Raw genomic sequence first — 70,636 nt, 5'->3', positions numbered from 1 at the left:
GGAATCACGCAGTTGGCCGGGTAAGTGGGTACGATCAGCTAGGGTGCTAGTCTGTCTGCCATGGTACTTCATGGATCTAAGTAGGTTACTTATGACTCCTAGGTACGTACTTTGTCCAGGTTGGACTAAGAATCATATTCTATTTGTTAGGTTAACGATAGGTATGATTGAGGGTGTGTTAATGTGCTGTTGTGTCCAGGTTGGACTAAGAATCATATGCTATTTGTTAGGTTAACGATAGGTATGATTGTTGTGCGTATGTGTTTTATCCAGGTTGGATCGTTTAATCATATTTGAATTGTTAGGTTAACGATTTATATGATTTTGTCACGGTGTGACTTTCGTGGTTTTCTTTCGGAAAAAGAGTATTGTTTTGGGAGGCATGGTATGTTTTCCTTATTCTCGAGTCGAAAGATGTTCCTCGTGTTGGCGTGAGTTGTGCGGGCTTTTATCCCGTAATTTGGTGTGAGTTGTTTTGAGTTACTCATACGGGCTTGCAAAAGCTTACCGGGTTTGTTGTGTGACAACCCGGTGCACTATTCAAACGGTGTAGGGGTTAACCTTGCAGGTCAGGGTGATCGTGGCTGAAACTGAGGCGACTTGTTGGCAGCAGAACGGGTAGGAAGCATATTTGGTTGGCCTTACCATTTTTATGACTTCCGCTATGTAGTAAACTCTGAGGAGCTTTTACGTTTTATCTTGTTGTTGACAATTTAATTCGTAAGCTTATGTAATATATGACTCTGTGGGCGGGTCAATATTGACATAGTGGGTTCAGGGCATCAATATGTATGTTGTATAAAGGGAAAAAGTTTTCCAGGTATTTGGTATTGGTGGCTGAACGTTCACGCATGTATAATTATGGGGTTATATATCGATTTTTATTTGTGTTAAAAATCAGGGGCGTGACAGGTCCGGGGTCGTGCAGAGGGGTCTGCGGTCGGGTGGAGTCGCCGGTGATGGGTTTTGCGGTGCTGCACAAAACCTGCAGTTGCAGGTGAGGTGGCTGCCCAGAAACCGGCAAGCCCGACCTCGTACGGTGCCCAGAACGGTCCGGGACGCCTCCGGCCTCCCTCCTGCAAGCCCCGCCCCGCCGTCGCGGTCTGGAAGCCGCCTGCTGCGTCGACGTCCGCACTTTAGCGACAGTGCGGACCTCCGCCCTTGATCGGGCCTGTATATATATATATATATATATATATATATATATATATATATATATATATATAATCGGAGGTAACAAACTATGTTTTTTTTTTAGAAGCATAAATTTCAAGATTATTGAATAAAACCCAACACGGACTAGAAATAAGCCTCACAACATTATACTTCAACGCCTAGAACCCACGGACTCAAAACAATAATAAGCCTTACACTTCAAATATCCACATACTCAACTGAACCATATTATTAAAATATAAGTACCCAACCTAGAGACAAACAAATAAACTCTGCCTCCAACCTATCACCACCGAAAGAAAGGAACCATCATCGATGCCGGGTAAACAAAAAGTGATAAAGTAAAACAGTCTTGGCCTAGGGGTCATCATTTACCCGTGGACCCAAAAGCCCACAGGCGCCTGCTCGGTCTAGTGGGCAAAAGTCCGGCCCTGCCCACAGCAAAGCCCATCTCAACCATGCCCATTGAGCAAGAGGCAGGGCTAGGGCAGAGGGTTCATAGCCGAATCTCGGCTTGCAGCCCTACCCATTAAAGCCCGCCCGGCCTGGCCTTATAAGGCCAGACCGAAAACCCATTCAATTTTAGTACTAATATTTTTTATATAGTTATTAGTTGAATATGTAAACTAATTAATGCATTAGGCCATATTTTCCTTTAATTTTGTATTTTATCTTATTCAATCATTAACATATCATAATTTCTCTAGTTCAGGGAGCTCTTGTGAACTAATTTCTCTGGGATTGATACAAACATTCGGAGAGCTCTTGTGAGGGGTGTCGTTCGGGGTTTTTTTTTTGCAGGCTGGTTTCGCTTATGATCTGGTGTCAAATATCTTGTTCCAGTGGCTTTACAATGCAGGATCTGTGAGTCTCAATTTCGGCTTCTTGGATCAACGACATTATGTCCCGTTTACTGGTCATTCGGACAGTAAACGATTATAATATTTACTTTTACCTTCATTTGGATCATTTAGTGGACCTAAAAGTTGACTTTTTTGTTCAACATAGTTTTTGAGGAAACTTCCTTCATGAAAGTTGAAGAGGATGTTAAACCAAGTTTGTGGACACATGGCACGTTAAAATCAGAGTTGTAACGAAGAAGTTATAAAGGTTTCAATTCAGTGGCAGTTTTGTAATTATGTTGAAATCGTGTTCTATAAATGGTAGTGGCTGACTTTCCATTTTGGGAAAGTACCCCAAAATTCAATTTTCCCTTCTCTGGCATCGAACTTTTGTTGTTTCGCCACAGCTTCGTCTGGCCACCTATTGTTGGGTGCATCACGAGTATGAATATGTTTGCAATTTATGAACAATGTGCCCTACTCCCAAGTATAGGAGGTTAAGTTTTAATAAAGGGGAAAAGTAAGAGTATCGTACCCAAGGGATTGAGTAACTATATCCTAGCTAAATCACTGCGAAAATAAAACCTAGAAAACACATGCGAGTCTATCTTTCTACAAATTAATAGTCTTGGCCCTTTGGAAGCCAAAACTATCAATAATGATATTTACAATGGTAAAGTGGTGAATCGGCTTTGTTGATTTTAATTTCTATAAAGTAAAATAAGTTACACAAAAATAAACTGAGCTAATAAAAATAAAATAAAATAGAGACTTTGATCAATGAGATAAATAGGAGCATAGGTTTTTGCACCTAGTCTCCCTCATGCATATAATGTAACCCATTTTCTAATAACAACATGCTTTGATAAATTCCCCCTCGGTTTTCGCTAGAGAAACCAAGATACTAACTAATCATGCACCCTAACCATGTCGCTAAAGCAAAGCTAGATTACACAACCTTAGTCCAATTTACATTCACTAAAACATAAAAGGGCTTTGATGCCGTAAAGCCTAAGGCCTCTCGACTCTTAAACTCATGGCACCAAGCATTAATTTTAAGGTAAGAAACCCAAGCAATCTAGTTCTTCCCGTAAGAATAAGCTAGACCACCATTCTATTAGCTAGACATGCTTCTCGGTTACAAAAGATTGTTAAGCTTAAGTTTCCGATTTCATATATTCCTACAACATGCTTCTAGGTGACAAATCCAAAAACACATGTAAGAAAGCATTAAAGTAAAGTAGCTAAAGGATTCAAAACATGCATATTCATAAAAAACATGGCATCACACTATTTTATACATGAGCTTGGCTAGGGCTAAGGCCCAAATTTATTCTATTCACAACCCATAGTTACATACATCAAACCCAAAAACATAATAACATCAAGCAAAAGAGAGGAAGAGTGGAGAAAGTGGTTGGTTACCAAACTAGCTCCCCTTGATGCAAAACTAGTGAGAGATGTTTCGAAGTATGGAAATTTCGGTCTTCTCAAACCCAAATTGCCATACAAATCCACAAAACTCTTAGAAGCTATGAAGAACAAGGCTTGTATATATGAAAACTAGAGTGTGATTGATCAAAGATGTATAGACTCTTTGGTTTTAGAACAAAACCCAAGAAACTATACACTTTTCTCTACACAAAAGCTCAGAACTATGAACTACAAGATGAAGAACTATGGAAAATGGAGAGGAAATGGAGAGAGGAAGGAGATGAAATGGATGAATGAATACATGAAAAACATCCAAATGAGGGGAGAGTGCTTTTATAGGCCAAAAGTGATGAATGGAGGGTAGAGATCAAAAGAAATGAAGGGCTAGATGTGATTGACAAATGTGTAAGCACAAAATGTGGATCTAGTCGTTAATTTCACATAGAAATGATCTAGAAAGCCCATAGATATTTTGGTGGAGGAGAAAAAGTAAGGGTAGAAGGGTCATTGTGTAGGGGAATAAGGTAATAAATGGGAGACAAAGGTGGAAGAATGGAACCACTTGTCATCTTTCAAAATTTTGAATTTTAAAATAACCTAGACCTAATGTCTCTAACCCTAGCCAGCTCTTCCTTGTCCTCCACACATGTTTTCGGCCGGCCAACTCGGCCGGAAATGTCCGGAATCCGGCTTTGACTACCGTTGACCCATTTTTTGTCCGTTTGTGCACTTTCTTCTCCTTTCTTCCTTCAATTGAATCTCCAGCGAGAGTTCGGAATTGGCCTTTGACTTCTTCATACCAAATGTTCTTCCATGAGTGTAGATTATCCTTGTAAAATTTCAGAGCTTAGTTCACCATGGTTTGGCCGAAACTGCTGCCGGAATCCGTACAGGTCTGATTTTACAGTTTTTGTCTTTTAGTTAGAAACTTAGGCCAATCTTTTGAAGGTCTTCCACTCAGAATTAGCTCTTGCACTCTTCATGACAAATGATCCTTAGAATGTCTAGAATGGATCTGAAATGTTTTAAATCATTTGGAGTTCATTTGGTCAGTGTTCCCCTCCTCCTTCCTTGCTTAGCTCGGATTCTCCTAGACGGAGTAGGAAAATGTGCTAAGATTGACTTTTTAGTGCATTTCCAAGCTTCTCCATCATTTCCTAGAATGATAAGGAAAATATAATAAATATATATAAATAAACACAAAGATTAAGCAAAAGTGCAAGATTAGGGGAATAATTACTAGGTAATTATGGACCTAACACCTATGGAGATGAATTTGGTACCATTCTCTTCATCTTGGGACAATCTTTCCAACCATATATGTCTTGCAACCTCTCACTCACCGTACGCGACGAATCAAACAAATGAAGCTACAACCTTTTTTTCGGCATATTTTCAAATTCCGACCAACTCCGGCCAAATTAGACGTTGAGATTAACTGGGTTTTGTACGTCTTGCCATGCTTTACAAACCCTTTAAGTGGCTTGAACCGAATCGAAGCGAGGAGGGAGAATCGAGCTTCAGAAGATTTTGGGGGAATTTTTAGACTCTTTGCTTTCGAGGTAAATTCCGGCCTTCTCTTTTGAAATCTGTCTTTGTGATAGTTGAAGAAGTTGTTTGAGATGTTAAGAGGAAGATTTTGATGTAAGTTTGGTGACCCAATTTGGGCGTTGGCTTGGCAGCTTGTGGGCCCACGCGCAGCCGCTTTTGGCAGCGCGTGGGGTGGCGCGTCCGGCCTTTTCCAGAGGCCTACTTTGGTCTGTTAGGTTGACCTTGTTGTTAAGGACTTGTAGATATGATTTTGGCAGATTTCGGAGAAGTTTGGGTATCGATCGGAATTTTCGAAGTTTCGGATTTTGGAGTTGTGATTTGAGGATATCCAACCGTTGGATCGTCTTCATTTTTCATTAGGATGTTAGAATAATTAAGTTGGTGCAATTTGGAAATTTGGGCTGATTCCTATGTGATTTCGGATGCTCAACGAATTAATTGTGCGAGGGGTTTTCTGGTTTCGTTTTTGAATCGTATTTAAATTTTAAATCGTCGTTTACGAATTATAATTTTGTACAGGACGAGGTACCGACCCATCGCTTGACAAGGATCCATATGCTCGGTCACGTTTGCCAAATACTGTAAGTGGACCTTTAATTTTAAATGATGCATGCGATTATTTTCCAAATGAGTGATTTATTCATTTATCGTTTCATTTATCGAGCATATTATGTGGTTTTGGTTTATAATTTACATATATGATTCAATCTCAGAATTTGATTTTGATTTATCTCGCGAATTGCTTTCGATGATGATTTTGGAGAATTAATTGTGATTTATTTTGATGCTGACTTTTGGGAAAGATTTTGTTTTACTAGTTGTTTGACCTTGAAGCTTTTGATGATTTATCTCCGATAATTGATTGTTATTTGAATTTATGATTTGTAATTTAATCTCGCTATTTATTATTATTTGAGATTATAATTTGATTTCGGAAATTAATTGGTTTCAGATTATAATTTGGTTTATTGATTGGATTTTTGTCATGATTTTTTTGATATGAGTTTGTGATGCTCGGATTTGAATTTATGATTTAGGATTATTTTAGACAAGTTATTTTCCTGTGTGATTTTTGGAATTAAGTATATTTTTATTCTTCGGTTTTGAGATTTCTGGAAGATTTTCAAAAATGGGATTTTCGATTGAATTATATTTATCTATTATTTATCTCTTTTTTTTTTATGGATTCGAGGCGTAGTCAACAGCACAGCTTCCGCATATTCATTTTATTTCTGTTTTCCGAATCGATTTGTTTATGCGAGTCAAAGTTTGGCTTTCTAGGGTTTTGGGGTACTGTACATATACAATGGTTTTCTTGTTGTCGCATTCTGCCTTTTTAATTAAACAGCAACTCCATTTGGGGAAATAGGGTTTGAATTGAATTTTGAATTTATTGTTATTAAGGTTTCTGGGTTGGTGGGATTTTTATGGTTTTGTGATAGTTGTTGATAGCAATTTAGGGCAATCGAAATAGGTAGGTGATGTTAGATGGAGTATTGAATGAAATTGGAAAAGTGCTCTGTTGATGAATAAATGTTGTTTTATGATTGCAGGCATGGATGTGTTTATTGTTGTCATCCATCATGGAGGCAGATTCTATAGTAGAAGTGGTATGAATAGTATAGAACAAGTGAACCAGTTGTTTATGTGGATGGGGTTGACCCAGATAAGGTTGCCTTTACTGGGCTTAATTATTCGTCTTTTGATTTGGGTTACACCGAAGGCCCAATAGCTTATTGGTTTAGAATACCTGGTTCTGAAACAGGGACTGGGTACTTGCCTATAGTGAACGATGCAAATGAAGTTGACATGTTACAGTTCATTCCAGGTGGAAGGATGGTTTTGCATGTCTATATGGTTTGTTTAGCTCCAAGGATACACTTCACACCATGGGAGCTGGAATGGAACGATGGAGATCTTAACCACTTGCAGTATTTCGGTCACTTTATTGAGGACCTGCCCTTGACAGATGATGAGGAAGTAGTGGTAGACGAGGAAGAGGTGAATTTGGAAGATGTTTTCAACTTTGCTCAAGTGAAACAGCCGAGTTCTGGTGTTGGACCTAGGCCAGATGTAGGTGGAAGCAGCCAGCCATTTGATGGGCCAAGTGAGGTGCCAAGGAATGTGAACAGGAGTAGGTCAAGGAATGCATGTCAACAGAGGTGAGCCAAGGAATCCCAACAGAGGTGGGTGAAGGAATGTGAACAGGGCTGGGCCAAGAAATTTGAATAGTGATGGGCCAAGAGTACAAAGACCAAGTGCAGGAATTCAGATTAGGGAGCCACAGCCAAGTGAGGGTCAGCCAAGGCAAGCTCTTACTTCTAAGCCTACCAAGGACAAGGATTGCCAGTACAAAAACCAATTGCTGGAGCTGCTGAATGGGAAGTTATAGAGAGATCCATTTCACCACCACTGCATAGAAGGCAACCAGGAAGACCTAGGACCAAGAGGACTAAGGAACCAGGTAATTTTCCCTTTTGTGATAGTTCAATTGCATGTCAATCTATTACTTTTTTAACCAAGCTGATTGATTTTAAATGTAGGTGAAGAGCCACCAGCTCCTGGAACTGAAAAATTACCAAGGAGCCATTATACTCAAGTGGAGTGTAGGGTATGTGGAAAGAAAGGACACAACAAAAGAACTTGTGCAAGAAGAAACCAAGTACACTTTTGTGAATTTTATAAATAGTTGTGGGAGTTCAATTGTATGATTCGATTGCTAATGTTGAGTAATGAAACTGATTGCAAGGCAATGAAAATGTTGAACCACCTGTGGCAGAAGCTAATGTTGAAAATGATGTGCCTGATCAACAGCAGCCTGCAGCTGACGATTAAGTGCCAACCCAGGAATTAAATTTTTAGGCTTCATTAGTTTTCCCAAATCAGAACCATGTCAATCAACAGGGTACTGAGAATGTCAATGTCAATTTCAGAGTCAATGCAGATGTTGAAGGTGAAGGTGACATTTCTGTGATTTCTCAAGGCAACAACAATGTAGTGCAACCAAACAGTCAGGTAGGCCATGATTGTGTATGAGTTTTGAAGCTGTCAGCTTAAAATGTCATTTATCTTCATGTTTGAATGCTTATTTCATTGTGTGTTACATTCCTAGACTACTGCAATGTCACAGGAGGATCAGTTGGACCATTTTCATCAAGCAAGAGGTACAAGATGCCGGCACAAATAATCAAGCCAAGAAAATCAGCCCGGCTTGCTGCAACATCTTCTCAAAGCAGTCAGACTGTTCAGGTTCCAAAAAACCAGGTGTAAAGGAGACTGTGGAGACCTTGAAGGTTGTTGATCAGAAAACTATGTTTTGTAGTGAAACCAAATTGAACCTTCTTGGCATGTGAAACACTCTGTTATGATGGCATATCCATTTTTTTTTCCTTTTTTTATAGGGCTTTAACTTTGAAATGCCATGCTTTTGATCAGCTTTCGTGTAACAGATTGGTGTTTTGATTTTGAATAATGTCATTGCCATCAATAATTATATATTGGTTTCACAGTTTGGAATGGAAATGTTTCCTAGTTTTTATCATTTTATTTTCATCTCAAGATTGCATCCTACTTCCATGGTCAACAATACTAGAGTTGATTACACAAAGTAACAGCTACTCTGTTTTTTGGAGGGAAAATTAAAGGGGTGCGTTGATATGTAGGAGGGATTCAAGTTTTGGAGGGAAAGAGAATGAGCTGGCAACATGTACAATAACAGGCGGGAAAACATGAACGGATTGTTATACCCCCGAAAATATGCCAACTGGCTTCTTTGTAACGGAAAAGTCGTCATGTATTTAAATGTAGTCGGGCTTTATAGTCCAGATACCAAAGTATAGTTAGTGTAAAGTGAGGCACCTTAATTCACAATGACCTTTAGTTTAGGTATTGTTCGAAAAATTCACCCTATAATAAATCTAAACTTGAGTGACTATAGTGATGTTTTCAAAAATAGAGTGACCAAATTTTAATTGAGTCACAGTTGAATGACCAAAATGATAATTTTTTTTCTTTTCATTATGACGATATAGATTCTTATCCAGTTATAGATGATTTGGTGCTCAAAGTCATTGAACGAAAACCAGTAGCAGATGAGAACACAGATAAACTACTACTCTGTCTCAAACAACATTCACAAGCGGCTACATTACACACAAAACAAAACAGATTCACTACATCACAAGCGTCCGAATTTAAATATTTCGCTAGATGCCGTCATTCCAACAGAACATTCACCTCCAACAACCATCTGTTTCCATAACAAGTTAATCTACTTAGTCTCAAAGGCATTCTTTTTGCAGGTCTGATCATTAGGCAACGCTCATACACGTTTTGGTGGTACATATTGCACGTGCTCATCTTCACATATATTCTGCAAAAAGATGACCAAATTCAAGAAATCAGCTCAGACAAAATGTAATTGATTGAAGAACACGAACTGGAAAACAAGAGAAAAAAGAAGGAAAAAAAAAAAAGCAGCCCAACAGTTCCAATATGTGAAAGCTCACTCTACAGAGTCAGAAAATTCAATCAATCAAGCAAATCACATGGAAACATTCCAAAAATGTCTGCAGATGCTCTTTTTAAGCTCCAATGCCGATGATATCTGATGGGATATTAAACACGGCGGCAAGAAGGCAATATATTGAATATCCCTCAGTCCTGCTTGCCACAAATTTATACTGAAATTCAAATTCTTGGCCATCCACCCTCTCCACCCAAAAGTCACAGCCCAACTTACTTCTCTTTATTGCCACACTCTCCTTTTGAAATGAAACTCTAGCTGCCATTAATGTAACCTAACCTGCTTCCTTCCTCATGCAAGCAAACTTTAGCGTGGAATCCACACTGATCAGCAGTGGCGAAGGCAGAAACATATTGACATGGGGGCGGAAAAAAAATAAAAAACTACAAGAAAAACTTCGATTAATGAAACAAAACTTCAATCGGTAGACATCTTATATCAAATAGATTGATCGATTTTCATCTAGTACATGAATTGAGAATAAAGCACCCAAATAATTAATATCCTAGACAACCGGAAGTAGATTATCTGAGGAATCAAGCTAACGAGAAAACCGAAACCATCTGATCCAAATACAATAATAAAAGTATATCTTATTATCAGAGCAAATATGAAGTTTCTTCATCTTTCTATTAATGATGGTATCATCTTTCCCTCTCCTCCGAAAACCATTTGTCTGATCATAATGATGAAGCCGCATATTAACAATATGGTTGCAAGACACCCATCTGCTTCGATCAAAAGAGAACAAAAGCTTACTTGTAGAATGAAAATCTACATCTTTCATTGCTGCCATTTTCCAACACTCAGTAAAAACTGAATCTTTTCAGTTCTCGTCTTCAATTAGGAGTCTTGGGCGATAGTTATTGGAAAAATTTGCATCTTGCTTGCTGTAGAAGTGGTATAGAAATGATCGCAAAAAGTACAGAGGGGTAAATCAGGGAAAGGAAGATGCAAATGAAAGTTCTAATTTTTCAATCAGGTCCATTTAACAACCGAAGCAACCCAAAAGATCTTAGTATCAGTAAGCTCTATACACGATTTCTGCTTCTCCTTTAAGATGTGAAAACCTTTGTTGCAATACATCGATACGGTAGTTGAGTGGAAGGCACAGATGAAGAGGAACCAAAATATGAGAAGTAGATGGAGGTGTGGATCAGTGGATGCAGAATCCAAATCAAGGGGTCCATTTAACAACCGAAGCAACCCAAAAGATCTTAGTATCAGTAAGCTCTATACATGATTTCTGCTTCTCCTTTAAGATGTGAAAACCTATACACGATCAGATGGAGGTCCATCTATACACGATCTATACACGATCAGATGGACCTCCATCTATACACGATCAGATGGAGGTCCATTTAACAACCGAAGCAACCCAAAAGATCTTAGTATCAGTAAGCTCTATACACGACTTCTGCTTCTCCTTTAAGATGTGAAAACCTTTGTTGCAATACATCGATACGGTAGTTGAGTGGAAGGCACAGATGAAGAGGAACCAAAATATGAGAAGTAGATGGAGGTGTGGATCAGTGGATGCAGAATCCAAATCAAGGGGTCAATTAAGCAAGGGATACCAGAAAAGCCAGCATGCAGAGGGAATTAGATCGGAGGAAGAAGGAGAACAAGTATTTGGACATTGATTGTGGGGGCAAAACGGAGACCGGCTCAACAAAAATTTAAAATCACTGGGGGCCACTGCCCCCACTCGTGCCTCTGCCGCTGCTGATCAGGGTAATAACCTGACTAGTTGGTTCAGTCTATTTGCAGAAGTGATAAATTAACATGATCGATATTCAAACTAGTGGACAATTTACTGCCCAAGAAGGGTTTCTTTCTGTTGGTTTCCTGCTCCTTCTTTTACCAGAGAGAGAGGGAAGAGGGAGAGGAGGGGGGGGATTGTGTTGTTGGTTGGTTTGTTAACCAACTAAGGGTGCAATCCTGTTTCTATGGTCAGCCTATGGATGTCAGCATCACTCAGAATTCGATCGTTCCAGGAATCGGCAGCATTTCATAGTATTCCAAATAAAATCAGAATAATAAGATACCAATGCTTTTTATGCTAAATAGGGGACCATCATATACCTAAACGAACAACTAGATATGCTGCACGACTGACAGATTGACAAATGAAAGAAAAAGTTTCCCAACATCAGCATTTTTTTGGGTATTACGGTTTGAGTCATGTGTGCCTAGCATACATTACAGATACCAGTCATATCTGACCGGACAGTAAACCCAGTTCCATGCCCTGGAACTAGTTGCTCTTAATGTGTTGTATGGCAGAGAGGTTACTCCAAGAATTGTTCAAAAGAAAAGGTAGCAAGCTAACTAGCTGTTGGAGAAGTGTTGCAACTAAAAACCCACCACAGATCAAAATGTAACACATACAGAGTACAGAGAAGGTAAAGGTTGATAGAAAATTTTTTGGGTTTGTTTAATTTAAACAATAACAAGCATAAGATAGCAATTAATTGTGTTACCTGCAAATCCTCAGAAAGAGCCTCTGAAACTGCAAGAGTGTAGCAACCAGGAACAAACCTCGCTGCAGAAACAAATAAATCCAACAGATGTAAATCAAATGCCAAGTTGGTTCAGTGAGCAAACGGTTCAACCAAGCAGAAATTGGAGAATAGAAGTGTACAAGTGTTAACAGAATCATAAAGAAACTAAAGATTGAGATATTTGACAAGACAAACAAAGCATATAGTAAACAAAAAAGAAGAGAAAGACATACAAATTCGAAGCCACTTAGCAGCCCAGCTCTTATCAGGATCCATGACCGAAATGATGCCATTGAAATTGGGAGTAGTGCCTTCGTTGACCAGGTCGCTATCTTCATCCATCTTGAAGAAGGGGCAGTTCTCGCATCCGTTTTCTCTGAACTGCATTTCAATTATTTTTATTCGTCGTCTGTTGGAAAACCCTAAAATCAATGAATAAGAAGGAGAAGGCGAACCTGATCGTAGGTCTTGACGAGGCGGCAACGGAGGCAGGCCCTAAGCTCGTTGCCGAAGCTCGTCGGAATCTGGGCCGGCTGAGCTGCGCTCTTCATCTTTTTGAAATTAATCCTTAGAATCAACAAAAACAAAAGATTCAAAATTCTTTTCTTTCTTCTTTTGTTTTGTTTTATGCGGCTGTGAGGCTGAGGCTGAGGGGAATGACGACGAGACGATCACCACCACGATGATATAGAGAGATGAAGGAGACTCCTAGAGGGTTCTGGTAGGGTTGGTTTTTTCTCTTTTGTAATTCTTACACGGACAGAACGACGTCGTCTTAGTCCCCACCTTTAGTGTGAACCCCGAAAAGAAAAAGAAAAAAAAAACTGGCAGCTCCCGACTCTGACTCTCTGAGCCGCATTCGCTCCTCGCATTTTCGCAGCCGCATAGTCTTCTTCTTCTTCAGTTCTTCCTCTGTTAATTGTGTAAGTATCATACTGGGTTGCAATTTCAGATTTATCAAATTGCTGGGTTATTGATTTAATGATTTCAAATCAGGTGAATAAATTGCTGGGTTACTTTCTCTTTTTTACAGTGTTCAAAGGGCGGTCTTTGTCTCTATTTCTGTAAGCAAGCATCAGCTTTGCCTCAGCTTACCTATATTCTCTGTTCAGGTTTGGTTCTTATTCAGATGCTTTTGTCCTTTTATTGTTCCTTTACTATTGGTTGGGGATTGTTTTTGAAGCTCTTTGTATAGAGCTTGTATGGATGTTGGGTTCGTGAATGTGGCCTTGTGGTTTTCTGAATTGGGTTTCAAGGCTTGGGGAGTAAAAGATTGGAGCTTTTGGTTCTTCGAGGTTTTTGGGGAGGTGGGATTGAATTGGTTTTTGTTGTTTTGATCAGTGAGAGTTTCTGTAATCATTTGAAGACGTCTTGAAGATTTCATCTAGTGTAATCATGAATTGAGGTTCAAAATTGATCGTATGGAGTGAATGGTTTTCTGTTAGTCTTGGTTGTATGGAGCAATTTGAATTGGTAATAACATTGCTGATCAATACATTGTTTAGGATCACCAATTTGGTTTGGTTTACTTACATCAGTGACTTAATTTCTTCAAAAAACATAGTTGTGCTTCAATGTTTAATTACTCTATTCTGTTTAGTTTGTGAGAAAATTTTAGTGATAATTGAGAGGAGATGATATGTTTAGATTCTGAAAATAATTTCTCAAATTAAAGCCTTGCAATTTTTTTTTTCCTTTGTTAACAAGTTCAAGCCTCACCAATGTTGTAATCCTGGATCCGCCACTTGGCATCACCAGTCTCTTGACTCTTGGAATTCTGCAGTGCAGGATAAGTTTTCAGATTTGATAAAATCTTCATTTTTCGTGATTCTTTTTCGAATTTTGGGACCAAGCATTACTAGACTACTAGTGTGAAATTTCCAATAGATTTACAGACAACCCTTTCGCTATTTGCTTTAGATTTGGGCTGTGTTTCTGCTCTTGCTCTTTCTATTTTGTAAAGCAGTAATTTTCCTCTTGAATTTGTTTCATGTACTGCTTTAGATAGACAGTTAAGATTTGGATCAACACTGAGATTTCATTACTCTTAAAATATATACCAAAGCCGTTGTTTTATGTTTTGGTTCAAGTTGTGCTTTGCTGGTTTAACTCGGAGCAGATGTCCTATAGGAGCTTCAAGTCATGTGTTGAATACTTCTCATTCTCACTGCCAAAATGTGTCTCGTATATGATAAACTCCTGATGCAAATCAGGCTGTTGGGCGTCGTATCATGTATGCCAAAAAATATTTATCTCAAAACAATTCAATTTGTGAGAGAGGCAATTTTGCTACCTGAACCTGAGATTTTTCTGTATACTCCCGGTTTATTAATTAATTAGCTTAAATATTGACGGCTTACTCACTTTTAGGGTTTTGTAAGTTTTAGGTGAAATTTCTTGTTTGAGATCAGTATTTTTGTCCTGTAAAATTTTTGTATCCATCCATTCAAGTTTAACTTAATGTTTTGTTCCTTTGGTTGATGTTAGGTTTGGCAACAAGGTGCTTGAAATGGCTACAGCGACCTACCCACCTCCACCACCATATTATAAGCTATACAAAGATTACTTGCAAGATCCCAAATCCGCTCCTGAGCCGCCGCCACCAATTGAAGGGACATACATTTGCTATGGTGCTAATTACACCGTAAGCTTTTCTTATTCTTTACCTTCTTCTCCACATTTATATACATATTGTAAATTTGATATCTGAAAGTTGCTTTGTTGCTTAATCTTTGGATACCATAAGTATTCTCATAACTATATATATTGTTAAGTGTATTGTTTGGAGAATGTAATATTGAAGTTGCAGGTTTTGACTTTTGACTATTGAGTTTTGTATTATCCTGTAACAAAATAAGTTTATTCTTGTAGATTATTGTGTTAATGTTATCAATGTTTGATTTGATCTCTATTATTTCTTTGTAATTTATTTTTAACAAAGTTTCATGTTTATTTTATATAGACAGATGACGTGCTTCCAAGCTTGGAAGAACAGGGAGTGCGTCAACTGTACCCAAAAGGCCCAAATATTGGTACGTCTACCTCCAGGCTAGTTTAATCCTTCTCTTTTTTTTTCTTTCATTACTTTGTTTTATTGTTTTGTTTGAGAAGAAAAATCTTTATTAAGACAAAAGCTTAGTGTACATGCAGTGGACAAGTAGTTCACACTAGTTTAGTGTTTGTGTCCTGTGAAAAAAAAAATTATCTTTGATATGTAGGAATTGATTTGAACATCTTGATTCAATCACCTATATAGCAGTTTCTCCTTAGGGTCAGTGGAATTAGGTAATTAGTATATTTAATAAAAAAAGTTAATGAGACTCTTCTCTGGTAAGCTAGGACACAGATACCATGTTGGGAATCTTCACTTGTGTTACGAGGCTGAGAGGTGTTCAAATATGTTACATATATAGAAAATTCTTGGCAGGAACTATTGAATGTAAAGGCAAGAGAAGTTGCAACCTTTAGGAAGTGTTTCATTAACCTATTTTTCTAGCCTTTGGGAATGCATGCATTCATTGTAGCTATTGTTGTCCTGATAGATCTGGTATTGATGGCCAAACTATGATTACCAGAATTTAGGAATTTCTGGGGAATGTCTGAATTTCTTGACTACTTGGGGGTATTGCTATAGTAATTTTGTCTGGTTTAGTTAGAATTATTATTTGAGATAATTCTCTTCAAAAAACGAACAGGAAATTAGGAACTGCAAGTTTGTACTGTTGGTGTTTGTTCTAGTTTTATATGTATGTGCATTCATGATAGTACTTTATTCTAGTTTTATATGTTTTCATCATTAATTTTTTTTTTTTTTTATGTGCTGTTCCCCACTGTTCCACTCTGACAAAAGTTGTACTATGTTTCAGATTTTAAGAAGGAACTAAGGTCCCTTAACAGAGAATTGCAGCTGCACATTTTGGAACTCGCTGATATTCTCGTGGAGAGACCATCACAATATGCAAGGAGAGTGGAAGAAATATCTCTTATATTCAAGAACTTGCATCATCTTCTGAACTCATTGCGGCCCCATCAGGTAAGATATATTGGGTCTTATAGTATGAGCTGTTGGGTTGTTATAAGGGACTGCTTTATATTGTTATGTCTTTATCATGCAGGCCAGGGCAACACTAATTCACATTCTAGAACTTCAGATAAAACGACGGAAACAAGCTGTTGAGGATATAAAGAGGTATGCTTTCAACAATTACTGACAAGCTTAATGCGCATTTGACACTGAAATATTCTACTTTATTTTTAAACAATTAAAAGATAATTGTTTTGCCAGTTAGGACTTTACATGAAGGGTATAGCTTCTGTAACCGTCTTGATAGAGTAAGATAGTAAGGTTGCTTAAAGTTTTGCAAAAATATTTTTAATCATTCTTTGGGCTTAGTGGTGTTTGATTACCATAAAAATGAAAACTGGAACCTGCCTATTTGTTGTTTGCTTTAAGGTCTACTTGTAGCTGGTGGTGTGATAAATCCATTTGCATACACTTATTTTTGTTCCCCAGAGTCTGTTTTCAACCTGCCTTCAAAACTTTGCTTATTGATCTCAAGGTGTCATTTGGGTTGGTGCCGACAGGTTTCATGTTTCTTTAACAAACTTTTTTCTTGAACGTTTTCCTGTCATTATATGGAGCCACTGACAGATTGAAAATTTGTTTGTTGTAATATTTATTTGAAAGACTTCCTGTTGTTTGGAAAGTGATTATAAAATCCTTTAAACGACTTGGACTGGACTGTGACTATGCTTTAACAAACTGCCATGTGGATTTAATGTAACGAAATTATTTGTGACCATTGTTTGACTTTCTTGTTTAGGAGGAGAGAAGAAGCACAGGCACTTCTGAAGGAGTCCCTTGAATCATTGGAGGACACTGGTGCATCTCTTATGTTGAAATAGGGAGTGCTCATGTATGTTCTTACTCAATGATCAAGGCCCCTTAGACGGTTTCATCTAATACGTTTAGGGAAGTCATGGAATCCAACTGGTCAAAGTTTCTCGGACAGACAGTTGCATCTAGTACCTTCGTGCTTTTATATCGGTAACTGCTGGTTTTACCTTTCTATAGTATTATGTCAAACGGCATAGATGAAGGATAGATTAGATTCATTTCAAGTGACATAATAGTATTATGTAATATTGCTCTGTAATTTTTACTCATCTAATTTCACTGCATTTCTGACAAACTCGAGATTATACACACAACCCTACCGCCAAAATGCTATCATTTTGTGATAACACAGTACGTGTTGGTTTTTGGTATGTTTGATGGACCATTGGCATTAAATGAGCACTCCATTGTAATAAAGGAAATATGCTGGTGGGATTGTCTCTAATGAGGACGTTAAATGAGGATTTAATAAAGATTTTTAAATCAACACAAGTAAATTTCAATTACAATTTCAGTCATTTGTTCGTTGATTTGAAAGTTTTTATTGAATTCTTATATTTTAAAAGTCCTTATTAGAGACTGTAAGGGCAACTCCAACAGTTGGGTGACATACCAATTTTCTTCCTATTATGAGACTTTAAGTCTCCAACAGCCCGTTTTAGGGGGTCTCAAACCTAGAAATATGAGACTTGATGCAAGTCTCAAATTGGAGACTTTTTCAGAACCAAGATCCAGCTCCAGTGGGTCGGTGTGATGCCCCGGAAATTCGTATTTATTTCCGAGGATTTTCCGAAATCTAATTTATGGTTATTGGACGGTTTCGTGGCTTGTGGACGGAGCAGAAGTGTTTTGGACGAATTTTTATTCGTAGAATATGGTTTTAGAGGGGTTGCAAGGGTTGACTTTTTATTCGTTGGGTTTCTCCGAAAACTTTCTTCACGAAAGTTGTAGAGCGCGTCGATACGAGTTCGTGGACATGTGGAACGCGGAAATCGGAGTTCGTATGAGAAAGTTATGAGCATTTGAAACTTTGCGAAAGTTAATATATATTGGGGTTTCCATTTTTGGAAGGTTACTATTTTCATTTGGCAAGTTTCCTTTTCCGGAAACTCAGAAACTCTCCGTTCTCTCTCCTAATTTTCGACTGACCCGACCCGGACCCGGTTTTCCGACCCGGCCGGAACTCGCAGCTCCGGCGACCTCTACCGGCGAAACTAGGGGTCATCATGGGCCGGGCTAGGGCCGGCCCTACCCTAAATTTTAGGGCTTAGGGTCGGGCCGGGCCGGGCCTAGTCAAAGTCAACAAAATTTAGGGCCGGGTAGGGTCGGGCCAGGGCTTAAATATGCAAACCCTTACCCGCCCGAAAAGCCCGATCCGTTAGGGCCGAAAGGGCCGGGTCGGGCCGGCCCTCAAATAGGGCCAAATAGGGCCGAAAGGGGCCAAAAAAGGGCCTTATTTTGTTTAACAAAAAAAAACATTATTTTTTTCTTCTCAAAATATGGCTTAATGGTATATATTGGTAATAAAAGACTCATTGTTTTTTATTGAACATATTTAATACACACACCGAAGGTGGAAGTCACTGAAATTTTTACCACTACCATATATTCATATACGGACGACATCCAACGGTGCATTTAAAAAAAATTCCATTTCGTCCCCCATTTTGCTCATGGAGGATAACAAGCCTAATAAACGAGTTATACTACATTAATAGGCATATAAGGATTATGTGCGATCCAAAAATTTTGAAATGGAAATCGACCAATCTGAAAATTCTCATATGTTTATACAACATTGATAGGTATTGTGTAAAAAAATTAAGCCGATCTGCCATGAATAAGGCGCCCAACGTAGCGGTCAACGCTTTGCACAAGCAAACTTCCCTAAAGGGAGCGGCACCATGCGCGGACAAACGTTGCGGAATTTTGACATCCGTAAGTAGACCCCCTACTCATGAGAGTGTGGGAGCTGAAATATCGAAAAAAGTGAATTGCCAAGGACCGGTTAAGAGCATATTTGTTTTATGTTCTATTTAGGGTATTGAGTTGACCGGGTAGATCGAGGTCCAACCGAATGCGGAAATTGTTGAAATTTCTACCACTGACATATATTCATATTCAAACAACATCCAGCGGTTCATTTTAAAAAATTCCATTTCGTCCCCCATTTTGCTCATGGAGGGTAACAAGCCTAATAAACTAGTTATACTACATTACAAGACATATAAGGATTATGTGCGATCCAAAAATTTTGAAATGAAAATCGATCAATTGGAAAATTCTCATATGTTTATACAATAGTGATAGGTATTGTGTAAAGAAATTAGGCCGATCCGCCATGAATAAGGCACCTAACGGAGCGGTCAACGCTTTGCACAAGCAAACTTCCCTAAGGGGAGCGGCACCATGTACGGACAAACGTTGCGGAATTTTGACATCCATAAGTAGACCCCCTACCCATGAGAGTGTGGGATCTGAAAGATCGAAAAAAGTGAATTGCCAAGGACCGGTTAAGAGCATATTTGTTTTATGTTTTATTTAGGGTATTGAGTTGACCGGGTAGATCGAGGTCCAACCGAATGTGGAAATTGTTGAAATTTCTACCACTAACATATATTCATATTCAAACAACATCCAGCGGTTCATTTTAAAAAATTCCATTTCGTCCCCCATTTTGCTCATGGAGGGTAACAAGCCTAATAAACTAGTTATACTACATTAATAGGCATATAAGGATTATGTGCGATCCAAAAATTTTGAAATGAAAATCGATCAATCGGAAAATTCTTATATGTTTATACAATAGTGATAGGTATTGTGTAAAGAAATTAGGCCGATCCGCCATGAATAAGGCACCTAACGGAGCGGTCAACGCTTTGCACAAGCAAACTTCCCTAAGGGGAGCGGCACCATGCGCGGACAAACGTTGCGGAATTTTGACATCCATAAGTAGACCCCCTACCCATGAGAGTGTGGGAGCTGAAAGATCGAAAAAAGTGAATTGCCAAGGACCGGTTAAGAGCATATTTGTTTTATGTTCTATTTAGGGTATTGAGTTGACCGGGTAGATCGAGGTCCAAACGAAGGCGGAAATTGCTGAAATTTCTACCACTAACATATATTCATATGAAAATAACATCCAGCGGTGCATTTTAAAAAATTCCATTTCGTCCCCCATTTTGCTCATTAAGAAGTTAACATTACATTGGTAAAATGGTTTCAACTCGACCAATTGATTATTTTTAGTTATGTTGATTACTTGATTTATTTCAAAATTGGTATTACATGAATATATTGTCCAATTTGAAATAATAGCTTTGTAATTATTACAGTTAATTAGTTAACAGTAATTATTGGTAAATATTAAAATACCCATAAGATTATATTAAAACGGCGGCGTTTTTGCCGAATTAACGGTTAATTCTTTAAAAAAAATTATTTTTTTCTTCTCAAAATATGGCTCAATTTAAAAGACTCATTTCCTAATATGGCAGATTGAAATAATTTTCTACACTTCCATAGTTTTATACATATAACACATGTAATAGAAAATAACAAAAATAAAATATAAATTTTAGGGCCGGGCCGGGCCTAGCCCTTACGGGCTCAATCGGGCGGGCCGTAGGGTAGGGCCGGGCTTTATTTGTGTGACCCATACCCTACCCTAAATAAAAAAGGGTCGGGTCGGCCCTATGGGCCAGGCGGGCTTAGGGCCCAAGGGCCATATGATGAGGCCTAGGCGAAACTTTCCAGATCGACACGCCTCCTTGCTCCGGTCGTCTCTGTGGCAACCTCTAGCGGCGATACTCACCGTGTGCGGCGCAGCAAAGCGGCGAAGTTTGAGGAAATCGGACCCGGTTCTCCGATCTCCGACGACGGCGGGACTTCAAACTAGGCTTGTAGAGTTCGCAGGAGCCTCCTTGATCGATCTGTGGTGGTTGTTTGGATCGATTTACGTGGAAGTTGGTTCAACTCGGATTGAACAGTGATTCACGGTTTGTGAGGTAGTTTTCGACCCTTTTTGCTTAGATTCTGACTTGAGGCTGGTTATGAAAGTGATTAAGCATGCTGAGATGAACATCTTTGATGTTGGAAGTTTTGTGAAATACTGAGTTTTAGCCGGCAGCAGTGCTCCACCGCCTGTGGCGGCGTTCCGGCCATGTAAAGGACTGTTTCTGGTATTATATATATTTTACTCGTCGATACGAGTGTTTCGATATATAATACGCAATTTTTGGAGTTCGTATGAATTTGTTATGATTTTTACGGTTTCGAACCTTTTGATGTTTCGATCTGTGAGGAATTGAGCGTCCGATCGACTTGTGGTTTTGTCACATCGATCGTAGAAGCATTCCGAAGACTTTGGGTGGTCTCGGATAAGGGTTCGCCTCGATTGGCGTTACTTTCAGGGTTGTTGTTCGATTGGGGATTCGAACTTTAATATCACTTGGTGATTCGTATATTGATTTGAGATCATTGGTGATTAGGTGCTTCTCAAGGTGATTTGGACGAGTTGTTGGTGTGAGTATTAGTTCGGTTCTGTATAGAAGACGCAGCAGGACTTCGAGGTGAGTAATCTCACAATGTTCATTTACGAACGGGTTTACCTTATCGTTTTGATAGTTATTTAGTTAACTGCAAACTATAGTTGGTATTAGTAGCATTCCTGAGTGAATGTCTATGTGTATATATATTTACGTGAAATATATATGTGTAGGTGGATTTGTGTGATAAAACAATAATTGTGGGTGCGTTCATTTTATTGTTTTGGGTGTGACTTTTCGTGAAACAATATTTTGTGAAATGATTGATTGCTATTGTTTTGAAAAGTGTTGTGTATTGTGGAACATTTTAGTTCGCGGGTGGTTTATTTAAATGTAGGTCTTGTACCAGGAGTAATTGATAGGGATCAATTACGGGGAATCTTTCATTTTAGATTCGTGTAACATTTTGGGTTCACTGCGACTCCTTTAATGTTTTGGTATTTATACCATGGATCCAAAGACTTACGAGTTGAGGATCGTGGATCACGAAATGTGATCGTGGGTGGGAAAATCGGGAATTCACGCCTTTGGCCGGGTTAGTGGATACGATCAGTTAGAGCTCTAGTCTGTCCGCCGTGCTTTGTTTCTTGATTGAAACGTGTGGGTTTATCCCGTGATTTGTGTGAGTTGTTTCTTGATTGAAACGTGTGAGTTTATCTCGTGAATCGTGTGAGTTTATCTCGTGCTTTGTTTCTTGATTGAAACGTGATTCGTGTGGGTTTATCCCGTGAGTTGTTTCCTTGATTGAAACGTGTGGGTTTATCCCGTGATTTGCTGAAACGTGTGGGTTTATCCCGTGATTTGGGTGAGTTGTTTCCTTGATTGAAACGAGTGGATTTATCCCGTGATTTGCGTGAGTTGGTTCTTTGATTGAAACGTGATTTGTGTGAGCTTTATCCCGTGATTTTGTGTGAGTTGTTTTGAGTTACTCATACGAGCTTGCAAAAGCTTACCGGGTTTGTTGTGTGGCAACCTGATGCACTATTCAATGGTGTAGGGGTTAATCCTGCAGGTCAGGGTAATCGTGGCTGAAATTGAAGTAGCGTGCTAGCAGCTTTACGGTAGGAAGCCAATTTTGTGACTTTATCGTTATTAAAACTTCCGTTGTAGTAAGCTCTGAGGAGCATTTACATTTTATTTTGTTGTTGACAATTTAATTCGTAAACTCGTGTAATATATAACTCTGTGGAGCGAGTATATATTGACTTTGTGGGTTCAGGGCATCAGTTAGTACTTGGTTTTAAAGGAAAAAGTTTTCCAGGTATTTGTATTGATGGCTGAATCATCATGCATGTATAATTATGGGATTATATATCGATTTTTATTTGTGTTAAAAATCAGGGGCGTGACAGTCGAGACCACAGATTCGGCTGATCCCGCCCAACCAAGAGTGAGACGCACTAGGGAGAGGAAATGTAGAAAACGCGCTTGGTTTTGAAGAGGGGAGGAAGCGCACACGCTACAGTGCGCTGGAAAGAGAAAAAGCTTTGAATTATGGTCTGCTCTAGTGGGCCCCACAATCTGTTTGTGTCCCTTACCAACCGTTGGAACCCCCAACAGTCATGAAATGAATGATTGTGATCAGTCCATTTTGAATATGGACGGTTCTGATGTGGGTTTTTTTTTTTTTACTCAAATGGATCTATTTTGAATCTGAGGGCTAAGATTTGCCTATTAAATAGAGGGTTATTAATTCCAGTTTTATTCAAAAAAAATTAAAAAAAAATACTAGAAAATTGTAGAAAAAAATCTACAAGTTGAAACACCTTTCCACAAATTTTTTAATATAATATTCATAAGCATTATACTCATATTATATTTTAATCAAGAATAGTGAAAATAACACCTCATTTTTTGGGATGAGAAGTGAGTCCTATATGAATAGTGCAACAAGGGGGTGCTAAAATGAGAATAGCACCCCCAAATAGAACTTATTGTTGGAGTTGCCCTAACATAACTTTTTCATAATCTAATTACCAAAATAGATATCATTTTTTCATACTCATGTAAAATTTGCAGGAAAATAATATTTATTTTTTTATTTATTTATAGTAAAACATCATGAACTTTATTGATTAAGTTGAACGATTACAATCAAAAGCTAAAGCATCCAGAATGCTTTCTAGAGCTTGGTCTATCCATACTTGAGTAGTATTGGATTCATAAGCAATGGCTGCTAACCTATGTGCCACTATATTGGCAGTTTTAGGAGCAAAAGAGAATTTCAGATTGTGCACAAACTTCCTGCACTGATGTATATCCATCAACAAATTGGCATTTTCATTGAGGTCAAAATCTTCTTCTCCAATCTCTTGTATTGCAACATGGCAATCACTTTAAAGGCATGCTTCTTGGAGGCTACTCTGTCGTAGAAATCAATGCCCTCTCGGATTGCTAGCAGCTCCACCTGCTTTGGAGATGAAACATGCTGTGCACACTTTGAAAAAGCAGCAACAAAAGAACCATCACTTCTTCTTATCACTCCACCAATGCCTCCAATATCTTTAGAAGGCAAGAAAGCTCCATCAACATTGATTTTGAGTTGTTTACTTGATGGTGGAGTCCAATATTTACCCGGTTTGGCTGCTTTGTCTTGCGGCTGTATCTTCTGCACTTGTGGTAATTGTTCATACCAAGTGAAAGTGGCAACAACAATCTCTTGTGCACTTTTGAGGGTATCGTTCCACAGTTTACTGTTTCTGTTTTTCCATAGAGCTCATAGTAGCATAAGTACCTTCTCCCAATTTTCTCTGTTTAGATGGTGGCTCTGATGCAAAAGCCACTCTTTGAAACTGCCCGACAAACAACTAGCAACTGGAATATGTGCTACTCCAATAGCTTCATGCGCCACATGACAGTGACAAAACACATGACTATTGGTTTCCAAAGCTTCACTACATAGCAAACAATTGAAGAGACCATTTATCTCCTTTGTGGCCCAAGCTTTCTTGAGTAGGCAATATATTGTTTGCAGCCATCTAGATACAAATTTTCACTTTCCCAGGAACCTTTGTGTTCCACATTTTCTTTCATAGAACCTCGTATGAATTTCCAGATGAGGTAGAAGTTAGGAACTCTCCCATAACCTGCTGTCGAGCAACCAATATGTAGACTTGACAGTATACTTTTCATTCTTCTCTGACCTCCATCTATAGCGATCTTTCCCTGAAATTCTGCTTAATGGAATACTGAGAATTTTTGTAGCTACTTCAGGTAGAAAGGTAGCTTGTACAACACCTTGAGTCCAGCTTCGTGTTTCCTCATTAATTAAATCTGCTACCTTACTGATGGTAGTATGAGGTGGCTTGTGAATGAGGTAACGAGGACACTCAGGAATCCAACTGTCCTTCCATACATCCACATGTTCTCCAATCCCCACTTTCCACTGAATACCAGCAGCCAAGACAGGTCGACTTTCTAATATGCTCCTCCATGAAAAGGATGTGGCATCTCCAAGTTCTGCATCCCAAAAAGAATGGTTGGGATAGTATTTGGCCTTGTACACTTTGTCAATCAGTAACGGAGGAAAATAACATTTATGAAGAATAATCTATAGTCGAAATTTACAGGAAAATAACATTTATGAGTGTTTCTAAATGTACCCAGCAAAAATCCATCTCGTCTGAGAGGAATGACGACGAGATGATCACCACCATGATGATACAGAGAGATGAAGAAAACTCCGAGAGAGTTGGTTTTTTTTTTCTTTTTAGTAATTTTCTTTTTTGTTTATTTACACGGACTGACCGTTGTAGTCCTACCTTTAATAGTTTAATGTGAACCCCAAAAAGAAGAAGGGCCAATTACATATAAGGCCAGTTTTAAATATTTTTTTAGTCATAGAACCACCAGCTATTTAAAGTTTCAAAATGACACTTATGTATAATTTTCAAAAAGAATAAATAGCTAGCAAAATCACTCACTAGTCTTCGAATTTATGGGTAAAACCGGTGGGTACCCAAATGGATCCAATATCCCACCATTTTTATTTTTGAAAATCAAATTCGAATTAACTTTAGGGCTGCGTCTCTTCTCCCTCCCATTCGAGACTTGAACCGCTGGCTGCGTCTTCTCCGATTCTTCAGTCTCAACCTCGCCGGAGAATCACTTTAGGGCTGCGTCTCTTCTCCCTCCCATTCGAGACTTGAACCGCTGGCTGCGTCTTCTCCGATTCTTCAGTCTCAACCTCGCCGGAGATCGGATTCTCCGGCGAAAATCCAAAACTGCAAGACTCGTCTCCCTCTACTGAGCAGGCTCGGGTGTGTTTTCAATTTTGCTTTTTGCTTCGTTCGTATCGATTGAATTAGCAGTATGTTAATGATTTCTAATTGGGGTTTTGATTCTGTATAGTAGTTTTTGAACATTCTGTTTTGGTTTGTATGATATTGTGCTCTAATTGAGCTCTGTTACTGTACATTTGGGTTTGGAAAGAGGAGAAAAAGCGATTTGAAATAAGAGCTGAAAATGGTGTTAATGGGTTTCAGTAATATTTATGCAATATACTGAAGGGCCTCTGCTCATAATTTGCATTATAAGAAGGGCCTCAATTAGTGTTGCTCTTGTGTTTTGGAGCTGAAGTAGGTGATATTGTGTTTGGGTGAACAGAATGAATTTACCTTTTTTTTTTATCTTTGAAACTCAAGTTGTGGCTAGTAGAGTTATGAATCTGGAAGATGAATGTCTATAATGACATGGTCCAGATGTTATTTTGTGTATGCCTTTGATGCTCTAGACCCTTTATCATTAAACTATGGACCTTCTGGTTTGCTGTGAACCTTTGTGCATGATGTTTTAATTGCTATGAACCTTTCATATTATATGTTCCAGACCTTAATGATTGCAGTGTCAATATGATTTGATTTGATTGCCTGCCTATCATTCATATGAAGTGTAACTATACATAAGCTGTGTTTGTGTTAATTGGATTTATTGAATGTTTGTATAAGTAACAAAGTTTACTGTTTCATTGGCTAACATGTTAGATTTCTCATTATTGAGTCACAAATTGTAGGGTTAGTTTTTTCTCTTAATTTTAATTTTCTTCTTTTTGTTTCTTTACACGGCCAGAATGACGTCGTTTTAGTCCTACCTTTAATGTGAACCCCGAAAAGAATAAAAAACCTGGCGGCAAAATCACTCAGTAGTCTCTCTCTTTCTTCAGGGCTGAGTCGCTGCGGCATCACCAGTCTCTTGACTCTTGGAATTCTGCAGTGCAGGGTAAGTTTTCAGATTTGATAAAATCTTCATTTTTTCGTGATTCTTTCGAATTTTGGGACCAAGCATTACTGGACTACTAGTGTGAAATTTCCAATAAGTTTACAGACAACCCTTTCGCTGTTTGCTTTAGCTTTGGGCTGTGTTTCTGCTTCATGTAATTCTCTTTCTCTTTCTATTTTGTGAATCAGTAATTTTACTCTTTAGTTTGTTTCATTTACTGCTTTAGATAGACAGTTAAGATTTGGACCAACACTGAGATTTCATTACTCTTAAAATATATACCAAAGCCTTTGTTTTACGTTTTGGTTCAAGAGGTTGTGCTTTGCTGGTTTAACTTGGAGCAGATCTCAGCAACACAATTATGCCCTATAGGAGCTTGAGGTCATGTGTTGAATACTTCTCATTCTCACTGCCAAAATGTGTCTCGTATATGCTAAACATCTGATGCAAATCAGGCTGTTGGGTGTCGTATCATGCATGCCAAAGAATATTTATCTGAAAACAATTCAATTTGTGAGAGAGGCTATTTTGCTACATGAACCTGAGATTTTTCAGTATGTGCATTGATATGATACTCTGAACCTGAAATTCACCCCCCACCCCACAACACGTACAAAGCTATTGTTAGCTTTTGCAATTTAATTTGTGAATTTGATGTTTTGGGATGGGATTCAGGTAGTTCAAACCTGTGGTGTAGGACAACCAAGGGGTATTGTGTTTAAAGTCTTAGAAGGGCCAATTTTACGGTTTATGATCTGTGGGAAAATGGGTGTTGTGATTCACGAGCTGGAATTGAAGGGAACTTTTCACCTTGTTTATTGCTTTCCACAAATATTTTCATGTTGTACTGCTATGCAGGTCTCCTTGATAATGCACACAGCTTTTTGTGTGGCTTTAATATTTACTGTTTGGATGTGATTCAACTACTTTTTCAATAGTGGATTGAACCTGAATTATTCATCAAAAGTTGTTCTTTGTTATTACAAGATTAATAGTAGGTGTGATATGCTGAATTGGTAATTTATTTACTTTTCTGTGTAATGACAATCCGCAGCACTGTCATAATGGAAACCAATGAAAAATAACACTTGAAGATGTATTTTGAGACCATTTGTATAGTCATTCATGAATCTTACCCCTAATCACAATTACAGTTTGAATAAGTTGGGAAATAATCAATGAAATAATTTTTCTCATGCCCCGTGTGGCAGGTGAACATGTAAGGATAACATTCTTTTGTAAGCTTATGTCTTTTGAATTGCTTGTCTTGGGACTTGTTAACATATCTGGTGCTTCACATTCTTTTTCCTGTTTACTGAATAAACTGCCCTAATCTTATCTCTCATATTCAAATGCCAAATCTTCAATCTGAGTTCCTAATACCCTGTCTCTGTCTCTCCTTATGGTGATTGTTTCCTAATTGAGTTCCGTTTGTTCTTGAAACGTCCCAAAGGGTCTCAATTTCAGTTAAGAGGCCAAGGTTCACTGTAACTTAAACTCGAAGTCTCTTAAATTCCCATGAGAAAATGGAAGGATTCGAAGAATGGAAGAAACGGGCAGAGCAATGGTTATCTCAAGCATTGAAACAGGCAGATCCATTATGGTTTCAAGCACATGAGTACATTCAGCAGGTTCCGCCTACTCAGATCTGTGCTGCTCTTGCCATCTTGCTAGTAACCTCAGTTTTACTCTTATTAGGTGTGTATCCACTTGATTTTGTTATCTTATTTTTCAAATACTTCCAAGATTGATATTTATTCGTTATACCTTTTGTGATGTAGGTAGGTTGTTTAAACGCCAAAAAGCTAATACCATATTGCTGAGTGGGCTTAGCGGAGTGGAAAGACTGTTCTTTTCTATCAAGTAAGCACGGACCTTACTGGCTATTGTTCTTCTTAAACATGTTGCATAGTTCCATATCAGACTCACCAGTTGATTGAATTTTCTACGCCGCTAATGCCATTTTGTTTTTTGGTCACTAATGCCATGTGTAGCCTGTGATAAGTAATGCAAACAAAATACATTTATGTTATATGGCTTTCTTGTTATTTTGGTTGGGTGAATTAAGAAGTTAAAAAGATTTTCCAAGCTTTCTTGTCTTATTTCTCATCTTCAATGTTTGTCCTTTGCTTATCATATATCTTATATTTCAGCCTTTCATATTTTTATCATCTTGTCAAGTCAAGTTTCATCCCTGTTTTCAGTAAGATTCTTTTTATTGCTTAAAAAATAAGCAATATCTGGGTAAAAGTTTTCAATGACTTTTTTATTAGCTTATGTTTTTTTCTCTATTCTGGCTTTCTTAAACTATTCATTGAAAAATGTAGATTTGATGTCTCTGACATGGTTGGGTTCATGTTCCAGCTATGGGATGGGTCTGCTCACCAAGGTACTGTGACATCAATGGAACCAAATGAGGGAACTTTTGTGCTCAATTCTGAAAAATCAAAGGTGATATATAAATTCCTCATGTGCTTATATGTATCTTTTTCAGATCTAACTTATCTAGTCACTTTAGTTTTATGTAAGACATTGCCACCTTCTGTCTTCTTAAGAAACATTCATTCCTTTGGTTTTTTATGTTGTTTTTGTGATCGACTTGGTGGACTTTAACATGTTCTATGCTTTTGTTTGTCTTCTCCTGACAGAATGGAAAGTTAAAGCCTGTACATCTTGTTGATGTTCCTGGACATTCTCGTCTCAGACCCAAACTAGATGAGTTCCTGCCCCAAGCAGCTGGTATAGTTTTTGTGGTGGATGCTTTGGAATTCTTACCAAACTTGCGTGCCGCTTCAGAGTAAAATTTCCCTGCTTCCCATCTGAGCTATATTTAGATACTTTAAAAGTGACTATTTTTCTTGCCTTATCCTGGCACCTATTTTACCATGATTAAGGGTGCCAGCCTGATTGTGCAACGAGCAAGTGATGAAAAATTCTTGCTACTTTAATTGCAACAGGTACCTGTACGATCTTTTGACCAAGGCAAGTGTGGTGAAGAAGAAAATTCCCATTCTTATTCTCTGCAACAAGACAGACAAAGTAACAGCACATAGCAAGGAGTTCATTCGAAAACAATTGGAGAAGGAAATGTAAGATTTGAATTCTTATAAAAGGAAAAAGAAAACAAAATTAAGCATTGTTACCTTTTGTATGATAACTTATTGTAGTTTTATGGAAAGTTTTTGAGAATGATTTGATGGGATATTCCTAGTTAAGTACTTGTGCACTTACCACTTGATGTTTTATTCCTATATTCAATTTTTGAGAAGAGATGTTCTTTCATATTTTGGAGAAAGATATTTCTTCTGATAATAGCAGTGTCTTTGTTTATGTGGTTTTCTATTTATGATCCTTGGCTTGTCCAATCCAAGATTTTGCTTTGTTTATTTTTTTCAAGTTGTCAATTGCTCCTGGCTCACTGTAGACTGCTTTGTGGATATATAGTTATTCTGTTTATGAATTATTTATTTATTTAATTGTACATTGTTGCCTGACATGTTTGTCTTCTAACATTTTACAGTGACAAATTACGGGCATCAAGAAGTGCAATATCGACAGCTGATATTGCAAATGACATTACTCTTGGGGTACTTGGCGAACCATTTTCATTCACTCAGTGTCAGAACAAAGTTACAGTTGCAGAAGCTGCGGGTATTATAGGCGATATAGCTGAGGTGGAACAGTTCATCAGGGACCATGTAAAGTCTTAGGATGTTTTATTGGACTAAATGAATTTGTGGTGTTTCCGCTCTGATAGAGTTAGATAGGCTGAATATTGTGGTTCGATCATTGAAAATCCTCAAAAAAGATGCCTGAAACCAATTAAAGTTTTCAAGGAAGGATTTTAAAGGAGGAAACGGAAGAGACACTAATCCATGTTTGTGTTGTAGTGGGCGACTGAATATGATACCAAGAACAGCTTGCGGTGGGTTTTATTACTTGCATTTTAATTCAAGAAGTCTTATTACTTGCATTGTTACTGGGTTGTGTCTGCGACATTCATTCATTCACACTACATTAGTCGAAAACATCCTTGCAGATGAAATGTCCTACTAGGAAATTTCATGAGAACTTGTAGACTAATTCAAAGCGGCCGTGTAGTCGAGAGTGGCACTGTTTCTACCGAGCAATTGAGAATGAGGTATATGCATTGGTCCTCTACCTCTTGGCGTGCGTTCCTGGTCGTCTCAGTTATGTCACTTTCCACATTTGATTGCCGATTTGCAAAGGAGGCTACAATGTTGACCCTTTTTATATGTTTGACACTTGTATGTAATTTATACCGTTCACACCTTATGTTATTGGTTTGATGTCCATGGAGGCTGGATCACAAGTCCAGAGCGGATGGGTGGAGAAAATGAATAATTGGCACAAGTCAAAGTCTACCCTTTACCACTTCCAAGTTCCATCCACTACTTCTAGAAAATTAAAGTTCTTTGTAGGTACGTACTAGTCCCCACGGCCACTTAATTTCAAAGCTTTTACTAGCTATCCACCTATTCCATCATAAACATTCCACTATAAATAACCAACCAACTCTCCACCTCATTTCATCTGCAAATATCCAATCACCCCTCTTCTTCATTCTCCTTAGCTCTTAACTACCACGAAAATCAACATGGGTTCACCTGCTTTCTCTTGTGCAATACCGAAACACATGCTGAAGCAGCAGCTTGTCATTGTGGCTGGAATAGCTCTGGTGCTAGTCCTCAGTGTACATGTAGTAGAGGGTCAAAATTGTAGTTGTGCTGCAGACCTGTGCTGCAGCCGATACGGCTACTGCGGCACAGGCGATGACTACTGCGGGACGGGATGCCAAGCGGGGCCTTGCAACACGGCGCCTCTAACTCCCAGTACCAGTGATGTTCCAGTGGCCGACATCGTGACCCCGACATTCTTCAACGGGATAATTGATCAAGCGGAAGCAAGCTGTGCCGGGAAGGACTTTTATTCTCGGGCAACGTTCCTTGATGCTCTCGAGTTGTATGATCAGTTTGGTAAGATTGGTTCCCTTGATGATTCTAAACGGGAGATTGCTGCCTTCTTTGCCCACGTCACCCATGAGACTGGACGTAAGTCACTTTTCTTTTATTCTTTTTTTTTTTTTTTTAAATTCAGAAAGAAAGGTAGTACGTGGTAAATTAACATAGTAACGTGTACGGTGGTGGTTCAGATTTTTGCTACATAGAAGAGATAGACGGAGCAACAAAAGACTACTGCGACGAGACTAACACGGAGTATCCATGCAACCCGAACAAAGGTTATTACGGCCGGGGACCCATCCAACTATCGTGGAACTTCAATTACGGTCCGGCCGGAGAGAGTATTGGGTTCGACGGACTAAACTCCCCTGAAACCGTGGCCAATGACCCACTTATTGCTTTTAAGACTGCACTATGGTACTGGATGAACAATGTTCGGCCGGTCATTGCTGAAGGATTCGGGGAAACTATCCGAGCCATTAACGGTGCGCTCGAATGCGATGGTGGAAACCCTGCTACTGTACAGAAACGCGTCGACTACTACATTGATTATTGTAACCAACTTGGTGTTGCCCCTGGTGACAACCTTACTTGCTAGCTACTTAATTTGCTAGTTAGTTTATTAGCAACTAGCTAGGGCCATATATAACATGAAAAATAATAATAAACTGCATGAATAATACGATCTAAATTACAAATCCTTTAAATTAGCGTACATATCTTTCCTTTTTCTATAATGCAGAGAAATTTTATTTTCTAACTTTTTCCCGATACTTAATTATGTCTAAAAACAAAAACAAAACAAAAAACAATAGTAATTTTCATCTAATTCGAAGCTTACACATTCGTTCCTTGTATCAGTCAGCTTAATTTCACTTTTTGTAAATAATATTTGTCGAGCACTAGCTAAGAACGTTCACGTCATGTTATTTTTTTTAAACCATATTTTTTGCGTTCATAAAACATATATGTTCTTACAGTTCCCAGATTCACAATTTTAGGACACCATCTCTAATATTCTCTAGCTGATTACACTCTTTACAGTAATAAGCAGCATAAGAAATTCCAACCCCTCCACACATGACACACTGCCCTTGGAAGTTGGAACGATCCATAGTTGCACTCATCATAGATCCAAACAAGAGTGCAAGGACGTACCATAGAATCGCACAACACACACTTACTATCATACTTTTTGCACAACCTTCCAATCGCTATTCCTGGTTGCTTTCGGCACATTACCAACTTCGGATGATGCTTCGCTGCCATAATTTCAACCTAACTTGGTTCAAATTTCACTAGCATTTATATAGGAAATGATGGATCGAAAACTGAGATTGAGGCTTACTTGAAGGCCACGGAGAAAAAGTCATTTTATGCATGTATGTTTTAGCTAGCTGAAATATAAGACTGGTTTACTTGTGCAGCAAGGATCGGGTTCTCTGTTAATTAATCACCTTATTAGACAAATAAAATGGAACACACTTTAATTAGTAAGTGTAAGCTTACTGTTATTTATGATAGGCTAGTGCCTAGCTAGTTGCGTGTTGATCAAGTAGATATTTGCACAAGTCATGAAATCATGGCTGACGGTGTGTTCTAGAGGCCACTCATTGACAACGGTATGTACTACTATTAAAATGGGCAGAAACACTTCTAAAAATATTTTTCATTTGGGAGATGCTATTACATTGTGACGCTGTAGCAGTCAAGACCCTACTGTTTCGACTCTATTCCATTTTTGTTTTATAGAATAATCAACAAATATTTTAATATTATAATAAAACATGTCAACAAGCCATCTCAAAACAATATTTCATTAACGAGAGAATCTTGCGTAGGGCACCCGCACGGACACGTGGTGGGGCGGGCCAATCACCCCCCAGCAGGGGGGGTGTTTTGGGTATTTCAATTCAGGGAGCAGGGGCAATTTTGGAAAAGATGAAAAATTTCCTCTCTTCTGATTGGTGGGCCGTAAAGACACGTGGTGGGGAAACTCCCACCTAAGAATTTCTCTTCATTAACCAGCACATGTCTACACAAATAGAGAAAACTAATGAGAAACTAACATAAAAAATGTACGTATAGTGGACTCATCATTAACCTCTTAGGTCGAACCCTAGGTCAAGCCAAGCATCATTGCCTCCGCGTTGTCACTATCGAAAATAGAGCTACTCAGTTATCGACTTCTCGTCTCCTAAGAAGAAATTTCAAATCCAAGCCTTATTAGGCTGAAGCATAGGCTCAATTCGGACTTTGGGGTTGGATTTGGGTGTGTGTTTGAGTTTGGCCGGTATTGGATTTGGGATCTTGGTGAATTTCAAATCTAGATCTAAGATTCATAGATCTTTGGATATAGTCCGAATTGAGCCTACCCGAATATATTAATTTGTACCTAAATTTGACATATCAACCTGTAAACTCTTGGTTGATGGATTAATGTTCATGATATTCTACTACGTCAATGATTAATAATTTTTCGGAATAGTTAATGCCGAGAACTACTTAAGTTTGAAGAAGTTCGACCACGTCCTCCTCTTCGATTAGGGTTCGCGGAATCAAACTCGTTCTCCTCCTTCCAAGACTAGTAGAGTGTATTGGCCGATGGCCAATTCTTAGGTGCGGGTAGCCGCACCACGTGTACGGTGCGGCTGCCCAATCAAATCTCAGAAATTTTTGTCTTTGTTCTGAAATTGTCCCTGATTTTTAAATGTGAAATACCCAAAATACCCCCCTACTAGGGGAATGATTGGCCTGCCGCACCACGTGGCGGTGCGGCTGCCCCACGCAAGAATCACTCTTGGCCGATAATAGGAACGTACTATCCAATTAAAGGAAGCAATGATTGTAGTGGGAGTCTTTTGACAATTAGAGTTCGACTTGAGAAATTTTTCTGTCCTCCAGTAGAACCATGTCAGCTCAGCTGACATGGTTTGCCTTACTAATGATATTTTGACACATAGCCTCGTATTTAGGTTAATTGAAATTCCTTTGTTTCGTTATTTTGGGAAAAGACCTTTTTAGGTTCCCTTCATCTTCTTACAGTTACCACGTCTAGAGGAGACGGCGGCACAACGCCATCTCCGTCGAGATCATCATGTTGGAACCTGCTCTCTCGACGGCACGACGCTTCGAATGGTCTCTCTCAAGGTGGAACTTGCTCTTGCGAGGGATGTATTTCTAGATAGCATCAGTGGGGTTGATGTAGAAAGACCAATTGGTCCCGGAAGATGTTGAGGACGATCACGATGAAGCCGGCGATGCAGCTGAAGGTGAAGTCGCAGGTCCAAAGGCGGTGGGAGGAGGTGAAGAGGAAAGGGAGAGTGAAGATCAGAGAGTGGGTGGGAGTGCCTATGGCTGGGGATGGGAATGGGAGAATGATGAGAAGTTCGATGGCAAAGATTTGTGTTCATCGATGAGATAAACAAAATAATTAAACTCGATTCAATCAATAATTAAGATTCGATTTCCGTAGACTTACCTCTTGCTGTTAACCCAGAAATGTCACTATCTCAATAATACAGTCTATGAATTTATGAAACAATTTAAAGCCCAAACTTGAAACTACATCCATGAAATTGCCCAGACTACCCGATCAAAAGAACTACATAAAAATATCAATTAATGGTTTTAGATTTGGGAATGCTTTACATGTTCACAACACCCTGCATAATCTCAGTATAAAGAGCTGCAGAAGAGGACGATATTGAGATGGTGAGGATCGTGAAGAGGTGCAAATCTGAGAGGTAGGAGCCAATACCAAAAGACCCAAAAAGGTCTTTTGCTAATATAACAAAACAATTGTATTTTAATTATATTAAATACGAATCTAGGTGTCAATTTTTTACTGGTAAATCAAACCATGTCAGCAAGAAAGATTTGATTAGGATGGAAAAATAGATTAGACTAGATTAGATTGGATAGGAGATGCTAACTCCAAATCAATCTTGCGTTTGTGTAATAGGATTGGGAACTGGATAACTAAAAGATTTAAAAATAAAAAATAAAATAAATAAATAAATAAATAAAACAGAGCCATGGACTCGTCATCTTCTACCTTTGTAACCTTCGCTCTCAACTTAGCCATGGCTGCCTTAGTCAGCACCTCCCTCATGGTGATTTCCGCCTTCTAAATCGACAAATGCAGCGTCGACCAAGTCATCGGCTGCCTCATCGAGATCCACCGCAAGCTGCCGTCTCGCGTCCCCACCGAAGAGGACGCCGACGAAGAAGATTACATCGAAAAAGACGATCAAGAGTAGCAGCGAGGGTTTGGGTTCGGACCGCAAGACCGTTATTGATCAGGAAATGACGCCGTCCAGGTCGTTGGACGAGAAATTGATTCCCTCTTACAGAATCTCATCCTTGCTGCCCAATCCAAATGAGAAGAGGCGGTTTCATCGAGGAGGCCAAGTTTAATCCGCTCTCGAATTATCGAGCTCCTAGTTTTTCTTCTTCAGCGGACATGATCAATTTGTTTTCTCGATGAGGTCGAAGACGAAGGCGCAGTATTGAATGGGTTCTGCTTTTTTTTATCATATCTAGATGGATAAGATTTATCTTACCTTCTCAGCAAGATTTGATATGAAGATCTGACATGATTAAAATTTTCTGGTTACTTGAGATTTGGACGTCCAAACACAACTCCTCATTAGATAGGAGATAATTAATCTTGTCCAGGTATCATCTCCAGGCAAACAAACGCGGCCTTAGTGTCGAAACCGCTGCATAGTGGGTGAAAATCTAGCTAAAGCTGGGTGTATGAGAACTTGCCTTACCTGTGCTTTTAATGTGGAAGATCTGATAGTTCGTCGGAAACACGAAATCCAAATTCACATCGATACAAGCTCAGACTTTAAGGGTTACATCGACTTGATAATTCAAATAATCTAACGAGAAACTATTAAATTCTTATCGATGATCAAACAATCAAAACTTGTCAAATAATTTATAGCAACACTCACTTAGCACTACTTAACGAGCGTAAATTCTCAGACTAAAGTGGTAGCACGAGCCCCCACCCGCCACCACAAGCTGCAGCGCTTGGGTCCCACGCGCCACCTTCTCAACTCAAAATTGGGGGTCGAGACTCATGTCAAAACCTTCACAACAACAAGCATAACAACATTTCTAACTATACCAAAGCCCGATTATGAATGAGGAACCCGAAAAGTAAATTGGAAGCTTCGGCTGTCAAAATCTCAGTCCTTAGTTTGTTTCTTGATTACTCAACAAGAGAATGGTATTTTCTTTGCATTTAGAATAGTTTGATATCATTTACAAAATTTGCATTAAATCTCAACCAACAAAAAGAGAAGAAAAGAGACGAATTAATTAAATACGTTCCCTTTAACGAGAGTTTGAGCACTTGTTAGCTAGTGACCAGGTCCTTTGGGGCTTGGTCCTGAAGCCAGTCGTTGAAGCCAACATTCCATGGTGTATTTGGCCTTCTCGTAGGCCAGCGATGATGGGGAGGAGTATGTCTCCAAATGATTAGCACCGGCAAAGTCCTCGGGTAGCAGTCTAATTGCTTGAACCTGAGCATGACTCAAGATGGCTACTGTTGTGACAAAGACGATGAAGAAGCTACTCACCTTCTGGAATTTCATCTTACAAACTTTATGGTGTTTTTTTTTTCTTCAGAATAGTTGGATATGACTGAATCAAATCGAAGAGGTTGTAGTAGCTTAGAGCAGCAAAGTTTGTTGTTGGATGCAAATTTTTAATTGGAAGTGGATGATATGGATGAGGAGGCCTTTGTTGTGTTGATGTATATATAGTGTGGCCGGTGAGACAGCACTTCGTTGATCAACTTGACTTGTAGGTCTCTGTTTTGGCGGGCTACTCCATACGTGTTGACCAAGGAGTTCTGAAAGAAATAGGCAGCCAAGAGGAAAATTGGGGTTTGAATATGTCAACTCCAAGACTGGTTTGAGTGGTTTAAGTCATTAATTGGGTGGAATCAGAGAAGACCTCACAAATTTGATTATTAATTCCGTCCAAGGCTTGGAATATTTGAATTGACTACTACCCAGGCCATTGACCCAGTTCTTGTTTCTGAACTGACTGAGCAAGAAAAGTCTGAAATTGTTAATTCTTTTGAAGTCTGAAGCCACAATTGTTTTGAAGTCTGAAGCCACCTGGATGTTACCTGAAATCAAATCAACAAAGTATATCTGTGGTTAGTAGTAGTACCACGAACATACTTATATAATAACAGGAAGGAGTAGGAGTAAGAGTAGCAGTCAATCACCGAGACACACCATCAAACAAAGCGAGAACTGCACGTGTGACTTAATATGATAGAACGCTTGTAATCAAAGAAATACTGTATTGTAAATTATTGACATAATATGACTTCAACAACTCAAAACTGTATCCAGGATAGAATGCTTAAGCACTGCTATTGATCTGGTGCAACACTTCACATGTCTAGTTCAACTGTAAATTAACTAAAGCATCTTCGTCTCCCTTCAGTAAAAGGAACTGTATATTTAACTATAGTATCCACACATGTTATGCATTTACCTAGGGAAATTACTGCACCCCGACTAATTTTCCCAAAATCATAATTTCAGTCCAAATGGAGCAGTCATGGCACAAGCATATAAGAGATGCTGAAAATCATTGTAAATGTACATTTATAAGCAGTGTAATGAAAATTACTAGCTTACTGCAGATATGAAATACAATTAGAGAATGGAAAGTGAAAATGGTGTTGATCGATCTGTAGGCCTTTAGCTATACAACATTCATCTGTAGGACTTCTAGGCTTCTACTATATAAATGCTAACCAGTTCTTTAATGACACCAACTTCATATGTGCATTTAAAGAATTAAATTGTGCCTGCAAAGCAAGACTTACAAGTCCTTGGCTTTCCGTCTCAATTCATTAAGCTCCATCTCAAGTATAAGGGTAACAAAAATGATGGAATGCTAGCTACTACCACTTTTTATTCCTAACAGAAACTTCGACAACTTCACATGATGTTTCTTGGCTAACCAAACACAAAACTATTTACTTTCGGACAATCAAGTATAAGGGTACCAAAATAACAGCTCAGTTATAAGTCCAAGAATCTCAAACTGATTGCAGTTTTTCACAATTATATATTCCTGCATGATAAAGCATAACTTCGAACTACCAGACAGTTCTTTCTTCAACTTTGCAAATCATTAAAAATTGAAGAGCTCTCTAGCATCACAAACTGCAGTTTGGTGCAGCTTTTGAAATGGAAAGAAATCCAATTTCAGCAGAAAAATATACATAAATTGGTAAATTTGATAACCCTACTGATATCTATTAGGCAGGTAAACACCGTGCAGCTAATCATCCAATTTACTCATTTGAAATTCTGCAATTTTCGTTGCCTTGAGTGAAGAATTACCGAAGTACATTTGAAAAACAGTAGATAACTATGAGACATTTTTGAAATATGAGATATAAAGAACATGCTAAATAAAAGTCAAAAACCAAATTAGCTACCATAAGTTGGCTAATGTCCTATGAGAACTAGTCGGACCATTTAATTTCTATCCACTACCAGTCTTACTCAGCTCCGATATAAAGAATTAGTGTTATTAGTATACTTTTAGTTTTCAGGTAACTAAAAAAGAAAAAAGAACCAAGCATTCTTCTGAAGATCATAATCTATTAGAATTGGGTGATCCCATTGAGCCAACACATTGTGATAAGTTCTTTTTAACCCACTTTTCCCTTCTAAATAGTTCCTCTTCAACATGGACAGGAAACGAGTGATAAGTTTGACATTAGAAGACAACACAGCCAGCAGCGTTATGATTTATGAAGCATTAGTCAACTACTCTTCCGGGCACAGAGGATTGACTCCAGAAGCATTTGCATAATGTACAAGGCATACATTATTACACTTTCTAACACGATATTAGCAAGGGTTACTGTATCAAAACTTAGTTTAATTAAATGCAGCAACAAAACGGCAACACCATAAAACCTAACAACAAGGTTGATATTTAATATAGAGATTAATATGTAATGGATGCTGCAGACCAAAAAGAGACTGCCCTTGAGTGGGGAGGCAGGACGTTTATTTATTTATCTTAAAGAAACAGTATTAAAAACAAAACAAATACAACACATTGGATAAGAAGTCCACACAGCAGAAGCTTAAAACAGAAGCAACAAAAACCAGGAACCCCACAAAAAAAACTTCCAAAAGAGAAATAAAAAACTCCCGAGACTGCTGCTCCTAATGGCAGAAGTGAGCTTGACTATCATCATAGTGTTTCTTAATGGACAACTTCCTTACCTTTCTCTTCTATCTTTTCAAAAGCAGAAAGGGCATGACCTATATCAACATTCCCCACCATCTCACTCACTTTAGTAGCAGTCTTGAAGCAATAACATAGTGGCCATTAACAGAAGGATTAAGAATAATAGACTCCATTGATCCAATTCTTTTTTTCATGAGAAAATGAGATAACAGGCTCTCTATAGAAAAGGAAAGGAAGAAATGGTAGTATAAACAAACCTTGCAGACTGGGCACATGCCTTGAGTGTATCTTCTTTTGACCTTGCCTCTTGTATCTTGTTCTCTAAAAGCTACAAAAAATGTATAATAATTGCATTCATATCTACATAACTATATATACTTATCCAAAACAGCAACAATAAATGATCAAATTTGCATATACAGCACTACTGACAGTTGTCCTATATGCTAACAAAATCTAATTTGATAAAATCTCAACAAACCTCACTACTAGCTCTTGTGGCCAGCTCTCTATAAACAAACGAAACAGAAAACTTGCTTATTTTCTGCAAGACCCAGTCTTCTAATTATGAAATTTCTTCATTCCTAAGTAGTAACTAATAAAACCTGATAAGATAATCACAGCTACTTCTAGACTTTTTTTCTTTTAATAAAAAGCTTCTCTCTTAAAGTGTTATCTTTCAAAAGGAAACTTCTCTCTAATCTCTGTTTAGTTTTCTCTCAATGTATGACTGATAAGTTCATAAACACGGCTTCTGAGACAGCACATTTGATTTTCAAACCAAAAACTTGACTCTGACATACCATGAGATGCTAAGGTTTATAGTTATAACATGCAAAAACAATGGAAATGCATATGGAAGTCAACATTTTTTCCTTGAATAAAATGTGAGTACGTGTCACAAAGAATTTCAATAATAACTACAGAGCTGGTCACCCAAGAATCACATGATGCGAAAGTAAGCACAATATTATCAACAACACCATTTTGTTGATCAAGTTGAGTTTTCAAGGAATTAGCAATTTCCTGATAAAAAAAAAAACAAAAAAAACATAAGATATAATAATTAATATGTACAATGAACACTGGCAGCTGGAATGTTTGGCAAAAATTAGTTTGAGGGTGAGGAAATATTAGATTCACGCTTATCCATGAATTTGGGTACAATTCTTTTCATTGTCAACTTGAGCTAAATATTGCAAATACGTGCTTGCTAAATAACATGGTTAAATGGCATAAATTTCTCAAAAATAAAGCAATGTAAGAAAACATTAGCAAGAAACAAGAAGCACATAAAAAGCTTATACAACAGACTTGCCACAAAATATTTACGCCTCTTCAGAGCTTCATGTGAAAGATTCTCCTCTCCTCTCTGAACAGCTAGTTGTGCTTTTTGGACCTATATCAAATAAAACCATGAATTTATAGTTAGTAGCCAATATTAGTTACATAAAAGTATAAAACATTGATTCTGTCGACATTGCCAGACCTCAGAGGACTGTTGTGCAGCTTTGTACTTGTTACTGTTTTGAGATGCCAATACCTTCAAAGGAAAAACAGAGAGAACCCTGATCAATTCTAAATAAACATAAAAGCATATAAACAACACAGAAATTAAACACTCATAATGTATAGAAAATTTAAAATAGAAAAGGCTATACCTATAGTTCACTAGAATAACCTCTAAGGGTAAGTGATTGATAAAACAACATAGAAGAAAGAAGTAAAAGGCTAATAAAAAACGATATCGGAAAGAAGATAAAATGATAAAAACAGATTTCTAACGTAATGATGGGAAATCTGCAATGAACATGAGAAATATAGAATCAGGAAAAAAAACATGGTGATTGTGAGAACTTTCCTGACTATACTAAAAATGCAAAGAAAGGAACATTTTGGAAAAATACCATTACTAATTTTGCTTGGGCTGTGGCCTGAAGCATCTTCGTCAATTCATCATCCATTTCTGAAGAAGTGCTTGCTCAATTACCAATTTTGATATATATGAAAGAAGTAACTGATCATCTTATCCAAAGGTTATAACCTTTCAAACTAAACACAACGTAGAAGTTGTAGTGTAGAAAGGTATGACCTTTCAAATAGATGCATCAGACTCCTATATATACAGAACCAATCCCACCACTTTGAATCCAACTTTTGCATTTGAAAATTCATCAAGTATTCAAAGAGTTTCTGCATTTCATATTAGAGTTAAAAACAGAGAAGGTTCAAACACTACTTTGGTTCGCCGTTTCTTGCTGATTAAAGTGCTTTCTCCGCAAGAAGAAAGATCGTTGTATCCTGGGAGGCATTCGCCATTACAAACCTTCAAGCACCTGTGAGGGGCGATTTGTCTTAAGGCTATAGAATCAAATTCTAGCCTCGATCTGTCAAAGGTTTTTCTAAGATTTCATACTTCAGTTTTCTTATATCGTATTTGATTTGATTTACAGTAATTTCTTATAGATATACTGATTCACAATATAGCATTTTCCTAATTATTTTTATAACAGCTTGGGCTGTGGCCTGAAGCATCTTCGTCAATTCATCATCCATTTCTGAAGAAGTGCTTGCTCCAAGAATTTCTCAGGATCTTCAAAGGAACTTATGATTGCATCTGCGTATGACTGCAAAGTGTAAGGAAAGGTAGAAGTAGTTACAATAAGAATATCACATTCTTACTATGAGGTGCATTTACAAGACGTCACCTTGACAACTCTAGGAAACTGGTCAAAAAGGTTCCGGAGATGAGTTAAATAAAACAATAGTGACAAGCTAGCCAACTGTCATACTCTTCCAGATTTGAATAAATACTCAACTGAAAAGGAATACAATAGGAAAACTAATTCAGCATGTAGAATAAAACATGGAATGTCTGTGGACTTTGTATTCATCCATAACCATAAAAGTCCCTAATCTCACTCTTGTGCTCAGCCTCCTCAAAAGTTGTAGCATTTTGTTCCAACTTTTTCGACAGAGAAACACAGAACCCAAAAATGAGTTTCGACTTATTGAGCTGCAGTATATTACAGATAATAACCATGAAACATTTAACAATATTGATGCTCGAATGGGAAATTATCCAAGCTACTACTGGTGGGTGGGTACCTAGGCCTTCAGAAGGTAACTACTGCTTGAGCTAAAGGCTATCTCCAATAGAAGGTTCATGCAGATTTTCTATGCAAGAATTACATTCTTAATGGATTGGATATTGTACTTTACAAAGTGTACAGTCCAGTAATTTCTTATAGATATACTGATTCACAATATAGCATTTTCCTAATTATTTTTCTAACAATCTTAAGACAAATCAACGCTTTGAGAATTGCTACATTATATATAAGAAACTAACATCTGATTTTGTTTCTCGAGTATTATACTGTATGTTGTTTGTTCATGTGCCATATGCACCATACTAAATAGTGTGGCTTCTTTTCTGTCAAAGGAAAATGGCTGGTGACAATGCTGACGTTACTGGAAATGATAAGGGAAAAGGAATGGCTATTGCTGCACCTATGTTGATTCCTCCTTCCTCCACTCATGGGGAGAAACCCGAGAAATTTAATGGGACAAACTTCAAATGCTGGCAGCAAAAGATGTTGTTCTACCTCACTACTTTGAACTTGGCCAAATTTCTAAAAGAAAGTGCTCCTGCATCAGGAAGCACTGCAGAAGAGGCTGCTGCTGTAGACGCATGGCATCATGCAGATTTTCTATGCAAGAATTACATTCTTAATGGATTGGATATTGTACTTTACAAAGTGTACAGTCCAATAAAGAATGCTAAAAGCTTGTGGGAGTCTTTAGAAAAGAAATACAAGACCGAAGATGCTGGAGCAAAGAAATATATAATCGGTTGTTTTCTTGACTACAAGATGGTAGATACTAAAACTGTACTCAGTCAAGTTGAGGAGTTTCAATTGATCCTACATGAGATGGCTGCAGAAAATCTGTCAATTAATGAAACTTTGCAAGTGGGATGTATTATTGAGAAACTTCCTCCATCTTGGAAGGATTTCAAGAATTACCTCAAGCATAAGCGCAAGGAGATGGATCTTGAGGGTCTAATTGTGAGGCTACGGGTTGAGGAAGGCAATCGCATATCTGACAAGAGAAGTGATGTGGCGACCCGGAGACCGGATTACCACAGCGCCGCCTCCCCAAGGAACCCTACTCCCGCGACACTTGGAGTAAGTGTTTTGGGCCTAGAATTCCTCAAAGAGACAAGGCCTTTAGGTTGGAAAGCAAGAAATCTATAAGCCCGAAATTCTTGGGCTTGTATAGTGGGCTTGGCTCGTAATCACAAGATTACGAACTAGGCGAATAAGAGGAAAGGAAGGTGGTGTTGAGTTGAGTTTTAGAACCTATGTCAATTTTTAATTCTTAGCCCCAAGTTTGCATTAAGTTCATTAAATGGTAATTTATGTGAGTCTTCTAGGTCTAGCCCACTAGGACCTAAATTCAAATGGAGGTTCTAACCCTAGGGTTCCACTTTGGTGGTAAGCAAGCACACACATCATCAACCATACATAATGTTACAAAACTTTAGTGAAATCAAGCAAGCCGAAAGGAAATAAACTTTAAATAGAGTAAAACAAACTGTGTCCTCCAAGGATTATCCTCCGTGCCCAAGCTTCAACAACAACAGCCTGCAAAACAAACTAAAGTAGGGGTTAGACTCCTACATCCAGTCATTGCCCATGCCCGCCCCCATATCTAAGTTTAAAAATATGATTTATCGTTTTGAGAAAAAGTAATAGATAAAAACCGGTTTGCGCTTCCACGTGATCGTCACCACGTAATTACAATCCCACAGCAATTGATCTTCTTGCACAACTTTCATCATAACCGTCCATCTAGCCAATCACTTTCCGGAATTCAATAATCACAAGGCTAGAGACAAAGGGGGTAATTCAATAACAAGGGCATGGTGCACACTGCCCACCACCGGTGGCTCAAGGAGGAACTGACCTCTCCTTACATCCCCATCAATTGCCAACACATCAATCCAATCCACGCAAACCATTTCAATTGTAAAACAGATAATTTCCAAAAACCATGCAAGAGGCCTCATATAAAACATAGTATATGCAAGAAAAACATAGATAGAGTTAAAGGCATCCCCTACCTGGAACTCGAGCTTTCTCTTGCAGCACTTGGCCTCAATGCAACCTTGTAGCAACCACCAACTTCACAAGATTCCACCACGATGTCAAGCCTAGATCAATAAGCGGCATTAATAACGATAAACTAGGCTAGCTATTCACTCTCAATACTCTCCGAAGAAAACATTTCCTTTAACTTAATTGCTAACTAATAACCTGACCATTTGGGTTCCAATAAGGAGTTTGCTGTTAGGAAGAGGGGGTAAGAACACTTTTTAAAAGACAAGTTGTCAAAAGCTGGAAACAGAGTTTAAGTAGAAACTGTTAAGGGCCAAGGAAGAGTGTTCAAAGTACTTGAGATAAATTCTTGGGAAAAATTTGGAAAGAAGATGGTTTAGCAACCAAATCAGTGAGATTGAAACGGTTATAGAACTCTAAGTGAAGCCATTTTAAAGAGTAAGGGTTTTAAAGGCTAAAGTAAAACGGTGTGCAGATTCTTTCCAGAAATACTAGCTTCTGTACACCTTTTTCAAAAATTCATAACTAATTCTAGGAAAATAGTTTTGAGGTGATTCAAAATCCGGAATGTTCATCTATGTGTCTACTATATTTCCCCAGAAGAAACTGACCCCAAATTCTCAACGGTTTAGCTCCAGTTTTGAAAAGAATGCAGCTGGGTCAGATTTTACTGGAAACTGAAAAACTGCAGAAACTGGTTCTTTTGTGTAAAGCTCCTCTGGTACCCAAAATGGCTGGTTAAGTAGGCTCTAAGACACCTATAGGTTATATATAAAGCTCCTAAAGACTCAAAGTCTCAGTCACCCTTCAATACTATAAGGGGAAGGTCTTGTAGTTCACTAACATGATGTTTTGAAGACATGGTGTTTGGACAACAGTAACACAAATAAACTTTTGAATCAAGCATGACTCCAATGTTCAAGATAACCATGGTTTAGCACATATCTAACCCACTTAAGAGGCATGTCTAATGCTCCTAATGATCTATAGCTCAAGTTACTTTCTAATACTATATGGGGAGGTGCTGTAGCTCGATGACATAATGCATTGAAACATGATATTTGGACAGCTACAAACAACAAATAACCTTTGAGCTAAATACGATTCTAATACTCAAGGTGTAGCCATGACCTAGCAGAATCCCTAGGCATTAGAATGGATGAGAAATCAAAATTAAGGCAGCAAGATACCAACAACAGCAGTGACAAGTTCACAATCTTCAAGAATTCGTAACAACAACCAAGAATATAGAGTTTTATGGAAAAGATGATACTCACCAAAGATTAATAAAAAAAATGAGCTTCTCTTGAGGATTTCAACAGGAAAGAGAGCTGAGGAAGCTGAATGGATCGAGTCCAGCCGCTGGCCAAGAAGTTCGCTCAATCTCGAACATGCAAAGTGAAACAGAGACTGCTCAATATGTAGATGGGTTGTTTTGAGCGTATTGAGCCTAAAAAATTGAGGAATGAATTAGGAACTTGATAGTTTAAGAATCTTACCAACTGTTGGTATCAGTCTCAAGCAAGGTGTTGGGGATTCGGGTAGAGCAAGAGAGGGAATTCAAGCAGAAATCCGGAACAGGCTCGTTTCAGAACAGCTTCCGCTTCGAGCGGTGTACAGGACTCAAATCGACTCCGACGGAGCTGAAATTTTGAGGGTAAATAGAGGAGACATAGACGAACAACTTTGGTGAAGAAAGTTTTTTCATCGGAGGTCTCTAACTAGGTGTTTTTGGGCTCGTAAACAGACTGATGTGTCCAGGGACGAGAGGAAAGGTGAGAAGAGAAGGGTGGATGACGATTTCTGGCCTGGTTCTCCCTTTTGAAGGTCTGAGGTGATGTTCTTGGAAGAGTTGCCATATGCATGCTGGCAACGTGGAAGAGTGGAGCTGAACAAGGTTCCTTTCTCTCAGCCCAATTCTGACGTGAACAAGGAAAGAGGAAAAGCTCTTTGCGTGTGGACGTGAACGAGGCTCAGCTTGGGCAGATAAATTTGGGTAAAAGTAAGAAGTTGTAAAAACCAAGAGGATGGGGAAAATAAAAGTAAAATAAGTAAATATAAGGAAACTCAAAAATTAAAATGTTGGCATGACCAAATAAAGATTGGGCCTCACCAAACTTGTACTTAGATAGGAAAATGGTAAAGTAAGTTTTGTCGGAATTTTTTTTTTTTTTTTTTTTTCTCGAGTTTGAAAAACATAAGGAGTAAATAAATTGTGCTTTCAAAAGTCGGTGAGATGGTTGACGAGTAAGCGTCGGGTAAGGCGAGTAGGAATTCAACCAATGGGTAATGAATAAGGTAAAACGAGAAATCGTAAACGCACGCACAAGTATATTTCAAAATTATGCAAAGATGTCATTATGAGCTACAAGGACCATATTGAATCAAGGGAGATGCTCGGGTCAAAGGTCGACTAACTTATTGGGCTAGGTTCACTAGCATACCGGCCTGTTGGGTGTCCAGAGTAAATTTTGGACACTAACCTTACGCTATTCTTGGGCCCAAGGCCCAAGCCCAAACTATTTCCAAAAGTATTTAGCCAAACAAAGGTCGCGAAAAATTATCCCGTCAAAAAGTGACGTTCGGAAATTCACGGGGTCTACAAGTGATGCTAGTTCTATGATGGTCAAGGTACTTGTCATGGAAGATGAACCACAAAACAAAAATAATAAGAGAAAGTTCTCTGGGAAAAATTATAAGCCAGGAAACTCAAAGAAGTTCAAAGGCAAGTGTTTTAATTGTAATAATACAGGTCATCGTGCTATGGAATGTCATAGCAAGAAAAACAAAGGCTATAAGAAAGCCACTGAAGCAAACATGACTGAGGGAGATAGATTGTCTGTTGATTTTGCTGATATGAACCTTTCAGCCATGGTGACTGAAGTCAATATGATAACAAGCGCCGAAGAATGGTGGATAGACACAGGGGCTACTTGCCATATATGTTTTGATAAGAAGATGTTCTCTACCTATGCTGAAGTAAATCAAGGAGAGCAATTATTCATGGGCAATGCTTCCACATCAATGATTCAAGGCACTGGTAATATTGTTTTAAAGTTGGTATCTGGGAAAGAAATTACTTTAAACAATGTACTTCATGTGCCTGATATTCGAAAGAATTTAATCTCTGGTTCGATGTTGATCAAAAATGGATTTCGTGTGATCTTTGAAGTTGATAAAGTCATACTCACCAAGAACGGGATATATGTAGGAAAAGGTTATCTCAGTAATGGCCTTTTTAAGATATGCTCCCAAGAAGTCCAAGGAAAGAGTATCTAAGTAAGGAGTATCATGTCTCTGTTAAGTAGGATTGAATGTTATTATATATAGTTATGTATGTATGGGTTGTTTGTAAATGGGCATCAGACCACATATAAAGAATTGATGTCCCTAGCTATGTATTGTATCAGATGCTATAATAAAGTTTGTATTTTATATACACTTTAGCTACTTGACGCACTGGATACTAACTTACATATATATGAACATATATACATATATACAATCAGACATTCTACCCGTTCAAAATAATGAAGGTACATGGAAGATTTTTCACCTATGTTCGCACATGTACCTCATGCATAAAAAGAGAGGACTAATAAAGGATTAGTCAAAAAGTATTGATTATTAAAGGGTCCAATATGATTAGCGTCACGGTTTATGGCCAAAACCTGATGGAAATCTAAATTGGAAATAGATGGAATAATCAATATGATCTGGAGAGTATAGGAGTTCTAAAAATTCTCCGGAACAACGACATGGTGATTAAGTAGATAGCCCAAAATATAAGTTAAATGTGGGGGCATGTAACTTAATTATCTATGTTCATAACGGAAACTGTTCTCAAGTGAATTTCTTCAACATGGAAATGCGTCAACCAAATGGATCCAAATAGTTTAAGGGTTGATTAGAGAGAAAGTTTACAAATCATCAAGAGGAATGGGTTTAAAGCCTATTACGAAAAGGTTGACATAATGACAACCCAACCTAGCTGACTGGAGATCCCAAGATCTAGGTTCAAAGGGACAACCGAATTGTGTATGACCGAAAGTAGCACTGGGAGATTATCTCCTACCCATTCCTAGGATGAAAACAGTGCTGCTTGTAAAAGAGTGAAGGATAAGTTTATCTTTTAATGATTCCTATAGCTTGAAATTTTCAAGTAGGGTAGGACAGGCTACTCTTTATAGGAAGACACCTATATGAGTGAGAAATGTGGCCGTTTCTATGAGAATTATGGAGGCTGAATTCTCTAAAGCACTCACGAATATCGGGATTTGTTCATGGCCGAAATGAACACAACCGTAGAACCAAAAAGTGTCCGGAAAGATATTGTGTGAGTATTGTTGACTTGGTTTACACAAAAAGCCGAGCAGTTCAAGACATCACGTTCACTGATCAGCGAGTAAACCCGATAATACTTCACTAAGGAAGGTTCAAGGCCAAAAGCTACCTATCCCATGCAATATTTTTCCATATGAACTCTCTCAAGTGTCTGCATAACTTTATTTACTTTTAGACAATTTTCATTCATGTGGGGGATTGTTGGAAATTTAATTAATTTAAATCAATTTAAATTAGATTAAATTCATTTGAGTGAAAATTCAAATTACCAATTTTGATATATATGAAAGAAGTAACTGATCATCTTATCCAAAGGTTATAACCTTTCAAACTAAACACAACGTAGAAGTTGTAGTGTAGAAAGGTATGACCTTTCAAATAGATGCATCAGACTCCTATATATACAGAACCAATCCCACCACTTTGAATCCAACTTTTGCATTTGAAAATTCATCAAGTATTCAAAGAGTTTCTGCATTTCATATTAGAGTTAAAAACAGAGAAGGTTCAAACACTACTTTGGTTCGCCGTTTCTTGCTGATTAAAGTGCTTTCTCCGCAAGAAGAAAGATCGTTGTATCCTGGGAGGCATTCGCCATTACAAACCTTCAAGCACCTGTGAGGGGCGATTTGTCTTAAGGCTATAGAATCAAATTCTAGCCTCGATCTGTCAAAGGTTTTTCTAAGATTTCATACTTCAGTTTTCTTATATCGTATTTGATTTGATTTACAGTAATTTCTTATAGATATACTGATTCACAATATAGCATTTTCCTAATTATTTTTATAACAGCTTGGGCTGTGGCCTGAAGCATCTTCGTCAATTCATCATCCATTTCTGAAGAAGTGCTTGCTCCAAGAATTTCTCAGGATCTTCAAAGGAACTTATGATTGCATCTGCGTATGACTGCAAAGTGTAAGGAAAGGTAGAAGTAGTTACAATAAGAATATCACATTCTTACTATGAGGTGCATTTACAAGACGTCACCTTGACAACTCTAGGAAACTGGTCAAAAAGGTTCCGGAGATGAGTTAAATAAAACAATAGTGACAAGCTAGCCAACTGTCATACTCTTCCAGATTTGAATAAATACTCAACTGAAAAGGAATACAATAGGAAAACTAATTCAGCATGTAGAATAAAACATGGAATGTCTGTGGACTTTGTATTCATCCATAACCATAAAAGTCCCTAATCTCACTCTTGTGCTCAGCCTCCTCAAAAGTTGTAGCATTTTGTTCCAACTTTTTCGACAGAGAAACACAGAACCCAAAAATGAGTTTCGACTTATTGAGCTGCAGTATATTACAGATAATAACCATGAAACATTTAACAATATTGATGCTCGAATGGGAAATTATCCAAGCTACTACTGGTGGGTGGGTACCTAGGCCTTCAGAAGGTAACTACTGCTTGAGCTAAAGGCTATCTCCAATAGAAGGTTCAAAGTCCATATTTTAGACCATGGTTGAGCAAAAACCATCTCCAATAATACATATTACAAAAATGCTCCATGGAGGTCTAAAGTCCATTTCTTGGTCTAAATATAGACCACCATTTAGACCACTAAAGTTGGCCCACTTCAAGCTTCAAGTTGCATGATTGCATAATTAATCCAAATTTTTTTTTTTGAATAAATTTGATTTTATGAAATCTTTAATTTTATGAAATAAATTTGACATAGTTTATTATAATTATTAATATTATTTATTAGTGGTATGATACTAGTTTAAGGAAATCCTTTTTCTGTGTTTGACCCAAACTCTAGGTTACTTCACCTAGTGGTAATAGGGTTAATTAGAAGGATCTAGATTACTATTCAATGTACGATTACTTTCCTTGTATGATTAAGATTCTATGCATTGTAATCCTCTATATAAAGAGGCCCCTATTATCAATGAGAATACACAGCGAATTTCTCTCAGTTTCTGATTTCCTAAAACACTACTATAATTATTATTATTATTTATTAGTGGTATGATACATCAACTAAATTTAATTATGAAGTATAATACAAAATGAGCCGTTACAATAATACTTTACTGCATTTATTCATTACAATAATTGGAAAAACAAAAAAACAAAAAATGGTAAAAACGAAGACAATGCAAAGACAGACTCAAACATGACAATAAATTGTCAATTATTACAACCACAAATATATAAACTGAAAACAACCCACATCCATATCACCGAGGTCTTCTTTGTCCTCGTCTTGACCAAACATGTTTGATAAGGTCTTGTTGCAAATCATTGTTTGCGTAACGTGAGCGTATCATCCTATAACGAAGAGTAACTGTCCTCGCGGCATCTCCACAGCATCCCCGCAGTTGTCCTCGCGGCATCTCCACAGCATCCCCGCAGCATGGCCTCGCGACATCCCCGCAGACGTCGCATCCCCGCAGCGGCCCCGCAACTGTCCTCGCGGCATCTCCACAACATCCCCGCAGGATCCTAGCGGCCTCGCGACATCCCCGCAGCAGCCCCGCAACTGTCCTCGCGACATCCCCGCAGCGGCCCCGCAACAGTCTTCACGGCATCTCCGCAGCGTCCTCGAGACATCCTCGCAGCGACCCTGCAGTATCACTGCACAGCCCAGCCAACAACTTTTCCGGTCAAGAATTCCGGCATCTTTTCAAGGAATGGATGAACAACAATGTCTTGCGGATAGTGCGACTACGCACACCATTCTACGACATAGGCAATTATTCTTAGAGATGTTGCCTACATATTCCTCTGTGACTACGATGGCTGGGCCATCAAGTTTAGTTCAAGGACATGGAATGGCCCAATTCCTTTTGCCCAATGGCACCTTGATTAAAGTCACTGAAGCTCTCTACGCTCCTAAGGCAAATCGAACCTTATTGAGCTTTAAAGATATAAGAGCCAACGGATTCCATGCGGAAACTCATAGTGAGAATGGAATAGAATTCATTTGCATTACCTCTAATGATTGCGGACAAAAGCGCATCTTAGAGAAGCTTATGTGTCAATCTAGTGGACTTTATGTCACTACAATTCGACCAATTGAATCCAATAATGTCATAAGAGAAGATCTCTTGGATTCAGACACATATTGGCTTTGGCATGACCGACTAGGACATCCTGGTCGTGATATGATGCTCCGTATACTTAAGACTTCACACAGACATCCTTTCTTCAGAGTGAGAAGAAGCAAGAATCACAAATTGATTCCAGGACTTAGCAAGACCGCAAAAGTTGCAGCTTCTGGCGCTGCTGTTGTCTTAGGCCGCCGAAAGGTCGCCCCTGTCCCTAGTGATGACGCCATAAATGGCGCCAACCATGAGCATGACGCCATGGTTGCTCCTCCTAATGGCCATGACGCCACCCACACCAATTTCCATGGCTCTAACGCCATAATGGGAGACGTAGTCACACATTTTGCTTCTAATCGCGCTACAGACGCTCAGGCCCAACCAAAATCCTCATTGGTTGCTTCTAAGGCCCCTCGCTCATTTTGCAAAGCCTGTTCCTTCGGGAAATTAGGACCGAGACCGTCCTATGCAAAGGATCCTAAAATACTCATTCCGTTCTTACAAAGAATCCAAGGAGATATCTGTGGACCAATTCAACCATCATGCGGACCTTTTAAATATTTTATGGTATTGGTTGATGCGTCGACACGCTGGTCACATGTCGCGATGTTGTCCACTCGAAATGCTGCTTATGCTAAACTCCTCGCCCAGATTATCCGTCTACGGGCTCAGTACCCTGACCATCCTATTAAGTCAATTTGACTTGATAATGCTGGGGAGTTTACATCAAAAACGTTCGATGACTATTACATGTCACTGGGGATTGATGTAGAGTATCCAGTTCCCCATGTTCATACCCAAAATGGTCTCGCAGAAGCCACTATCAAACGACTACAAATGATAGCGCGGACATTGGTTATGCGCACCAATCTCCCTGTTTCTGCTTGGGGATATGCAATATTGCATGCAGCAACGCTGATTCGTCTACGACCCACTGCAACCCAATCTTACTCTGCGTTACAGCTAGTGACTGGGTACGAGCCTGATATCTTGCACTTACGCATTTTTGGGTGTGCCATTTATGTGCCTATTACGCCGCCACAGCGTACAAAGATGGGTCCACAACGACGAATGGGCATTTATGTTGGATATGAATCTCCAACTATCGTCCGCTATCTTGAACCCTAGACAGGCGATCTCTTTACCGCTAGATTTGCTGATTGTCACTTTGATGAGACAGTCTTCCCATCGTTAGGGGGAGATAATAACACAGATGTTCAATAGGAACGACAGGAATTGTCGTGGTCTGTCCCCACTATGTCTCATCTCGATCCCCGTACCGCACAGTTCGAACTTGAAGTGCGACGAATAATCGAGCTCCAGAACGTAGTAAACACTCTGCCTGATGCGTTTTCTGATGTTGCCAAAGTGACGAGATCACACATACCTGCTGCAAACGTGCCTGCAAGGATTGATGTCCCGAATACTGGACATCACGCCACTCCTGTGACATCAGGAGATGGCGCCATTGCCCAGCATGGCAATGATGTGGTATCTATGGCCGCAGGTCTCGCAAGGAAGCGCGGTAGACCAATTGGTTCGAAGGATACTCGCCCTCGAAAGAAAGCGAATGGGGCACAAACAAATCCTTTGATCATCAATACTCAAAATCCATCCCATGAGAATGTTCCGGATTATGGTTATGTCTAAGAGACATCATTGGGGGACGCCTCAATGTCAGAACCTATCCCTGAGAACGTAGAGATCTCTGTAAATTACACTAGTGCATGTACATGAGACGTGGGAAAGAAGCTTCATCATCATTGATGATGTATTCGCGTATTCAGTGGCGCGTGAGATTATTGAGACCGATGACATCGAACCACGCTCCGTTGATGAATGCCAACGTAGAGCTGACTGGCCAAAGTGGAAAGATGCGATCCAGGCAGAACTTGATTCTCTAGCGAAAAGAAAGGTATTTGGCAAAGTTATACCAATACCGCCCAACACCAAACCAGTTGGTCATAAATGGGTATTCATTAGAAAGCGTAATGAGAAAAACGAGATTGTAAGATACAAAGCTTATGGATGTGGTTACTGCGTATCTATATGGGGATCTAGATACGGAGATATACATGAAGATTCCAGATGGAATTCAGTTACCCAAATCAAGTGGCTCTAAACCACGGAGCGCGTTTGCTATAAGGTTGAAACGCTCACTATATGGATTGAAACAATCCGGACAGATGTGGTATAACCGTCTAAGTGACTACTTGATTGGTAAGGGATATGTCAACAATGAACTATGCCCATGTGTGTTCATAAAGAAAACAAGTTCCGGATTTGCAATAGTAGCGTTTATGTCGATGACATGAATATAATTGGCACCCTTAAAGAGTTAAGGGAAACCGCTGAACACTTGAAATCCGAGTTTGAGATGAAAGATCTTGGGAAAACACGGTTTTGCCTCGGTTTAGAACTTGAGAACCGTAGAGATGGTATCCTGATTCATCAATCAACTTATACCCAAAAGATGCTTAGGCGGTTCAACACTGACAAGATTAAGCCTTCAAGCACCCCAATGGTCGTCCGTAGTCTTGATCCAAAGAAGGATCCATTTCGTCCAAAAGATGACGATGAAGAAGTGCTAGAGGCAGAAGTGCCCTACCTAAGTGCAATAGGCGCATTATTGTACTTAGCCCAATGCACAAGACCGGATATCTCATTCGCTGTGAACTTGCTAGCTAGATATAGCTCTGCGTCTACACGACGCCATTGGACTGGTGTTAAAGATATCTTTCGATACCTAAGTAGTACGATCGATATGGGCTTGTTCTATCCCTACAGAGAGAAGATGGATTCGGACCCATCAAGTGTCAGGAACGCCACACATGGTGGAATGCGTTCCCTCTCCCCATCCCAAAACGATATAAGTGTTTTGGAAGGTTTTGCTGATGCTGGGTACCTCTCTGACCCACACAAAGGTCGCTCCCAAACTGGCTATGTATTTACCATGGGAAAGACCGCGATATCTTGGAGGTCTACAAAGCAGACCTTAGTCGCTACCTCTTCGAATCATGCAGAGATTATTGCTCTTCACGAAGCAGTTCGTGAATGTATATGGCTTCGATCCATAGTTACGCATGTTCGAAGTAATTGTGGTCTGAAGTCTACCACAGATGAGCCAACGAGCATTTATGAGGATAATGCTGCTTGCATTGAACAAATGAAGCAAGGCTACATCAAAGGCGACAACACCAACCATATCTCGCCCAAATTTTTCTACAATTAGCAACAACAGAAGCTCCTCAAGATCAAAGTGAACCAGGTTCGATCTGAAGACAATGTGGCAGACTTGTTTACTAAGGCATTGCCCAAATCCACGTTCGAGAAACATGTGTCAAGAATTGGCTTGCGGAAATTATCTGAACTCCCATGATCGTAGTCATCAGGGGGAGACGCAGACATCAGGGGGAGATGCCTACATGTTCATCTCGAAACGTGAAGGGTGTGTTGTGCTCTTTTTCCCCTTCGACCGAGGTTATTTTTGTCCCACTGGGTTTTTGTTACTCGGCAAGGTTTTTAACGAGGCAACGAGAGAAGCACCGCGTTTGGGCAACACAAAGGGGAGTGTTTAAGGAAATCCATTTTTTGTGTTTGGCCCAAACTCTAGGTTACTTGACCTAGTGGTAATAGGGTTAATTAGAAGGATCTAGATTCCTATTCAATGTATGATTACTTTCCTTGTATGATTAAGATTCTATGCATTGTAATCCTCTATATAAAGAGGCCCCTATGATAGGAGCATTTTAATGTGGTATTTTAATAGTTAATTCCTCACATTTTGCTTAGTTAATTCCTTAACGAATCGATTTTTAACTCAATTTCTATTTTCTTAGGTACATTGGAGTAAATGATGGTGAAATGAGCATTAGGTCCACACTTACCTATAAATGGTGGAGAAAAATGGAAATGTACTAAAATGTCAATTTTACACATTTTCCTACTCCGGCTAGGAGAAACCAAGCCAAGCAAGGAAGAAGGAGCGGCCGCCGGACCAAATGAACTTCAAATGAGCTGAAACTTTCCAGATCCATTCTAGACAGCCCAAGGATCATTTCTTATGAAGAGTGCAAGAACTTTTGTTGAGTGGAAGGCCTTCAAACAATCAGCCCAATTTTCTACATAAGCAAAACTGAAAAACTGGACCTGTAAGAGGTCCAGCAGCATTTTCGGCCCAACCACATGGAATAAAAATCTGAAATTTTACCAGGGTGATCTACACTCATAATGGAACATTTTTTATGAAGAGGTCATAGTGAAATTGGGAATGCTTGTTGGAGAAATAATTGAAGGAATAAAGGGGCAGAAACTGATCTAAAAAAAACAGCTCAACATCACATGTTCATGTTTCCTACCCACATGAAGAAAGCTAGATGCTTTTCTCTTTTTCCTTGGATATATTTTTCTGCTCCAATAGATCATCATCACTTCCATACTTCTGCACATTCATGCCTTGCTTTCATTTCATCATTACTCCATCTTTTCCATATTTTACAAACCACTTTCATTATTTTTCTTCCATTTATCATTTCACTCTTCTTTTTCTTCCCTATATAAACACCTTCTCCTCTCACTCTAAAAACATTCCTTCATCCATTTCATCTTCTTTGTCTCTCCATTTCCATTCCATTTTTCTCTCCATTCTCTAGTTGCAAAATTCTGCGTTTTCAAGTAAGAAGAAGAAGAAGAAGAAGGAGCCGGGAATATCATATCCTCCATCGTCCACCTTGAAGGCTTGCTTCCAAGATTCAAGATTTCAACGTTTCAAGCACTCCATCTCCATCTCCAACTCACGGTGTAATTCATTCTTTTTCCTTATTTAATTTCGTAGGAATTTGTTTCTAGTTAACAATAACATTAAGGGCAAAGTTTAAGCCCAATTTCTATGTTTGAATAAAAATTGTGATTTCTTTATGTTGATTTTTATGTTGCTTATGTGAGATTGCTTAATTGATTTTGGATTATGGAAAACTTTTATATGTATGTGTTCTTTGATGGCCAACTTAGGATATATGCATGTAATTGGTGCTAGATTTAAGTAGTAAAGGCTTTGGACAAAAGTCGAAATCAATTAAGGAGGATTGCAAATAGATGGACTTTTTCATACTAGGTTGTGCACTTTGGTTGACATCCTTTCTTTGTTCTTCATGCATTGAATGTGTTCTTGATTAGCTAGTTTTCTAGACTATGATTGCATGTTCAATAGGTTTAATTTAGGTGCTTTCACTTAGATTAAATATTCAAGGAAAGTAAAATATGGGAAATCATTTGCTTCGAATGTTTCACATGGTCAACTTATTTCTCATGACATAGATAATCAACTATAGGAATTGTAATTGGATTTCATTCATATGATTGTAGTTTTGATCTTTGTTTCTTGTGTTCCACCCTTGTATATGTGTTTTTACACTTTCTTTATTTCATTTAATTTTAATTCCAATTCTATAATCTCAAAACCCCCCTTTTTATATTAACTTGTATATATTTTTATTCTTTATTTTATTTTTGTACATAATACTTTTTACTTTATTATTTTAATTCTTTATTTATTTGTTTTTGACAATGACAGGTGTACCCTCAATCCCCGGAATAGAACGATCCCTATTTGCTTATACTACTAACGATGTTTTCAGGGTTAAATTATGCGCTTGCTTTGAGCGTATCAATTTTTGGCGCCGTTGCCGGGGAATTGAAAAATCACTTGTTTTTGTTTTTAATTATTGTATATAAACTGTTTGATACTTAGTTTAAATTAACTAGGTTGTTTTTTTTTTATTGTTGAATACGAGTTTAATTGTGAGTTGTAAATTAAAGAAGGAATAGGTGAAGTCGTGTTTATTAATATTGGCCTAAACCCCTTATTGGTACCTAGTTCAGGTCCCTTAAGGTTGAGGGCGGCCTTTATTAACATTCATTGAACTGTCTAACACACTTAGGACCTTTTACATCCTAGTAAGAATATCCTATGTGAGATGGTGTCTAGGAAGGGGATAACGTTCATGACGGGTTTTTGAATCCAGAAGTGCTTATAAATGGGCTTAGCTCATGCCAAAATGGATTTTTCCTCTCGTGTTCACCCTCCCCTACCTGGCCATTTCAGTAAGGTTGCCCAACGGATGTAGGAGGGACTTTGTGTCTAGACGACTATACTTGGGCCGCACGTCCACTTGATTTACCGCTTGGAATTAGATTTGATATCAATAATGTTTATAACAAAAGAAATACTTGTGCATACTCTTTACGTGTAAATTATTTTGTTGTTTCACACTTTATACTTGTAAAAATACTTTTTACGTTTTATACTCACTTGTGTACTTAACTTGTGTCTTATGTACAAAATACTTGTAAATTATACTTGTAGTTTGTAATTCATAGTTACTTGTTTATTTTTTTTTGTATTTCTTTGTTAATATTAAGTTACTAACTTTATTTAATGTAGGTACCGTCTGGCTGCAAGACGTAAAATACAAGCGCTGCTTGGGAGGCAACCCAATTCAGAATATAATCAGATTTGCTTTCTCTTCCCCTTTTACTCCTCCATTTTCTTTTTGTTTTAGTAGTTATTTTCGTAAATTCCATCCCTATATGCTTACTTATTTCATTGCATGCTTTTAATTGATTACATTGAGGATAATGCAATATTTAAGTGTGGGGGAAGGGATTTATATTTTTGTCTTTCATTTTGAATCCTATAAATATTTTTGTCTTTCATTTTGTGTCCTATAAATATTTTTGAGTCCTATATTTTTTAATAATAATAAAAAAAAATAAAAAAAAATAAAAATAAAAATAAAAATAAAATAAAATGCATTCATTCAGTCTTATTAATTTCAGCTATTTACAAAAAAAAAAAATAATAATAATAATAATAATAATAATAATAATAATAAAAAAATAATAATAATAATAATACTCTATACTAAGCCATGTCTGCATCTCTGTAGGAGTTGAGGCTGAGCTCAAGGGAAATGTGAGAGCCACCGCCATAACCGCTACCTCCCTCGGAAGTAGTCTTCATGATGCCCAAGATGTCCTCACCATGCATGGGGAACAATGGAAGAGTTTCAATCTCCTGGTGATCTCCTCCTCGTTGTTGCAGGGATGTTTGTCCTCCTGTTGTGCCAAAAGAGTTGTACTGGTATTAGTGTTGAAGTGTGAGGAAGAATATGAAACAAAATTTAAATCAAGAAATCCTTCATTACCAGTAGAATCGGTGGAACCAAAGTTGAGATTAATGGATCTACCATCATCAGTAGAACTAGTGGACCCAAAATTGATGTCAATGGATCCACCAGCTGGCCCAAAATTGATGTCGATGGATCCACCAGCACCAGTAGAACCAGTGGACCCAAAATTGAGATCAATGGATCCACCAGTACCAGGAGAACTAGTTCCCATGGGCACTTGAGCAGCCTGATTGCACCTCTTCATCTGCTTCTCTCGAGCCCTGACATTCTGGAACCAAAAATAAATGTTCTTGCCCTCAACATGTCCATACTGGTTCAGCTGGAGACAGATCTCGTGAATATGCTCTGTAGTTGGGCGCGTAACTCCCTTGTCGTAGTAAAGATCCTTGAGGATCCTTATTTGATCTGGAGTAGGAACCCACCTGGCACGGCTTCGCCAGAAATCTGTGTTGGCACTACTCCCGGCTGCTTGGTTGTTTCCTCCATCCTCGATTTGTTGCTGGGTTTGTAGCTCCATCAGTTGCAGAGTTCGTGGTTCCATGGTGATGGGTTGAGGGGATGTGAAGATCGAAGAGTAAAGTTGTCGAGTGTTTGAAGGAGTTGTTGTTAAAGGGATTAAGGATGATGATGGTGTGTTGGAGATCTGAAAGTTCAGAGGAAAGATGGGATTGAATCAACTAGATGGGAGAGAAGATCAGAAGAGAAGGATTGAATCGAAGAAGAAATATTTTGAGTTTTGAAAGAAGAGGAAAGCTGAAGAGTTGGGAGAGAGGGGCTGGAACTCAGGAGAGATTTTCGTTCCTTTGGAGTGAACAGTTGCGCCCTCAGAATGCACCTATTTATAGAGCGAGGTGAGCAGATCTCCACCGTTGGATGGACGATTCCTGTGATTCATTCTACGCGTTGGATTAAAGTCGCCCTGAAACCCGGAAAAGTTGTTGGCGCGTGGAGAGCGTGTAAGGGGACCGAGGGAATCTCGAGGCGCTGTGGCAGACAGCTGTAGCCGAAAGCAGATTTGACTGCCGTAAATCACGGAAGGGATAAGCCGTGACACAAGTGGGCCGTACTTGGGCCTGTCTCGGATCAAGGCATCACTGTAGCTGTGGGTGGAGGCCTGATGGGCCGAGTTTCAGAAACAGTTTTGGACATGATGGGCCGAGTTTCTGAAACAGTTTTGGATGAGTTGGGCTGGGTTTCTGCAACAGTCTTGGATGTTTTGTGCCGAATTGTTGAAACAGTTGAAACAGTTGGTTTAAATAAAAGGATTGGTATGGATAATAACGTGAGCAGCCGTGCTCGAGTGGTTGAGTGTAAAGTTCGTGTACAAGAGGTCTGAGGTTCGAACCTCGCCTCTCGTTTATTTTTATTATGTTCGTTTATGACATAATAAGTATAAAATTTGTACACATTATATTAAGCACAGCTTGTGCTCCAGTGGTTGGGGACAAAGGTTTCGTGTAGCAGGTTAAGGTTTCGAACCTTGCCTCCCCCGTTTTTTTTTTTATTTATGTCACTCCATCAGAACCCTCCTCCGAAGGCTGAAACCAGCAAGAAGGCTGCCACTCGCCCGCATACCGCTCCTCCAAAGGAGTAAATGGAGGTACAAGTCTAGGCTGAAAGACTTTAAACATTAAGCGCTGCATGGGAGGCAACCCATTTCAACCGTAGCTGTGGAGGAGCCGCCTACACAGATTTGCTTTCTCTTTCCCTATCTCTTTTTATTTTTTAATTTTTTCTCTTTTGTTTTTATTTTAGGATTTATTTTCATAAATGTCTTCTATCTATGCTTATTTGTTTCATTGCATGCTTATGATTGATTACATTGAGGACAATGCAATATTTAAGTGTGGGGGAAGGGATTTATATTTGAGTCTTTTATTTTGAGTCATATATATTGGAAAATACAAAAAAATCGAAAAATGTCAAAAATTAAAAAAATTTCGTTGATTTTATTTATTGAGTCTTAGTCCTTTGTTTTTATTTTTGAGTCATAGGATGCCCTTTTAACTGTCTAGGATGAGCTTATATCTCTGAAATTAAGGCTAAAAGAGGATCACAACATTGAGATGATTTTAACATGGTATTCTTTGGTTAATTGAGATATATGAAAAATGTATGCACTTGTAGTGGATATGGATTGCATGACCTTGGTACAGAATATGAGCATGTTAAGATGAGTTGTGATTCATAAAATCCATGTGAGATAATTGAACCATGTCCCTTTTTCTTGGAGTGAAATGAAAAATATATTCTTAATTTCTTGGCGATGTTTTGATGATCTCATTATTCTTTCATCTTGATTGACTGCTTGCCATAGATTAAGTTTAATTGACTAGAGAATGCTAGAATTCGCTCTTGTGCTTGTTGAGACGTGATATCAATACATGGCCCTGATTCTGGAAGGGATAGAGGTTCTCTAGGAATTACCACCATTGCTAAATAAACTTGTGTCCCCATTTGTGCCCATCGTGGGACCCCCCTAGATAAACCCCTTTGAGCCTACATTAAGCCTTTTCTTTCATCACCCTAAAAATCCTTAACCCCTGAACCTTAGTATAGTGATAATCCTACCCTTTGTTCTAAAAACTTAGTGGAGCTATCTTTTGAGACATACTACATGGGTTTGGTGCTAAGGATGAAGATTGAGAAGAGGTGAAAGTTCAAGTGTGGGGATAGACTTGTCCATAAAGAAAAAGATATGTTGAAGCCGTGAAAAAATGAAAAGAAAAGAGAAAAATTGTGTACGGCTAAAAAGAAAAAGAAAGAAAAAAAATATATATGTTTATGGACTTTCATCCCCCATACTTAGTGATTTTGGAGTTTGCTTTGAATTGAAGGCCCACTACAGAAAAATTTGACCTTTGTCCATTTCACTAGAGTTCAAAGGAAGTTTAGAAGGAAGGTTGGGCCCAACATGAAGACATTAGCCCTTTTATTTTACCTCTATGGGTGTGGCGTTTTGAGTTGGTGGATTTCTAGAAGTCTCTCTACATCTGCATGAGCTCTGCTAGGTTTTTAGGATACTTTGACATTCCATACCTTTCATTTCTGAAAACTTTGAGCCTTAGCCCCATTACAACCCTTTGAGAAGACCTTCTTGATCCTTAAGATGGGACAGCCTTTGATGTGGAGATGAGTTACAAGAGTTGAACCTATGGCTTGGGTCCATTCGTGCAAGTAGTTGATATCCTTCATGAGATCTTTTGAAAAAAAAATTATATTCACAAAGTGCTTTTCGTTTCTTATATATGTGAGCTATTTGACTGCCTTAAAATATGTTCTCTCACATATAAATGAGTGATTATAAGCTTTTAAGCATTGCCTTGATCTGAGAGAAGAAAGAGTGGATATACCTTGTGAGGATATGAATCATACTTGTCTGAAGCATGCTAAGCTAAACCCCATCACCATTGTTACAACCAAGTCCTACTTGTGTATGTGTGGATCATATGTTTTAATTAACTCTCGAATGCTTAACATTGATTCTTGGTTGAGTGCTAATCTTGGTGTTGTGAAAGTAAGAGATTTCTGAGTCAATATGTTAAAGGGCAATAGAGGTCTTTGTGATGTCAACATCTTGGTCTTTGTCTTTGAATTTACTCTTTTATGTGTGACGTTTTTTTTTTTCTTTGTGTTTTGCTTTGTGTTTTACGTTTTTGGTTTCTTTGAGTCTTTGTGTTTTTGTTTCCATACTTAGTCATTTTTTTCGTTGGTTTCTTTGTTTTGTGTCATAGTCTTTTTGGTTTGTTAGTTTTTGATTTTGCTAAGGGACTAGCAAAAGCTAAGTGTGGGGGAATTTGATAGGAGCATTTTAATGTGGTATTTTAATAGTTAATTCCTCACATTTTGCTTAGTTAATTCCTTAACGAATCGATTTTTAACTCAATTTCTATTTTCTTAGGTACATTGGAGTAAATGATGGTGAAATGAGCATTAGGTCCACACTTACCTATAAATGGTGGAGAAAAATGGAAATGTACTAAAATGTCAATTTTACACATTTTCCTACTCCGGCTAGGAGAAACCAAGCCAAGCAAGGAAGAAGGAGCGGCCGCCGGACCAAATGAACTTCAAATGAGCTGAAACTTTCCAGATCCATTCTAGACAGCCCAAGGATCATTTCTTATGAAGAGTGCAAGAACTTTTGTTGAGTGGAAGGCCTTCAAACAATCAGCCCAATTTTCTACAGAAGCAAAACTGAAAAACTGGACCTGTAAGAGGTCCAGCAGCATTTTCGGCCCAACCACATGGAATAAAAATCTGAAATTTTACCAGGGTGATCTACACTCATAATGGAACATTTTTTATGAAGAGGTCATAGTGAAATTGGGAATGCTTGTTGGAGAAATAATTGAAGGAATAAAGGGGCAGAAACTGATCTAAAAAAAACAGCTCAACATCACATGTTCATGTTTCCTACCCACATGAAGAAAGCTAGATGCTTTTCTCTTTTTCCTTGGATATATTTTTCTGCTCCAATAGATCATCATCACTTCCATACTTCTGCACATTCATGCCTTGCTTTCATTTCATCATTACTCCATCTTTTCCATATTTTACAAACCACTTTCATTATTTTTCTTCCATTTATCATTTCACTCTTCTTTTTCTTCCCTATATAAACACCTTCTCCTCTCACTCTAAAAACATTCCTTCATCCATTTCATCTTCTTTGTCTCTCCATTTCCATTCCATTTTTCTCTCCATTCTCTAGTTGCAAAATTCTGCGTTTTCAAGTAAGAAGAAGAAGAAGAAGAAGGAGCCGGGAATATCATATCCTCCATCGTCCACCTTGAAGGCTTGCTTCCAAGATTCAAGATTTCAACGTTTCAAGCACTCCATCTCCATCTCCAACTCACGGTGTAATTCATTCTTTTTCCTTATTTAATTTCGTAGGAATTTGTTTCTAGTTAACAATAACATTAAGGGCAAAGTTTAAGCCCAATTTCTATGTTTGAATAAAAATTGTGATTTCTTTATGTTGATTTTTATGTTGCTTATGTGAGATTGCTTAATTGATTTTGGATTATGGAAAACTTTTATATGTATGTGTTCTTTGATGGCCAACTTAGGATATATGCATGTAATTGGTGCTAGATTTAAGTAGTAAAGGCTTTGGACAAAAGTCGAAATCAATTAAGGAGGATTGCAAATAGATGGACTTTTTCATACTAGGTTGTGCACTTTGGTTGACATCCTTTCTTTGTTCTTCATGCATTGAATGTGTTCTTGATTAGCTAGTTTTCTAGACTATGATTGCATGTTCAATAGGTTTAATTTAGGTGCTTTCACTTAGATTAAATATTCAAGGAAAGTAAAATATGGGAAATCATTTGCTTCGAATGTTTCACATGGTCAACTTATTTCTCATGACATAGATAATCAACTATAGGAATTGTAATTGGATTTCATTCATATGATTGTAGTTTTGATCTTTGTTTCTTGTGTTCCACCCTTGTATATGTGTTTTTACACTTTCTTTATTTCATTTAATTTTAATTCCAATTCTATAATCTCAAAACCCCCCTTTTTATATTAACTTGTATATATTTTTATTCTTTATTTTATTTTTGTACATAATACTTTTTACTTTATTATTTTAATTCTTTATTTATTTGTTTTTGACAATGACAGGTGTACCCTCAATCCCCGGAATAGAACGATCCCTATTTGCTTATACTACTAACGATGTTTTCAGGGTTAAATTATGCGCTTGCTTTGAGCGTATCAATTTTTGGCGCCGTTGCCGGGGAATTGAAAAATCACTTGTTTTTGTTTTTAATTATTGTATATAAACTGTTTGATACTTAGTTTAAATTAACTAGGTTGTTTTTTTTTTATTGTTGAATACGAGTTTAATTGTGAGTTGTAAATTAAAGAAGGAATAGGTGAAGTCGTGTTTATTAATATTGGCCTAAACCCCTTATTGGTACCTAGTTCAGGTCCCTTAAGGTTGAGGGCGGCCTTTATTAACATTCATTGAACTGTCTAACACACTTAGGACCTTTTACATCCTAGTAAGAATATCCTATGTGAGATGGTGTCTAGGAAGGGGATAACGTTCATGACGGGTTTTTGAATCCAGAAGTGCTTATAAATGGGCTTAGCTCATGCCAAAATGGATTTTTCCTCTCGTGTTCACCCTCCCCTACCTGGCCATTTCAGTAAGGTTGCCCAACGGATGTAGGAGGGACTTTGTGTCTAGACGACTATACTTGGGCCGCACGTCCACTTGATTTACCGCTTGGAATTAGATTTGATATCAATAATGTTTATAACAAAAGAAATACTTGTGCATACTCTTTACGTGTAAATTATTTTGTTGTTTCACACTTTATACTTGTAAAAATACTTTTTACGTTTTATACTCACTTGTGTACTTAACTTGTGTCTTATGTACAAAATACTTGTAAATTATACTTGTAGTTTGTAATTCATAGTTACTTGTTTATTTTTTTTTGTATTTCTTTGTTAATATTAAGTTACTAACTTTATTTAATGTAGGTACCGTCTGGCTGCAAGACGTAAAATACAAGCGCTGCTTGGGAGGCAACCCAATTCAGAATATAATCAGATTTGCTTTCTCTTCCCCTTTTACTCCTCCATTTTCTTTTTGTTTTAGTAGTTATTTTCGTAAATTCCATCCCTATATGCTTACTTATTTCATTGCATGCTTTTAATTGATTACATTGAGGATAATGCAATATTTAAGTGTGGGGGAAGGGATTTATATTTTTGTCTTTCATTTTGAATCCTATAAATATTTTTGTCTTTCATTTTGTGTCCTATAAATATTTTTGAGTCCTATATTTTTTAATAATAATAAAAAAAAATAAAAAAAAATAAAAATAAAAATAAAAATAAAATAAAATGCATTCATTCAGTCTTATTAATTTCAGCTATTTACAAAAAAAAAAAATAATAATAATAATAATAATAATAATAATAATAAAAAAAAAATAATAATAATAATAATACTCTATACTAAGCCATGTCTGCATCTCTGTAGGAGTTGAGGCTGAGCTCAAGGGAAATGTGAGAGCCACCGCCATAACCGCTACCTCCCTCGGAAGTAGTCTTCATGATGCCCAAGATGTCCTCACCATGCATGGGGAACAATGGAAGAGTTTCAATCTCCTGGTGATCTCCTCCTCGTTGTTGCAGGGATGTTTGTCCTCCTGTTGTGCCAAAAGAGTTGTACTGGTATTAGTGTTGAAGTGTGAGGAAGAATATGAAACAAAATTTAAATCAAGAAATCCTTCATTACCAGTAGAATCGGTGGAACCAAAGTTGAGATTAATGGATCTACCATCATCAGTAGAACTAGTGGACCCAAAATTGATGTCAATGGATCCACCAGCTGGCCCAAAATTGATGTCGATGGATCCACCAGCACCAGTAGAACCAGTGGACCCAAAATTGAGATCAATGGATCCACCAGTACCAGGAGAACTAGTTCCCATGGGCACTTGAGCAGCCTGATTGCACCTCTTCATCTGCTTCTCTCGAGCCCTGACATTCTGGAACCAAAAATAAATGTTCTTGCCCTCAACATGTCCATACTGGTTCAGCTGGAGACAGATCTCGTGAATATGCTCTGTAGTTGGGCGCGTAACTCCCTTGTCGTAGTAAAGATCCTTGAGGATCCTTATTTGATCTGGAGTAGGAACCCACCTGGCACGGCTTCGCCAGAAATCTGTGTTGGCACTACTCCCGGCTGCTTGGTTGTTTCCTCCATCCTCGATTTGTTGCTGGGTTTGTAGCTCCATCAGTTGCAGAGTTCGTGGTTCCATGGTGATGGGTTGAGGGGATGTGAAGATCGAAGAGTAAAGTTGTCGAGTGTTTGAAGGAGTTGTTGTTAAAGGGATTAAGGATGATGATGGTGTGTTGGAGATCTGAAAGTTCAGAGGAAAGATGGGATTGAATCAACTAGATGGGAGAGAAGATCAGAAGAGAAGGATTGAATCGAAGAAGAAATATTTTGAGTTTTGAAAGAAGAGGAAAGCTGAAGAGTTGGGAGAGAGGGGCTGGAACTCAGGAGAGATTTTCGTTCCTTTGGAGTGAACAGTTGCGCCCTCAGAATGCACCTATTTATAGAGCGAGGTGAGCAGATCTCCACCGTTGGATGGACGATTCCTGTGATTCATTCTACGCGTTGGATTAAAGTCGCCCTGAAACCCGGAAAAGTTGTTGGCGCGTGGAGAGCGTGTAAGGGGACCGAGGGAATCTCGAGGCGCTGTGGCAGACAGCTGTAGCCGAAAGCAGATTTGACTGCCGTAAATCACGGAAGGGATAAGCCGTGACACAAGTGGGCCGTACTTGGGCCTGTCTCGGATCAAGGCATCACTGTAGCTGTGGGTGGAGGCCTGATGGGCCGAGTTTCAGAAACAGTTTTGGACATGATGGGCCGAGTTTCTGAAACAGTTTTGGATGAGTTGGGCTGGGTTTCTGCAACAGTCTTGGATGTTTTGTGCCGAATTGTTGAAACAGTTGAAACAGTTGGTTTAAATAAAAGGATTGGTATGGATAATAACGTGAGCAGCCGTGCTCGAGTGGTTGAGTGTAAAGTTCGTGTACAAGAGGTCTGAGGTTCGAACCTCGCCTCTCGTTTATTTTTATTATGTTCGTTTATGACATAATAAGTATAAAATTTGTACACATTATATTAAGCACAGCTTGTGCTCCAGTGGTTGGGGACAAAGGTTTCGTGTAGCAGGTTAAGGTTTCGAACCTTGCCTCCCCCGTTTTTTTTTTTATTTATGTCACTCCATCAGAACCCTCCTCCGAAGGCTGAAACCAGCAAGAAGGCTGCCACTCGCCCGCATACCGCTCCTCCAAAGGAGTAAATGGAGGTACAAGTCTAGGCTGAAAGACTTTAAACATTAAGCGCTGCATGGGAGGCAACCCATTTCAACCGTAGCTGTGGAGGAGCCGCCTACACAGATTTGCTTTCTCTTTCCCTATCTCTTTTTATTTTTTAATTTTTTCTCTTTTGTTTTTATTTTAGGATTTATTTTCATAAATGTCTTCTATCTATGCTTATTTGTTTCATTGCATGCTTATGATTGATTACATTGAGGACAATGCAATATTTAAGTGTGGGGGAAGGGATTTATATTTGAGTCTTTTATTTTGAGTCATATATATTGGAAAATACAAAAAAATCGAAAAATGTCAAAAATTAAAAAAATTTCGTTGATTTTATTTATTGAGTCTTAGTCCTTTGTTTTTATTTTTGAGTCATAGGATGCCCTTTTAACTGTCTAGGATGAGCTTATATCTCTGAAATTAAGGCTAAAAGAGGATCACAACATTGAGATGATTTTAACATGGTATTCTTTGGTTAATTGAGATATATGAAAAATGTATGCACTTGTAGTGGATATGGATTGCATGACCTTGGTACAGAATATGAGCATGTTAAGATGAGTTGTGATTCATAAAATCCATGTGAGATAATTGAACCATGTCCCTTTTTCTTGGAGTGAAATGAAAAATATATTCTTAATTTCTTGGCGATGTTTTGATGATCTCATTATTCTTTCATCTTGATTGACTGCTTGCCATAGATTAAGTTTAATTGACTAGAGAATGCTAGAATTCGCTCTTGTGCTTGTTGAGACGTGATATCAATACATGGCCCTGATTCTGGAAGGGATAGAGGTTCTCTAGGAATTACCACCATTGCTAAATAAACTTGTGTCCCCATTTGTGCCCATCGTGGGACCCCCCTAGATAAACCCCTTTGAGCCTACATTAAGCCTTTTCTTTCATCACCCTAAAAATCCTTAACCCCTGAACCTTAGTATAGTGATAATCCTACCCTTTGTTCTAAAAACTTAGTGGAGCTATCTTTTGAGACATACTACATGGGTTTGGTGCTAAGGATGAAGATTGAGAAGAGGTGAAAGTTCAAGTGTGGGGATAGACTTGTCCATAAAGAAAAAGATATGTTGAAGCCGTGAAAAAATGAAAAGAAAAGAGAAAAATTGTGTACGGCTAAAAAGAAAAAGAAAGAAAAAAAATATATATGTTTATGGACTTTCATCCCCCATACTTAGTGATTTTGGAGTTTGCTTTGAATTGAAGGCCCACTACAGAAAAATTTGACCTTTGTCCATTTCACTAGAGTTCAAAGGAAGTTTAGAAGGAAGGTTGGGCCCAACATGAAGACATTAGCCCTTTTATTTTACCTCTATGGGTGTGGCGTTTTGAGTTGGTGGATTTCTAGAAGTCTCTCTACATCTGCATGAGCTCTGCTAGGTTTTTAGGATACTTTGACATTCCATACCTTTCATTTCTGAAAACTTTGAGCCTTAGCCCCATTACAACCCTTTGAGAAGACCTTCTTGATCCTTAAGATGGGACAGCCTTTGATGTGGAGATGAGTTACAAGAGTTGAACCTATGGCTTGGGTCCATTCGTGCAAGTAGTTGATATCCTTCATGAGATCTTTTGAAAAAAAAATTATATTCACAAAGTGCTTTTCGTTTCTTATATATGTGAGCTATTTGACTGCCTTAAAATATGTTCTCTCACATATAAATGAGTGATTATAAGCTTTTAAGCATTGCCTTGATCTGAGAGAAGAAAGAGTGGATATACCTTGTGAGGATATGAATCATACTTGTCTGAAGCATGCTAAGCTAAACCCCATCACCATTGTTACAACCAAGTCCTACTTGTGTATGTGTGGATCATATGTTTTAATTAACTCTCGAATGCTTAACATTGATTCTTGGTTGAGTGCTAATCTTGGTGTTGTGAAAGTAAGAGATTTCTGAGTCAATATGTTAAAGGGCAATAGAGGTCTTTGTGATGTCAACATCTTGGTCTTTGTCTTTGAATTTACTCTTTTATGTGTGACGTTTTTTTTTTTCTTTGTGTTTTGCTTTGTGTTTTACGTTTTTGGTTTCTTTGAGTCTTTGTGTTTTTGTTTCCATACTTAGTCATTTTTTTCGTTGGTTTCTTTGTTTTGTGTCATAGTCTTTTTGG

The 70,636-nt window shown here is 38.3% G+C and overlaps 3 protein-coding genes and 2 pseudogenes across 5 annotated transcripts; 3 read left to right on the top strand and 2 right to left on the bottom strand.

The window, feature by feature from the left end:
- Window positions 1-9,073: 9,073 nt before the first annotated feature.
- LOC133709397 (transcription elongation factor SPT4 homolog 2-like) lies at window positions 9,074-12,723 on the bottom strand. Its single transcript, XM_062135128.1, has 4 exons — window positions 12,488-12,723; window positions 12,266-12,413; window positions 12,012-12,073; window positions 9,074-9,375 (listed from the first exon to the last, which is right to left on the bottom strand). The coding sequence occupies exons 1-4, from the start codon at window positions 12,581-12,583 to the stop codon at window positions 9,325-9,327; spliced, it is 357 nt and encodes a 118-aa protein (XP_061991112.1). The 5' UTR covers window positions 12,584-12,723; the 3' UTR covers window positions 9,074-9,324.
- Window positions 12,724-12,814: 91 nt separating this feature from the next.
- LOC133709396 (mediator of RNA polymerase II transcription subunit 7a-like) lies at window positions 12,815-17,224 on the top strand. 3 transcript variants are annotated; one of them, XM_062135125.1, is made up of 7 exons: window positions 12,815-12,955; window positions 13,066-13,144; window positions 14,520-14,676; window positions 14,995-15,064; window positions 15,899-16,065; window positions 16,148-16,221; window positions 16,856-17,224. In XM_062135125.1, the coding sequence occupies exons 3-7, from the start codon at window positions 14,542-14,544 to the stop codon at window positions 16,935-16,937; spliced, it is 528 nt and encodes a 175-aa protein (XP_061991109.1). In that variant the 5' UTR covers window positions 12,815-12,955; window positions 13,066-13,144; window positions 14,520-14,541; the 3' UTR covers window positions 16,938-17,224. The 3 variants fall into 3 exon arrangements, with proteins under 3 accessions (XP_061991109.1, XP_061991110.1, XP_061991111.1); XM_062135126.1 differs by having other exon boundaries at window positions 12,819-12,955; window positions 13,029-13,144; XM_062135127.1 differs by lacking the exons at window positions 12,815-12,955; window positions 13,066-13,144 and adding an exon at window positions 13,241-13,339.
- An 8,192-nt stretch (window positions 17,225-25,416) lies between these two features.
- LOC133710674 (uncharacterized) lies at window positions 25,417-30,666 on the top strand (annotated as a pseudogene).
- A 485-nt stretch (window positions 30,667-31,151) lies between these two features.
- LOC133710672 (endochitinase EP3-like) lies at window positions 31,152-32,394 on the top strand. The gene is made up of 2 exons (XM_062136809.1): window positions 31,152-31,765; window positions 31,867-32,394. The coding sequence occupies exons 1-2, from the start codon at window positions 31,312-31,314 to the stop codon at window positions 32,271-32,273; spliced, it is 861 nt and encodes a 286-aa protein (XP_061992793.1). The 5' UTR covers window positions 31,152-31,311; the 3' UTR covers window positions 32,274-32,394.
- A 135-nt stretch (window positions 32,395-32,529) lies between these two features.
- Window positions 32,530-32,944, bottom strand: LOC133710675 (PHD finger-like domain-containing protein 5A; annotated as a pseudogene).
- Between the last annotated feature and the right edge of the window lie 37,692 nt (window positions 32,945-70,636).

Source organism: Rosa rugosa, chromosome 5 (assembly GCF_958449725.1).
Source record: "Rosa rugosa chromosome 5, drRosRugo1.1, whole genome shotgun sequence".
Taxonomy (NCBI): Eukaryota; Viridiplantae; Streptophyta; class Magnoliopsida; order Rosales; family Rosaceae; genus Rosa; species Rosa rugosa.
This window is presented reverse-complemented; position numbering and strand designations above follow the sequence as displayed.

Bases quoted from the DNA above. Each gene is read 5' to 3' on its own strand.
- LOC133710672 (XM_062136809.1), top strand. From the start codon at position 31,312: ATGGGTTCACCTGCTTTCTCTTGTGCAATACCGAAACACATGCTGAAG. The intron at 31,766-31,866 runs GTAAGTCACTTT...GTGGTGGTTCAG, and splicing joins CGTCACCCATGAGACTGGAC to ATTTTTGCTACATAGAAGAG.
- LOC133709396 (XM_062135125.1), top strand. From the start codon at position 14,542: ATGGCTACAGCGACCTACCCACCTCCACCACCATATTATAAGCTATAC. The intron at 15,065-15,898 runs GTACGTCTACCT...ACTATGTTTCAG, and splicing joins CCCAAAAGGCCCAAATATTG to ATTTTAAGAAGGAACTAAGG. The intron at 16,066-16,147 runs GTAAGATATATT...TTTATCATGCAG, and splicing joins ACTCATTGCGGCCCCATCAG to GCCAGGGCAACACTAATTCA.
- LOC133709397 (XM_062135128.1), bottom strand. From the start codon at position 12,583: ATGAAGAGCGCAGCTCAGCCGGCCCAGATTCCGACGAGCTTCGGCAAC. The intron at 12,074-12,265 runs GTATGTCTTTCT...TTGTTTCTGCAG, and splicing joins TGCTAAGTGGCTTCGAATTT to CGAGGTTTGTTCCTGGTTGC. The intron at 9,376-12,011 runs GTAACACAATTA...ATCTTTTTGCAG, and splicing joins CTCTTTCTGAGGATTTGCAG to AATATATGTGAAGATGAGCA.